Source organism: Mytilus trossulus, chromosome 12 (genome assembly GCF_036588685.1).
Source record: "Mytilus trossulus isolate FHL-02 chromosome 12, PNRI_Mtr1.1.1.hap1, whole genome shotgun sequence".
Taxonomy (NCBI): domain Eukaryota; kingdom Metazoa; phylum Mollusca; class Bivalvia; order Mytilida; family Mytilidae; genus Mytilus; species Mytilus trossulus.
In genome coordinates this window covers 9830122-9902210 of record NC_086384.1, presented here as the reverse complement: position 1 = coordinate 9902210, position 72089 = coordinate 9830122, and the positions used below count along the sequence as shown (strand labels likewise).

The following is a 72089-nucleotide window of genomic DNA, read 5'->3' as shown; positions in this document are numbered from 1 at the left end:
AAATAGTTATCAAAAGTACCAAGATTATAATTTTAAACGCCAGACGTGCGTTTCGTCTACATAAGACTTATCAGTGACGCTCAGATCAAAACAAATACAAAGTTGAAGAACATTGAGGACCCAAAATTAAAAAAAGTTGTGCCAAATACGGCTAAGGTAATCTACTCTTGGGGTAAGAAAATCCATAGTTTTTCGAAAAATTCAAAGTTTTGTACACAGAAAATTTATAAAAATGACCGTATAATTGATATTCATATCAACACCGAAGTGCTGACTACTGGGCTGGTGATACCCTCTGGGACGAAACGTCCACCAGCAGCTACCATCATTTCAATCAGCCCGATCATTCCATCGTTTCTATGACAGTTGGCATTATCGAAAAGATAGACCATAGCTCTAACAATCCTAATCTTTCACCGACTCTCCGTAGACAAAAAGCAGAATACTGGATTAGACAATGTGGAACTGCGACACCTTATTGTTGCAATGACAAAATTGATGGTATAGGTATTCTATCTAGTCCTTAGTGTAACTCGGTGAATGTCATGAATATTTTCAACTCGACTCCACGACGTAGACGCAGTCATGGTCATCGCTATTATACATCAGCTTCTCTGCATGATGTCTCTATTGATGCCCTGCTGCCATTTATACAAAAACCGCACGAAAAGGTATTCATTACCCCTTACAAAACTTTATTCTCTGTTCAATTAATGTTTGGAATCAAACAATTACAAACCCTCATTCAAACCAATACAAACTTGAAGCTATAATTTCGGATATTGAAGGTCACAGACTTTTCAAGCCCGTCCGCATTAGAAAAGATGAAAAAAAGAAAATATCTTTTCTTAATCTTTCCTTTGCCAACAAAGGTCTCGATGGCGTCAACATAAGCAATATCCTTCATCATAAATTAGTTCAATCGAAAATACCTCCTTATTTCAAAGACCAGTATGTACCAATCATTTCTTATACCTATACCAAACCTATTGCAACTAAAATTTTCAATTACAAACACGTTTTGCAGGATCTCGATATTGACGACTTCAAGTCTAAACCTCCTGACTGCACTTGCGCTAGTTCCCAATTCACATAAAGTCCTGCTGGCCACGTTATTACCGGTTACATCAACATTGTTAATAACACTTCTCTACGAAATGTGTTATCAAAAGGTCCGAAATATCGTGAGCCTAAATCCATCAATTGGAAATACAACTTTAAAATTTTTATCGATTCAGTTGAAGATAATGCCAGGCAATGGGCTATGCGCAAGAAGGAAGACGTAGACACTCTTTCTGAATGGATTAAGGCAGTGAGGTCGTTGATACAAATCAGAATAAATTAAATTAATGGGTCCATCAATGTCCATGCTACGTCAACCTTTAAAGATCCAAATTTTGATAAACACCTAGTCGACCTCCATGATAAATATGATGTTGTCCCCGCAGACAAAGCCCCAATTAACATCGTTTTTGTGTGTAAAAGTCATTACATTAACTGCTTGATGAACGAATTAGGTATTGACAATTCACTTACACACTCAACATATTCCCTCACGACACTTACCAAAGAGGAAATCCTGGATAACCATAAGTCTGTTTTTTGTTCCTTTGGAATTTCAACCAAAGATAAAGAACTGGATCTTCCATCACTGTATTGGATACCTAAACTACATAAGTGTCCTTACAAACAACGGTATATTGCTGGCCTTACAAGTGCTTCACGAAACCTCTTTCTAAATTATTAGCATCTATTTTATCAGCAATCAAAGACGGGCTTGAAAGTTATTGTGAAACTGCCTATTCTAGAGGTAGCGTGAATCAGATGTGGCTACTTAAAAATTCCAAAGATCTTTTAGAGTACATACTATCTAACTCTCCTTCATCTTGTAACAGTATTAAAACATTTGACTTTTCTACTCCTTACACAAGTATTCCACATTCCAAACTAAAAGACAAATTAAAAGAGTTGGTATTGCTTTGCTTTATAAAAAAGAATGGCCAACGTAGATACAAGTATCTTGTCTTGGGAAGGAATAAATCCTACTTTGTAAAAGATCACTCTGATTCAAACAAAAAATTCTCTAAAACTGATCTTATCAAGATGATTGATTTCTTGATGGACAACATATTTCTTACGTTCGGAGGACGTATTTTTCAACAGACTGTCGGCATTCCAATGGGAACAAACTGTGCCCCTCTACTTGCCGACTTATTTCTTTTATTATTATGAGGATGACTTCATGCAGGAACTTCTAAGGAAGAAAGAGAAAAAGTTAGCAATGTCCTTTAACTCTACTTTCCGCTATATATATAGATGATGTTCTTTCACTAAATAATTCAAAATTTGGTGACTATGTGGAACGCATCTATCCCATTGAACTAGGAATAAAGGATACTACAGATACAGTTAAGTCGGCTTCATATCTTCACTTACATCTAGAAATTGACAATGAGGATCGGTTGGAAACAAAACTTTCCGACAAAAGAGATGATTTCAGATTTCCAATTGTGAACTATCATTTCTAAGTAGCAACATTCCATCAGCACCTTCATACGGGGTAGATATGTTCCTTACGCCGTAACTACAACCCCCTTCCCTTGCATGAATGTGACATACCGAATAAGACTATTTTCCGGATCTGATATCACATAAGCAACACGACGGGTGAAATATGTGGAGCAAGATCTGCGCACCCTTCTGTTCTGGAGCACCTAAGATCCCCCGTAGTTTTGTGTGGGGTTCGTGTTATTTATTCTTTGGTTTTCTATGATGTGTCATGTGTACTATTGTTTGTCTGTTTGTCTTTTTATTTTTAGCCATGGCGTTGTGAGTTTGTTTTAGATTTATTAGTTAAACCGTCCCTTTGATATCTTTCGTCCCTCTTTTAAGGGCAATCTTATAAAGAGTGACAGTCTACTACCGATATCGGCAAAATTAGACCTGTTAGTAGAGGTTGAGTTGGTGATCATTTCTGTGATTTAGACCTGTTAGTAGATATTGACTTGGTGATCATTTCTGTGATTTAGACCTGTTAGTAGATCTTGACTTGCATTAATTGGTGATCATATTTCTGTAATTTAGACCTGTTAGTAGATCTTGACTTGGTGATCATTTCTGTGATTTAGACCTGTTAGGTGATCTTGACTTGGTGATCATTTCTGTGATTTAGACCTGTTAGGTGATCTTGACTTGGTGATCATTTCTGTGATTTAGACCTGTTAGTAGATCTTGACTTGGTGATCATTTCTGTGATTTAGACCTGTTAGTAGATCTTGAGTTGGTGATCATTTCTGTGATTTAGACCTGTTAGTAGATCTTGACTTGGTGATCATATTTCTGTGATTTAGACCTGTTGGTAGAGCTTGACTTGGTGATCATATTTCTGTGATTTAGACCTGTTAGTAGATCTTGACTTGGTGATTATTTCTGTGATTTAGACCTGTTAGTAGATCTTGACTTGGTGATCATTTGTGTGATTTAGACCTGTTAGGTGATCGTGACTTGGTGATCATTTCTGTGATTTAGACCTGTTAGTAGAGCTTGACTTGGTGAACATTTCTGTGATTTGGAGTTTATCTTTTTCTATTATAATGTTCTACCATATAAGGCATAATGCATAAAAAGTTAATATTGTCTTTTAAGAACAAAAACTCCGATAAGAAGTTGTCTGGCCATTTCATTCCTATTGTCGCCATTATATATTTTGTTTTCCTATTCTTTTTGGCCTAGCTGACTTTATATTCAATTTTTCGGATTTAAGGCAAACATGCAAAAGAAATGGTAAAAATTTTCATCAAATAACTCTAATGAGGAGTTAATTAACGATTAAGACCAAATTTGTCATTTAACTCTTATAAGAAGTCATCTTACAGTTTAAAATGTATAGACAATTGGTAGAGCTCAACAATGTGAACATTCTTGCAGTGATCAGATTTTCTCTCTTTATTATGGGTTTTCAAATAAAAGACAAAACTTGCAAGTAATGTTCTATCTTCAGCCAATTTGTCCATCTTGGTGAACAGGCTGAGTAATTGGAAACATTTTTTAAAACTAGACACCTAAATGATGATTGTGGTTAAATGTGAATAAATTTGGAAAACTAGTTTCAGAGGAAATTATTTATGTAAAAGATAATAACAAAAAATACGAAAAATTGTAATAAATGTACTATTAAAGGAAATAACTCCTTAAGGGGTTAATTTACCAATTTTTTCAAAGTGAATTATTTGTAGATCATACTTTTTGAAACATTATTGATGTTTACAGTTTATCAATGATAATATTTAAGATAATGACCACAAACTGCAAAATAAGACGAACAATGATTGATTGTCAATATCTATTTTATCTGACATTTTTTTTTATACGGTTATAAGTCAAGTGAACAGACTGTTTTAGATATTTAAAGAAAGGGAATAAATATCGATCCTGTGTTGCAAAATGTATATAAGTATTGGATGCAAAACATTGCATAAAGATGTATGCATATGATATTTACAAAATGGACACAATGATTGAAAGTCTAGTAATATCAGATTTATGAATGATAAAAAAATTAGCAAATAGATGGTTGAGCTTCCGTTTGATATAAAAGTGTAACAATGAATGGAATCCTGAATATTTGTATTGGGTAAAAGCAGCAATCTGCTTTAAGGCCTGATATAAATACCACAAAAATATTCAAGCTTTTCAAATCAATGAAAAACATTATATTTTGGACACTTTTTTATAAAACAATCCCAGAATTCACAACAGGTGTTATTTTTACAAAGATTATCAAATAGTTCTTCGAGTAACATAGTAAAAAATAGAACGACGTCATGTTATATAACCATTTCCAACTCGTATCCAAAGGTTGTTTCCCTTTTATTAAAGAACAGAAAGTTTGAGTAACCATGTGAAACACTTGGTTCACGATGCATACGAGAGGAAATTGAAATAAAAGGATTCCCCCATCAGCTAACTCTATTGTAAAGATATGCATTACTTCCTTTCTTTTACATATATGTATCAGATATTTATTCTTGTATGTCAATTTAATAAATTGACACAGAGAAATCAAAGTCAGTAGTGTTTTATTTTTTTTAATTGAAAACCTTTATTCATTGCAATACATATACACAGTTAGTGCACGCAACATGTGTTTCTGTTTAAGTTTCGGGTTATAACTGATACAGAGATTACTTTAGAATGCCACGAGAATGAGAGGATCAAAACTGTGTGATCCCAATCCATCCAGTACCATGTGTTCTACCATAGATCTGACATTTCATCCAATAATATTATGCTGTCCATAGATCCATAGACTTATACCAAATATCCTGATTTTTATATAAACCCTGTTTAAATCAATATATATCTTTCATTTATCTTTTGATTTGTACTGATACGATAGTTTGGCATTATGAAAAATAACCAATGGTTTAACCATGGTTTACATTTTATAAATACCTGCACTAATTTTAACAGATGAAAACTGACAAAAACATTTGCAAAAGACTCTATCATTGTTTGTGTGAGACAATAAGATCAGCGGAAGTTGTGAAAGCAAGACGGCAATTTTATGCGACAGTAGATTATTTCACAGAAAATGTTTTTTTTTGCACTAGTTACTAGTGGAAGCAGGTCAGAAGGCTTAGAAATGAAGAGTGATATAGACGTAATGTGTCTATTTAGATTGGTGAATGTGAGTGAAAAAAGAACAGACGATTCGTTTCTTATTCCGAATAATTTTGTTATGGACACTGAAGACTGTGAACCTTGTTTTATCCAATTAAAAGGGTACAGCTGATTTTATGATGCACTAGTGAATTGGCTTTCTTCTCCATATGAACAGGAATTGCGATTTGAAAGTGGACGTATACGACATTGGACTCTTTCGATGGTCGGCCTCGTAAGGGCTGTGCACTTACATGGTCTATGTGCATCAGACATGAACGAAGTAAAAGGATTTCTTGATATCACTATTTGTCTGCGATGTCCAGTTTTTATACAACAAGCACAGCCATGGATTAAAAGAGAACGTTTTTGGCCTTCTCTGAAATTGGTGTCAAATATATGCAGTTATGGTACTTGATAAGTACCAATAGGTTCTAAGGATTCGCCAAATGAACATTTAGAATGGAGAATGTCTTTTTCTGTCTCTGAAAAACATCTGATATTTTCGTTTACACATACTCAACTTTTATGTTATGCTCTTTTGAAACTTATGTTAAAGCAAATCATTGAAAAGAAAGAGAAATTTAATGGATTACTATGCTCCTATTTCTTGAAAACCGTACTGTTTTGGGTTTCTGAGAAATCTGAGCCATCCATATGGCGACCAGAAAATATATGGCCATGTTTTATGAAATGTTTTAAGCGACTCATATACTACGTTTACTACAAATATCTTCCTCATTATTTTATAATCGAGAACAATTTGTTAGATTGTAGATTTAACAGACAACAACATCGCGATTATTTAATATTTCTGAATGAATTGTATTCGAACGGAATAATGTGCTTTAGAAATTGTAATTGGCTTTTAAACTTCTTCAGCAACATCCCTCTTGCACCAAAGATGTATGATACAGAAGTTGTTTGTTGTACATTAAATGCATTTATTCTTATGTATTCACGGTCATATCTCAAGTTAACAGGAATGTTTTGTAACTTAGGAACCCCGTCCGAACCATTAAAAATGGGAAAAGTATTTATCAAGAGAATTTTGAATATAAGACTCAATGGATTCTTGCCATTTATTGTCTTTTGTTGGTTTTCTCAGCTTATAGGTAAAAGTATGGATAGTCACAAAAAAGTTTCTAACAGATATGCATATAAACTATTGAAGCAATTTTTGCCATACCTTTTTATGGGACTTCATACAGATTCAGTTGCCAGTTGGATGTATTTAGCAACATATTACTATTGTTTTGGCCAGTACAGAACGTCTCTTAAACTTATATTCCATGCTTTGAAGGAATGCACCAATGGTAAACTATTCAACGAAATATGTACGTTAAATTCCACTAATATTTCTACGATCGAGAAAGAAGGAATACGACAGAAGATATGGAAAAGGAGACATGTTAACAAGCACCATGTCGTAAATGAGATAACTTTTTATTATAATTCTTGAGTTATTTCTACAGAACTAGTTGTGCAGGCTACCACACGAGCTTACATACCTTCGAGAGTATACATTCATTTTCTAAGGTTTCTCTGTTTATATCGATTACAGGAAGATTTTCAGTGTATGCAAGCAATTGATGACCTTCGGTTATCCGTATCTAGAACACATCTTGAAGAACAGTGATGTGCTCTCGGAGAAGCCTACCATTGTTTAGCAATAGCTTTGTTGATCTTTGGACAACTGAAAGAGGCTCGATTTTATTTTGCTAATTCAAACACATATAAAGAAAAATATAAGGGTTTTATTTCTAATTATCATTCTCATGTCATTTTATTTATTTCCTTTTGTTACATCTTTTGACATCGGACTCGGACTTCTATTGAACTGAGTTTTGATGTGCGTATTGTTATGCGTTAATTTGGGGGAGGTTTGCGATCTCATAAACAAGTTTAACCCCGCCGCAATTTTGCCCCTATCCCAAGTCAGCAGCCTCTGGCCTTTGTTAGTCTTGTATGATTTTTAAGTTTAGTTTCTTGTGTATAATTCAGAGATTAGTATGACGTCCATTATGACTATACTTGTATACATATTTTTTAAAGGGCTAACTGAAGGACGCCTCCGATTGCGTGAGTTTCTCACTACATTGAAGACCCATTGGTGGCCTTTGGCTGTTGTCTGCTCTATGGTCGGTTTGTTGTCGCTTTGACACAATCCTCATTTCCTGTGTAAATTTCCAAATATGTATGACTGCCATGAATTATTTCGAATCTAATAGGACAAAATACGGTATTTTAAAAACTGAAGCGAGGGTTGGTATGCCGTGTGTGTGGCTGTTTCTGTTTACTCCATTTGATAGATAAAGCTCAAATAATTTAATAAATCTGTAGCTTGCATGAATGATTTCGTGATTAACCGCTAGAAAAAAATCTGTTTAATTCGTTCAATTCTCAAACCCAACATTTTCCATTTTTGATTAGCATGTTGTTTCACGTAAGTTTCCGTCAAATTCAAATTCGACATTTTTTAATTAAGAAGCCGCCATGCATGTTGACTTTTTGAAATCAGGAAATTTGCGCATAATGCAATAGAATAGAAGTAAAACAAACACTACCTCAAAAATCAATTATAATACAATATTATACCAATTTCGAAGGATCACGCAGCAGAAAACTTTCAACTCTATCGTTTCTTTTTTATTTGTATGAAGGCATGTTTTGAAATGAGACAAAAACATTAATTGACTTTCGCGGATTTTTATTTTTTTTTTCATTTTGTTGATTTCTTCGAGCTCTTGTGCATCAAACAGGAACTAGATTCTTTCCAGTTACTTTGGAATTTTTGTGGAAAGACCTTCAAGTGTTCTCTGAACAATATCTTTTTTTGATTTTAACAATGAGTTTCTTAAAAGAGCATTTTTAGAATTCTAGTCAAAGCAAGTGATTAAGTGTTTGCCGTTTCTTGCTGTGTTACATATTTGGTTTTCGTTCATATTATGACACTAACTTTCTCGTTTGATGTTTAAACATTTGTAATTTCGGGGCCTTTTATATTTTACTATGCGGTTCGGGCTTTGCTCATTGTGTAAGGCCGTACGGTGACCCACAGCTGTTAATTTATGTGTTAATTTGTCTCTTGTGGCGAGTTGTCTCATTGACAATCATATTTCAATCATCGTCGTATATTTGAATGTGACGTTTGGTCCACCAATTTCCTCGGAAAATGCTTTTACCAAGTCAGAAAATTTATAATTAATTTCTATTCGTTCTGTTTGTCGATAACGATTGATTTATCACTATTTTAATTTACCTTAGAGTTTTTAAATCTATTAAAATCTTTTTTATTATATAGATTTATATTAGAAGTTACACTAACGCTGATCTTTTCTACACTTTATGTATTATAAGTCAGAGTATTGAAATGTATTTTAAGAATTCAAATTATGAAAGAGACTTAGAAAGTGTAAGTTTTAATAAATGTGAATAAATTAAACACCATTTGTGACATCATGACAAAAGCCTTTTGGTGAAGTATTTTGAGGGAGGTTTTTCCAAAAACATCCGCAAACGTGATTATTCTACAAGGGAAATATTTTTTGTCGTGAAATTAGAAATATGGTAAGGAGATCTTACGAAAGGAAACAACTTCTTGACAATAGTTAAATTAAACATTGAACCTGACAACCTTTTATGCATGAAAAGTGGATCTGAAATAAAGTTATTATTCTTAAAGGAAGACAACGCCCATGTGAACCTAAAGTTATTAAACTTGAACCGTACTAGTTTTCTTTTCCTCAATTGATATTACAAAACGAATTAAAGACGTACTTCATACCGATATTTTCTTTACAGTACTATTTGCATCCCATTTGTATCAATAGTTTTATGTAAAAAATATTATAAATTGAAAATTCGGCGAAAAGTTGATTTTAATTTTAGAAGAAAAATATCTATTGTAGATACCCTTCCAGTTTTTGAATTATGGCCTTATGTCTAATGAATTTATTTAATGTAAATTCATAATTTGTTTTGTGCAAACAAATGTTATGCAACTATTTACAGTTTAGTTTTGCATGTGTATCAGAACATTTACGGTATTTCCGTGCTTGCATTTCCTATCATGATTTTCTTGATAGAGGGTTGCTTCTCACAAGGAAGCTATTAAACCAAGAGTTCCAAATGGTGAAGTTGAAATCATTCCCTCGTAAATGTTACGGACGCCATCACAAGTTGGTTGACTGTTATGGAATAATCGTTTCACAAATGAAATCAGATATGTTCCCTACGTCGTAACTACAATCCCCTTCTCTTTCATGAATGTGGCCTACCGAGTTAGACTAAAAAGTCTAATTCGGTAGGTAAATACCGGATTTGTTATCACATAAGCAACACGACGGTGGCATATGTGGAGCAGGATCTTCTTACCATTCCGGAGCACCTGAGATCACGCCTATTTTTTGGTGGGATTCGTGTTGTTAATCTTTAGTTTTCTGTGTCGTGTCATGTACACTTTTGGTTGTCTGTTTGTCTTTTTCATTTTTAGCCATGGCGTTGTCAGTTTATTTTCGATATATAAGTTTGACTGTCTTTGGCATCTTTCGTCCCTCTTTTATTTAACATTTTGACTGAACATAAAAGTGAAAAGAAAAACATTCAGTATTCATAGGTTATGTAAAACGTCACCAGTGTCTGAACAGAAAGCTGATGAACCATGGGAATGTCAAAGAAGTCAAGTTTAAAAAAAAAAGTTAATCGGAAGATTCCAAGACCTTGTTGGTAAATTTTCCGTTTCTGTGCTTCTTTGTTTTATATGTGTTTGTTTTTATAGGGATTGAAACTTCAACACAATGTTGACTGCAATTTTTGACATTTTACTTTTTATGTCTATATATTTTGTTCACACATCATTGTGAATATCATTCTACATAAAAAATGCATGTACGAAGTCAGACATTTGTTATCCATTCGTATAATGTGTTTGAGCTTTTGATTTTGCCATTTGATAAAGGACTGTCAATTAAGACTTTTTTCAAATTTGTGTGATGTTACTTTTTGAAAACTTGTTGAATGTTTAATGTTGATGATGATGATGATGATGATGATGATTTTTATAAAAACATGAACTATCTTTTAATATCAAATTCCAAGATGCATAACTGGAAAACATTGGTTATTATTCCACCAATTAAGACGAATAACTATCATGATGATTTCCTTTACCCAATTATACGAACTAATATTCTTCAAGCCAGCTGGTATATAAGACAGATGTCAGGTCTCATCACTGTTCTTCTCAGGTTTTTCCCATGTTTAGAATTCACTCTCAATTGTCCTTCTCCATCTTCTTGTGGTCTAAAGACTTCCTCTGTTTCTTATACATTCCAATGGTGTCCATTTCAGAGCTCTTTTGGTGATGTTATCATGGTCTTTTCTAAAGGTGTTTCCGAGCCATATTATTATACGTCGTTTTCAGGTGGTCATCAGATCTTTGGTTCCTGTTATTTCGTACGCACACATATTCTCTCATCAAGTATGCATTATGATATATATATATTACACGTGAATGTTTTTAGAAAATATTTATTCCGTCTGATTTTAACTGCAAATACTGTTCCTATCTTTTATTGAGGATGGCTACAGAGTCCTATCTGTTGGTTTATTAACAAAACAAGATGAACAATTATCGGCTGTCAATATTTATTTTATTCACATTTTAAAAATTGAACTTTGTTTTAAGTCAAACTGCTTTTACAGATGGTTTTAGATATCTTAAGAAATTTAACATATCGTCATGCGTTGTTGGAAATATATTAAAATTGTTAGGTGCGAAACATATGTTATTCAAGAAATGAACACAAAATTTGAAACCCTAGTAATGCCAGCAAAATGAATAAGAAACAAAATATCAAATAAGAGATGAGGTACCGTTTGATAAAAACAAATGTTACATTAAATGGAATCCTGCATGTTTGTTTTGGGTTAAAGTAACTATTTTCTATGTGACCAGATATAAATACCACAAAAAACCTTTCAAGTTGTACAAATCAATGAGAAATATTATATGTTTTGGAAACTTTTAAATTAAACAATAACGATAACTCGTGGTACAAATTAAACAATAACGATAATTCATGCTACAAATTTAGCAATACCAATAATTCATGCTACAAATTAAACAATACCGATAATTCGTGCTACAAATTAAACAATAACGATAATTCGTGCTACAAATTAAACAATAACGATAATTCGTGCTACAAATTAAACAATAACGATAATTCGTGCTACAAATTAAACAATAACGATAATTCGTGCTACAAATTAAACAATAACGATAATTCGTGCTACAAATTAAACAATAACGATAATTCGTGCTACAAATTAAACAATAACAATAATTCGTGCTACAAATTAAACAATAACAATAATTCGTGCTACAAATTAAACAATAACAATAATTCGTGCTACAAATTAAACTATAACGATAATTCGTGCTACAAATTAAACAATAACAATAATTCGTGCTACAAATTAAACAATAACAATAATTCGTGCTACAAATTAAACAATAACAATAATTCGTGCTACAAATTAAACAATAACTATAATTCGTGCTACAAATTAAACAATAACAATAATTCGTGCTACAAATTAAACTATAACGATAATTCGTGCTACAAATTAAACAATAACAATAATTCGTGCTACAAATTAAACAATAACGATAATTCGTGCTACAAATTAAACAATAACAATAATTCGTGCTACAAATTAAACAATAACAATAATTCGTGCTACAAATTAAACTATAACGATAATTCGTGCTACAAATTAAACAATAACAATAATTCGTGCTACAAATTAAACAATAACAATAATTCGTGCTACAAATTAAACAATAACAATAATTCGTGCTACAAATTAAACAATAACGATAATTCGTGCTACAAATTAAACAATAACAATAATTCGTGCTACAAATTAAACAATAACGATAATTCGTGCTACAAATTAAACAATAACAATAATTCGTGCTACAAATTAAACAATAACAATAATTCGTGCTACAAATTAAACAATAACGATAATTCGTGCTACAAATTAAACAATAACAATAATTCGTGCTACAAATTAAACAATAACGATAATTCGTGCTACAAATTAAACAATAACAATAATTCGTGCTACAAATTAAACAATAACGATAATTCGTGCTACAAATTAAACAATAACGATAATTCGTGCTACAAATTAAACAATAACGATAATTCATGCTACAAATTAAACAATAACAATAATTCGTGCTACAAATTAAACAATAACAATAATTCGTGCTACAAATTAAACAATAACGATAATTCGTGCTACAAATTAAACAATAACAATAATTCGTGCTACAAATTAAACAATAACAATAATTCGTGCTACAAATTAAACAATAACAATAATTCGTGCTACAAATTAAACTATAACGATAATTCGTGCTACAAATTAAACAATAACGATAATTCGTGCTACAAATTAAACAATAACAATAATTCGTGCTACAAATTAAACAATAACGATAATTCGTGCTACAAATTAAACAATAACGATAATTCGTGCTACAAATTAAACAATAACGATAATTCATGCTACAAATTAAACAATAACAATAATTCGTGCTACAAATTAAACAATAACAATAATTCATGCTACAAATTAAACAATAACAATAATTCGTGCTACAAATTAAACTATAACGATAATTCGTTCTAATATTAAACAATAACGATAATTCGTGCTACAAATTAAACAATAACAATCATTCGTGCTACAAATTAAACAATAACAATCATTCGTGCTACAGGAGGAATGTATTTTCCTGAACATTTACACGAACACAATCCCTATTATTTTGTTTAATACATCATAATTTCACTCATATCACAATATAAAACATTTTCATCATCTTAAGGAAGATGGGGTGTCTAAATTGAAATCCATAGAATTTTTTAATAATTTGCAAAAATGAAAATTATATTATGCTTTTTTTTTATAAAAAGCAATAAAAAGAATGGGTCACCAGGCTTATTTTTATGCTACACAGTGTTCAAAATGGACAAATTTTGTATAGATTATGCATGGAAACTACATTTTTTTTGCAATAAAGCGTAAACTACACCATAGAATTTTAAGATAACATATGAGAAGATTAGATAGCTTTAATATTATGCTTTCAGTTAAGGAAAGGAAAAATGGGGTAACCGGACCCGGTTTTTTTGTTACATAATAAATTAGAGAAATTCTATTGTAAAAATACCTTAATCTGAATTATATGCCCTTGCATTTGAGTTGCCTCCCCTGATGTGGCAAAGTTGGGAAAAAATTGTTCAAACAAAGATTTTCTGTTTTTTGTAAAATACAATCATATATATGATAAAACATGTCATTTTCTATATATAAGTGGAAGTTCTTACACATGAATAACTTCTACTCTGAAAATTTTCACCTTCTATTAAAGATCTAGACCGTGTTTTCTGGTATTTCCAAATCCAAGATGGAGAAAGACACCCTGAAGTATTTTAAAGTGTAGATTAAAAAATCCCATTTCACAATACTTGTATTTCTATAAAGATTATTAAATTGTTGTTGAGTACCATCGAAAAGTAAAGAGAAAAAAGTCATGTTATAAAATACTTTTACTCGTATCCAAAAGATGTTTTCCTTTAATAAACGAATAGAAAGTGTCTGACTAATGGTGTGAAACACTTGGTTCACAATGCATACGACAGGAAATGAAAATAAACAAAAGGATTCGCCCATCAGCTAACTCTATTGTAAAGATATGATGAACTTCCTCTCTTTACGTATATGTATCAGACGTTTTATTCTTTTATGTCAATTAAATAACTGGACACAGAGTGATCAAAGTGAGTAGTGTTTTATTTTCTTAATAACAAACCTTTATTCATTGCAATGCATGTACACAGTTAGTGCACAATACAGTTATTTCTGTTTAAGTTTCGGGTAAGGAATGTGAAAAAATGATGAGACTACTAAAGAATTCCGGATAAGAGGATCAAAACTGTTTAATCCCATCTCATCCAATTCAATGTGTTGTTCCATAAATCCGACTCTTTATCCGATACAATTTGTTGTTCCATAGATCCGACTCTTCACCCGATACAATGGGTTGTTCCATAGATCCGACCCTCTATCCTCAAATACAATGTGTTGTTCCATAGATCCGACTCTTCATCGTCCAGTACAATGTGTTGTTCCATAGATCTGACTCTTCATCCAATACAATGTGTTGTTCAATAGTTCCGACTCTTCATCCAATACAATGTGTTGTTCCATAGTTCCGACTCTTCGTCTAATACAATGTGTTGTTCCATAGATCCGACTCTTCATCCAATACAATGTGTTGTTCCATAGATCCGACTCTTCATCCAATACAATTTGTTGTTCCATAGTTCCGACTCTTCGTCCAATACAATGTGTTGTTCCATAGATCCGACTCTTCATCCTCGAATACAATGTGCTGTTCGATAGCTCCATCTCTTCATCCAATACAATGTGTAGTTCCTAAGTTCCGACTCTTCATCTATAAAATGTGTTGTTTCATAGTTCCGACTCTTCGTCCAATACAATGTGTTGTTCCAAAGTTCCGACTCATCATCCGATACAATGTTTTGTTCCATAGTACCGACTCTTCATCCAATACATTGTGTTGTTCCATAGTTCCGACTCTTCTTCCAATACAATGTGTTGTTCCATAGTTCCGACTCTTCGTCTAATACAATGTGTTGTTCCATAGATCCGACTCTTCATCCAATACAATTTGTTGTTCCATAGTTCTGACTCTTCGTCCAATACAATGTGTTGTTCCATAGATCCGACTCTTCATCCTCGAATACAATGTGCTGTTCGATAGCTCTATCTCTTCATCCAATACAATGTGTTGTTCCATAGTTCCGACTCTTCGTCTAATACAATGTGTTGTTCCATAGATCCGACTCTTCATCCAATACAATTTGTTGTTCCATAGTTCTGACTCTTCGTCCAATACAATGTGTTGTTCCTAAGTTCTGACTCTTCATCTATAAAATGTGTTGTTTCATAGTTCCGACTCTTCGTCCAATACAATTTGTTGTTCCAAAGTTCCGACTCATCATCCGATACAATGTTTTGTTCCATAGTACCGACTCTTCATCCAATACATTGTGTTGTTCCATAGTTCCGACTCTTCGTTCAATACAATGTGTTGTGCTATAGATTCGACTCTTCATCCTCGAATACATTGTGTTGTTCCATAGATCCGACTTTTCATCTGATGCAAGGTGTTGTTCTATAGCTCCAACTCTTCATCCGATACAATTTGTTGTTCTATAGATCCGACTCATCATCATCCGATACAATGTATTGTTCCATAGGTCCGACTCTTCGGCCAATTCAATCTGTTGTTCCATAGGTCCGACTCTTCATCCAATGCAATGTGTTGTTCCATAGATCCGACTCTTCATCATATACAATGTGGTGTTCCATAGTTCCGACTCTTCATCATATACAATGTGTTGTTCCATAGTTCCGACTCTTCATCATATACAATGTGTTGTTCCATAGTTCATACTCTTCATCCAATACAGTGCGTTGTTCCATAGATCAGACTTTTCATCCTCCAATACAACGTGTTATTTCATAGATCCAACTCTTTATCCGATACAATGTGTTGTTCCATAAATCCGACCCTTTATCCAATACAATGCGTTGTTCGATAGATCCGTCTCACACCAAACACCCTGTATAAATCACTATATAAATTTCATTATCCTTTGATTCATATTGCAATGATAATTTGGCATTACGAACAATAATCAATGATTAAAATAATTTAATTGCAGTGGTTCCCATATTATTAGTAACTTTACTTACTTTAACAGATGGAAACTGACCAAAACATTTGCAGACGACTTTACCATTGTTTGTGTGAGACAATAGGATCAGCGGAAGTTGTAAAAGCAAGACGGCAATTCTATGCGACAGTAGATTATTTCACAGAAAAGAAACACTTTTTAATAGTAACTAGTGGAAGCAAGGCAGAAGGCTTACACATGAAGAGTGATATAGACGTAATGTGTCTATTAAGATCGGTGAATGTGAGTGAAGAAAGAACAGACAATTCGTTTCTTATTCCGAATAATTTTGTTATGGATACTGATGACTGTAAACCTTGCTTTACTCAATTAAAAGGTAACAGCTGTCATTATGATGCACTAGTAAATTGGCTTTCTACTCCATATGGACAGGAATTGCGGTTTGAAAGTGGACGTATACGACATTGGATTGTATCGATCGTCGACCTTTTTAGGTCTGTGACCTTACATGGCCCATGTGCATCAGATATGAATAACGATTTTGATATCACTGTTTGTCTGCGATGTCCAGTTTTTATTCAACAAGCACAACCATGGATTAAAAGAGACCGTATTTGGCCTTCTCCGAAATTGGTGTCAAATATATGCAGTTATGGTACTTTGTTAGTACCAATAGGTACTAAGGATTCGCCAAATGAACATTTAGAATGGAGAATGTCTTTTTCCGTCGCTGAAAAACATCTGATATTTTCGTTTACACATACTCAACTTTTATGTTATGCTCTTTTTAAACTTATGTTAAAGGAGGTCATTGACCAAAAAGAGAAATTTAATGGATTACTATGTTCGTATTTCTTGAAAACCGTACTATTTTGGGTTTCTGAGGAATCTGAGCCATCCATGTGGCGACCAGAAAATATATTGCCATGTTTTATGAAATGTTTTAAGCGACTCATATACTACGTTTACTACAAATATCTTCCTCATTATTTTATAATCGAGAACAATTTGTTTGATTGTAGATTTAACAGACAACAACATCGCGATTTTTTAATATTTCTGAATGAATTGTATTCGAACGGAATAATGTGCTTTAGAAATTGTAATTGTCTTTCAAACTTCTTCAGCAACACCCCTCTTGCACCAAAGATAATTGATACAGAAGTAGTTTGTTGTACATTAAATGCGATTATTCTTATGCATTCACGGCCATACCTCCGGTTAACAGGCATGTTGTGTATCTTAGGAACCCCGTCCGAACCAATAAAAATGGGAAAAGTATTTATCAAAAGAATTATGAATATCAGACCTAAAGGATTCTTGCCATTTATTGCCTTTTGTTGGTTTTGTCAGATGATAGGTAAAAGTATGGATAGTCACACAAAATGTCCAAACAGATATAGATATAAACTATCGAAGAAATTTTTGCCATATCTTTTCATGGGACTTCATACAGATTCAGTTGCCAGTTGGATGTATTTAGCAACATATTTCTATTGTTTTGGCCAGTACAGAACGTCTCTTAAACTTATATTCCATGCTTTGAAGGAATGCACCAATGGAAAACTATTCAACACAAAATGTACATTAACTTCCAGTAATATTTCTACGATTGAGAAAGAAGGAATACGACATAAGATATGGAAAAGGAGACATGTTAATAAGCATCATGTCGTAAATGAGATAACTTTTTATTATAATTCTCGAGTTATTCCCCCAGAATTAGATGTGCAGGCTACAACAATAGCTTACATACCTTCGAGAGTATACATTCATTTTCTAAGGTTTCTCTGTTTATATCGATTACAGGAAGATTTTCAGTGTACGCAAGCAATTGATGACCTTCGGTTATCCGTATCTAGAACACATCTTGAAGAACATGGATGTGCTCTCGGAGAAGCCTACCATTGTTTAGCAACAGCTTTGTTGATCTGTGGACAACTGAAAGAGGCTCGATCTTATTTTTCTAAATCGAACGCACATAAAGAAAAAAATAAGCGTTTTTATTTCTAATTATCATTATCATATATGCCATCGATAAGATATAAGGCTATATTGATGAAAAACATTCTCAAACATTGTAGACCATATTAAAAAATTCATGACAAAAATTCTCTGTTTTGTTAATCTTGTATTACTGATCATTTGGTCTGTTTAGTTTTGTCTATCTTCTTTTGATTTTGCTCAAAACAAAAAAGAAAGCAAAAAATCTTCAAAACAAAAAAGAAAGCAAAAAAAACTCAAAGCAAAATACATGAAATACAAAACAAATCAAAAAGATCTTGTCTTGCTGATTGTTTTGTCCATCTCAAAAGAGTATAAATGATAAATTATTTACTCCGTTCAAAATAATCTTTTCACACTGCTACACATGCGCAGATAAATCCAATTTGAAAAGGAGAACGGGTCAGATCCAACACCCAGGCCATGAGTAAATTTCAAACAATCCTTCATGGCTTCCATGAATTATTTCGAATCTAATAGGACAAATACAGTAATTTAAAAACTGAAGCGAGGGTTTGTATGCTGTGTGTGTGTATGACTGTACCTTTTTACTCAATGTTATAGATAATAATCTGTACCTTGCATGAATCATTTCGTGATTAACCGCTAGAAAAAAATCAGTTTAATTCGTTCAATTCTTAAACCCAACATTTGCCATTTTTGATTAGCAAAATTTTTCACGTAAGTTTCCGTCAAATTCAAAGTCGACGTTTTGTAATTAAGAATCCGCCTTGCATGTTGACTTTCTGAAATCAGTAAATATGCGAATAATGCAATAGAAAAGATAATTAAACAAAAACTACTTCAAAAATCAATTACAATACAATATCATACCACTCTCAATGGATCACGCAACAGAAAACTTTCAACTCTATTTTTTTTATTTGTAGTCATGTTTTTAAATGACTTTTAATGTCATTTAAAAATGAGCCAAAAACAGTAATAGACTTTCCCGGATTTTTATTTTATTTTCATTCTGTTGATTTCTTCGAGTTCTTGTGAATTACTTTTTTTATTTATTAGGCACAACTTTTTGGAACTTTTGGTCCTCAATGCTCGTCGACTTTGTACTTGTTTTGGCTTTCGAACTGTTTTCATCTGATCGTCACTGGCTAGTCTTGTGTGGACGAAACGCGCGTCTGGTGTATTAAATTTTAAACCTGGCACCTTTTGCTAGCTATTATTCGTGTGTTTCTCTGTCCTATATGTTATCCCATTTACTTGTACTGCAGTCCTGTAATGTTATGTTGTCATTTCAATGTTAATATATTTATCATTGCCATAAAAGCGGGAGGTTTGGCATGCCACAAAACCAGGATCAATTCACCATTGTTCTTTCTTAAAATGTCCTGTACCAAGTCAGGAAAATAGCCATTGTTATATTATACAAAAGTCATGTAGTTCGTTTCTGTGTGTGTTTCATTTTAATGTTGTATTTCTGTTGTGTCGTAGTTCTCTTATATTTGATGTGTTTCCCTCAGTTTTAGTTTGTAACCCGGATTAGTTTTGCTCAATCGATTTATGAATTTCTAACAGCGGTATACTACAGTATCCTTGCTTTTATTGAGAAGAATGCTTATCTGTCTTTTTTCCTTAGTTTCTAAAGTAATCTGTCTTTTTTTGCCTTTAAGCAGTAGAGTTATCTGTCATTTTCCTTTGGGTAATAGTGATATTTGGTCTTTTTTTTAGAAGTAGAGGTCAAAGCTATCTATTTTCTTTTAATTAAAAGTCGAATTTGCCCTTTTCCTTATGGGCAGTGGTGTTGGCTGTCATTTTTCCTTTGGAAAGTTGAGCTATGTGTCCCTTTTCCTTAATACAGCAGCGCTACCTGTCCTTTAAACTTTTGGGCAGTAGTGTTTGATGTCATTTTACTTTGAGCAGTAGAGTAATCTTTTTTTTTAGGCTATAGTGTTTTTCCATTGGGCAGTAGACTTATGTGTCATTTGCACTCAGTGTAGTAGTTTTATCTGTTCTTTTTACTTTTAGACAGAAGAATTATTTGTCCTTTTTCCTTTCGGAAGTAGAGTGATATGTTTTTTCTTTCTTTTTAGCAGTAGAATTGTCTGTCCTGTTACCTTTCTGCTTTTCTTTAGGTAATATTGTCATCTGATTCATTAGTTTTAGAGTAATATGTCTAGTTACCCTTATACCGTATATAAACCTGTCATTTCCATTTGAGCAGTAGAGTTACATGTATCTCTCTCTTTTCTTTCTGGCAGGAGAATATTTTGTCCTTTTTCTTTGAGAAGAAGGGTTATCTGTTCTTTTTCCTTTAGTTACTAGAATAATCTGTCTTTTTTGCCGTTATGCAGTAGATATCTGTCGTTTTCCTTTGGGCAAGTGTTATCTGTCCTTTTTCCTGTAGGCAGTAACGTAATCTCCTTTTCTCGTTAGGCGGTAGGATGTATCTTTTTTTTTTCCTTTTGGAGTGATCTGTCCTTTTCTTTTGGGTAATAGAGTTATTTGTCCTTTTCCTTTGAACAGTAGCGTAATCTGCCCTTTTTACTCTAAGTAGAATTAGCCCTGTTCCCCTTTGGGAAGTTGTAATGGCTGTCATTTTTAGGAAACTAGAGTCATCTATTCTTTTTTACCTTTTGTAGAGAAGTATTATCTGTTCCTTTATCTTTTGTTAGTTGAGTTATTTGTCCTTTTCTTCCTTTGGAGAGAAGCACTATCTGTCCCTTTTTCTTTTGTTAGAAGAGGTATTTGTCCTTTTCTTCCTTTGGAGAGAAGCATTATCTGTCACTTTTTCTTTTGTTAGTTGAGTTATCTGTCCTTTTTCCTTCGGGAAGTAGAGGTTTCTGTTCTTTTCTTCCTTTTGGGAGAAGTTTTATCTGTCCCTTTTTTTGGAAGAATGTCATTTTTCCTTTTAAAAGAAGAATTTGCCTTTTCCTTTTGAACAGTGGTGTTATCTGACATTTTTCTTTTTTGCAGTTAAGTTATCTGTCCTTTTTAATTTTTGAAATAGAGCAATCTGTCTGTTTTCCTTAAAAAGGAGATTTTACTTTGGACAGTAAGGTTGTCTGTCCTTTCTTCTTTTCTTTTTTTAAAGTAGTAGTTATCTGTCTTTTTTTCTTTTTGAAGGAGAGTTATTGGTTAACTTTCCTTTAAACAGTATTGTTTCATTTCCTTTAGGGTAGTGGTAATATCTGTACTTTTTCCTTCGGACACTTGAAGTAACTGCCACTTTGGTTTAGGTCAGTAGTGTAATCTTTCATTTTACTTGTGGGCAGAGGTGTTATTTATCCTTTTTACTTTGGGACGTACAGGTATCCATCTTTTTTCTTTTGGGCATCAATATTATTTTTTCTTTTTCTTTTGAACAAACGTCTTATTTAATCTTTTCCTTGAGGTATTAGGTTGTCTGGGCCTTTCCTGTGGACTGTGTAGTTGTCTGTCCCTTATCCTTTAGGCTGTAGACGTATCTACCCCTTTCTATTTGTCAGAAGTGGTATCTTCACTTTTTTCTGGCAGAAGTGTTATCGTAAGTAAACTGTCCTTTCCCTTTTATACAGAGGTGTTATCGTTCTTCGCCAGTGGATAGTAGACTTTCTATCCTTTTTCTTGTCGCATACGTGTTATCCGTCCTTTTTCATTTGGGTAGAAGTGTTTTCAGTCTATTTTCTTTTGGAAAAGTGTTATCCGTCCTTTTTCATTTGGGTAGACGTGTTGTTTGTCTATTTTCTTTCGGGTGAAGTGTTATCCGTCCTTTTTCATCTGGGTAGAAGTATTGTCTGTCTATTTTCTTTCGGGAGAAGTGTTATCCGTCCTTTTTGATTTGGTAGAAGTGTTGTCTGTCTATTTTCTTTCGGGAGAAGTGTTCTCCGTCCTTTTTCTTTTGGGTAGAAGTGGTGTCTGTCTATTTTCTTTCGGGAAAGTGTAAGCCGTCCTTTTTCATTTGGGTAGAAGTGTTGTTTGTCTATTTGCTTTCTGGAGAAGTGTTATCCGTCCTTTTTCATTTGGGTAGAAGTGTTGTTTGTCTATTTTCTTTAGGGAGAAGTGTTATCCGTCCTTTTTCATCTGGGTAGAAGTGTTGTTTGTCTATTTTCTTTCGGGAGAAGTGTTATCCGTTCTTTTTCATTTGGGTAGAAGTGTTGTCTGTCTATTTTCTTTCGGGAGAAGTGTTATCCGTCCTTTTTCATTTGGGTAGAAGTGTTTTCAGTCTATTTTCTTTTGGAAAAGTGTTATCCGTCCTTTTTCATTTGGGTAGAAGTGTTGTTTATCTATTTGCATTCTGGATAAGTGTTATCCGTCCTTTTTCATTCGGGTAGAAGTGTTGTTTGTCTATTTTCGGTCGGGAGAAGTGTTATCCGTCCTTTTTCATCTGGGTAGAAGTGTTGTTTGTCTATTTTCTTTCGGGAGAAGTGTTATCCGTCCTTTTTCATTTGGGTAGAAGTGTTGTCTGTCTATTTTCTTTCGGGAGAAGTGTTATCCGTCCTTTTTCATTTGGGTAGAAGTGTTTTCGGTCTATTTTCATTCGGGAGAAGTGTTATCCGTCTTTTTTCATCTGGGTAGAAGTGTTGTTTGTCTATTTTCTTTCGGGAGAAGTGTTATCCGTCCTTTGTCATTTGGGTAGAAGTGTTGTCTGTCTATTTTCTTTCGGGAGAAGTGTTATCCGTCCTTTTTCATTTGGGTAGAAGTATTGTCTGTCTATTTTCTTTCGGGAGAAGTGTTATCCGTTCTTTTTCTTTTTTCCTTTCGAAGACGCGTTATCTGTCCTTTTTCCTTTGGGTAGTAAGTAGCGTTGTGTGTCTGTTTTTATTTAGGAGAAGTGATATCTTCATATTTCCTTTGGGTACTAGTTTTTTCTGTCTTTTTTTCTTTTGTGAGAAGAGTTGTCTGTCTTTTTTCTTTCGAGAGAAGTGTTATCAGTCATTTTCGTTAGGAAGAAGTATTGTCTTTCGTTTACTTCGGAAGAAGTGTTGTCTTTCTTTATTTCTTTCTGAAAGTGATATTTATCCTTTTTCCTTATTGACAGTAGTGTTGTCTGTCCTTTTTCCTTTGGCAGAACTATTATCCCTTTTCCTTTGAATTTAGTTGTCTGTCCTATTTTCTTTCGGGAAAGAGACTTATCTGTTTTTTTTTGTTTTTTTTTTTTATCAATTTTGGCAAAAGTGTTATCTGACCTCTTCCGTTTGGAAGTTAGTTGTCTGTCCTATTTCCTTTCGGGAAATAGACTTATCTGTTGTTGTTTTTTTTTAATCAATTTTGGCAAAAGTGTTATCTGACCTCTTCCGTTTGGAAGTTAGTTGTCTGTCCTATTTCCTTTCGGGAAATAGACTTATCTGTTGTTGTTGTTGTTTTTTTATCAATTTTGGCAAAAGTGTTATCTGACCTCTTCCTTTTGGAAGTTAGTTGTCTGTCCTATTTCCTTTCGGGAGATAGACTTATCTGTTGTTTTTTTTCAATTTTGGCAGAAGTGTTATCTAACCTTTTTCCTTTGGACAGTTTAGTAATATGTCCTGTTTCCTTTTCCCTACTGCAGTGATGATATGCTGCATTTTTCCTTTTTTATGGTTGATTTATCTGTTTTTTTCTCCTTTTTGGCAGGAAACAATTTCACGCTATGTCAACGGGTCGTACTCTCCAAAAACAAAAAATTAAAAGCAATAGAATTAAAACAGGATGTGTGCTTAGAGAACTCTAACGTTTTTTCTATATCTAAAATGATTTCATAATTTTAAACACTCAAGTTGGTATTTGGAAATTAGTTAACATATGTACAAACGAGAGTAAATAAAACTAACTTACAAAATGTGAACTATCTTAAGCACATGTATAGTTATTTATTGCTTTATTCACAAAACACGAGTTAAAACTATTTCTCCGTATTAAATTACATTATAATATTCTCCCTCCATTTGTATAATAGACTAAAACCTTTTTTTTTCTTTTTTTTCACTTTGAATATAGATTTATTGCACTAAAGCTGTTAATAATGACCTTACCGCTACAGCTTTAACTGTATTATAGACTAAAACCTAGTAACTTAAGAATTTTATCAAATGAAAAAATGATGATATCGAAACTATGTCATCTTACAGCGAAATAGTTTAATAATAGGATGAGGAGATTTTAAAACAGACAATGTCTTCTCGGAAGTAGTTAAATAAAATATTTCACTTAATAGCCTTTATGCACTAGAAGTGGATCTTACATCAAGTTGTGATACTTTGAGGAGGAAGAAAAAAAGGCCCATGTGTCACGTACTTGTATTACTTTCCTTAATTGAATTAACAAAGCCAGACAGGAATAGACACAGTATGGCGTTCATAATCACTAAACTTGCATACATTTTAGATTTGTTTAGGGGCTATCTGAAGCACGCCTCCGGAGTTTTTCGTCGTATTGAAGACCCATTGGTGGCCTTCGGCTGTTGTCTGCTATTTGGTTGAATTGTTGTCTCTTTGAAATATTGCCCATTTTCATTCTAAATTTTACACTTCATATTGACAATACCATTACAGTACCCTATGCTATGATTTAATGCGAATCGAATTCGAATTACGTGTGTTCGCAGCATAAACTTCTAAAAATTGCTGAAACCGTACAGAATTATGGTTACTTGGCAGTTGTGATTTAATTCAGTACACTGAATGGTTTAATAGAAACCTCACTTCCGATTTTAGCAATTACGATACAACCTTTTGTTGTGTGTGTTTAACTCCCTGCTTGTGTGTGTGTTTAACTCCCATTTTGTTGTGTGTGTTTAACTCCCTGCTTGAACACATCTCACCAATACATCGGTGATGTATTACCTCTAAATGGCGCCACGGTGGCCGAGTGGTCTGAGTAGTTACTGCTGTAATCACTTGTAGGTCAACACTGAGGTTGTGAGTTCGAACCCTGCTCGTGCAGGTGCTCTCGACCCCAATCTTTATTAACTAGGATTGTCAGTTTTTCTATCGAAGGTCGGTGGTTTTCTCCGGGCCATGCGGCTTCCCCCACCAATAAAAAAATGGTCGCTACGAAATAGCTTTCATGCGGTGCTTAAAAGTGGCGTTAAAACACAAAAAAACCCAAAAGTCTAAAATCAATTACCTCTATACCATTGTGGTTTAAATCCTGTGTGTTTTAGAAGACAAGTATCTGAATATTAAAAGATTTAAGAGTAATTAAGTATTATATACTTACGAATGTATTTATCGCAGAAGGGGGAAATATTTTCATGTAGAGATTTTTATATGTTTAGTACACACAGTTATATTAACAGTACATATTAATATTACGGGGCTAGCTGAAGCCCACCTCCATATACTGGATGTTCTCGCTGCGTTGAAGACCCATTGATGACCTTTGGTTGATATCTGCTCTTTGGTCGGGCTGTCGTCTCTTTAGTACATATTCCCCATTTCTATTCTCAATTTAATTTAATTAATAAGCATGAGAGTCCTTCCTTTTCGTGTTACTATATTATTTATATAATTTTAAAAGATGATACTAGTGAAGAACAGTTTTCGTGATGTATACAGTGTTGTGAGCATGAGAATAAGTTGAGGTGATTAAATATGGGTTTGGCTAAAGTGATCAGAAATCTAGTGTCACCAAACAATGATTTATTTTTATGTAAAAAAAAAATAAAACATAGAAATATAAAATTATAGAAATTTGCATTTGTTATTTGTCTGTTTTGTTTTACTAACGTCATTCTGTCGGGCTGTACAATATAGTTTTTTTTTTATAAGAATTGTATCAAACCATATCTTCTTATTCGTGTCCTTATATTTTATTTTGTTTTATGTTTTTGTAGATTTAAATTTCAGCAAATTTTCGCAAACGGAGAACTATAAATTGATTTAAATAAAATGAAACGTTTACTATATTTCGCTGCCATTTTTGTTCACTTCAAAACTTCCTCATCATCCCATTCTTGAACAAACGTTTTAGGTTTGTCTCTTCCCATCGTATAGCTCTTACTCCGACCCTTATCTCACTTGTCCTCCCTCACGTCTTCTTCATTTGTTTGTCTGACTGGTTATAAATATGCAGTTGAAACATACAAGTCTACATAAATGAATGCCTGTACCAAGTCAGCAATATGACAGTTAGTGTCCATTCGTTTAATGTGTTTCATCTTTTGATTTTGCAATATGATTAGATACTTTTTGTTTTGAATTTTCATCGGAGTTCAATATTGTTTTGATTTCATTCATTTTTATTTAAACAAATACATGTTTTACTTAATATACACTTTTGCTTAGGCAGCAACCATTTGATTTTCTGAAGGAGGGGGGGGGGCTATGAATTTTTTTTCTGGGCAAACTTTTTTATCGCATTCAGCGAAAAACAATCTTTTTTTTGGCGACAAGTCGAAAACAATTTTTTTCTTTCAAAATTAGCATTACATATAGTGGCAGCTATGGGTGAATCAAACATTTTTTTTCTCAGGGTCAAAAACAAATTATTTTTTTAATCCATAGCCCCCCCCCCCCCCCCGAAAATCAAATGGTTGCTGCCTTATACTGTTGCTTCTGCTGATGTTGTGGTAACTAACTATTAAATTAGTCACGTGTTAAATCTGATTAAACTTCACTAACAAAATGTTAATCAGGGGAGAAAAGTTTCCGAAATAATAAATGCATCCCAGACTATTTAATAATGCGCGAAAAAGTCTGCGAGACCAATATAAAGGTTATAGATTCCAAAATTTACAATAAATTCATGTTCATAGGTGTAAGATTGAGGTATCTGTTCTTAATCATTTTATTACTTATTGGTAATGACGGACCCAATACATCAACATTACCTCTCTACGTTAACGTGTGTTCTAGTGACATCAAAGGATGTGAAGTGTGGGAATATTACCCAGGTGATTACCCAGGTGAATATATGTCGGAAATTAATACAGTGATTAATGTATACCATAAAACAATGCACTACCTATATTAACAATCAATTAGTGACCAATTTACGCATTCTGGTAGTGGACATTCGGCACGTCAGTCCTGGAATTTATAGTATATAACTTATAGCCAGCACTGAGGGTTGATTGACTTACTATGGAATTGGTTGTGCACGTTATTCTCTCCATTCTTGTGATTTTTAATTCAGTGCAAGGTAATTGGTATATTTATTAGGAAGTGCCCGTGTTAGATATCTATTAAAAAATCTATTAAATTTTCACAATAAAATATTAAGATAATTCTATATATTTATAATAATAATAATAATAAAAAGATAAAAACACATTATTTATAATATATTTCACTAACCTGTTCAATATATCAAAATATGCTACAATCGTTTACATGATATTTATTTTCATATTATGTCTAAAATAAAGTTTTATTTGTAATCGATATATCATAAATTATTATATGTATACGAAGATGATAAAGATTTGCAACATAGTTTAATTCACAAACTTTATAGAATCAAAATTATTCAGAGTTGCGGAAATAAAGTTTTTGATATATTTTTCTGTCGAGTACAAATTGTTTATTTTCTATGTTGAACATTTGTTTGTTATCAGGATATAACGCACGGCTTAATGGAAATCTAGCTGTTAACAGGTCTTTTTGAACTCTGATGTCTCTTAGGGAACGACAAAATAACTTCAAAAAAAGGGGGGGGATTCCAAAAAATTTTCTGATGCAGAATTTGGCCAAGCAGATGACAAAAAAATATTCTATATGTAAATTCACCTATACATATGAGTATTAAATTAAAAAAAATTACTCCGATTGATCGCGTAGAAAAACTTAATGAATATTTTTTTTTCGCGCGAAAAAGAAATTCTGACTGAGAAAAGACCCCCTTTTAAATGGTTGCTCCCTAAATGAAAAACTCATGATATATATATTAGCGAACAGTCGACATCCTTGCCACTTACCTGGATTGTAACTTGTTTTGCTTTTATCATTATGAAATTGAGGCCATGTGCCATGATGTGGTTTGTTTGTCAACAGGAATAATTATCTACCAAAGTGAAAGCAAGTTTATATCAGACACTGGGCGGCCTTCATCAATGAGAAAAACGCATTAAGTATAGTCGGCTATAAATGACCCGACATGAAAAATGTGAAGCAATTCAAACAAGAAAACAAAGACCCAATTTAAAACAAGCTGTATGTACTCGAAACAACTCGGTTTTGTACAAGAAATTAATGAATCAATAAATGAATGAAGATTTTCACATTGTACATTGCCCACTAGATGTATTTTTGTTATCATTGTTTCCTTCCGGAATCAAAACAAACAAGTAAAACACACCAATATGACATATTAATGATTAGACGATATGACACCATTCATGTCCGATTTATGACGTGTATGTCGTTACATAAAAATATATTATCGGATGCAATGATTCACAAATTACTGACCGTAAAATAATATATTTTTTGTAAAATTGTGAACATTTCCCCATGTAAACTCAGTTTTGTTATGGATTTATTTTTCGAGAAGTATAGATATCAGTCTACGGGCATAAATAGTAACGAAATACAAACGTCAGTAGCCAGTAGTACTTCGGTACTGGCATGGACATATGCATAAACTGCTCTTTATAAAATTTCGGAGATTAGTTCAAATTAAAGAATTTATCTTCGTCATTCAAAGCTCTGATTCCCCCCTCCTTTTTGCGTCAAAACACCTTTTCAATTTCTGAAATAAGTTTAAGATTTTATAATATTTTCATCAAGCATCACTGAAGAGACACTAATTGTCGAAATCCACATTTCGCGCAGTTACATTGGTACCGTTATACTATTCATGTTTATACGCTTACACACACATATAAAAATATACCTGAACCCCCCTCTAGTTTTATTTCAAACGGGTTTCTGCTGCTTTAAATTTACTTTTGTTTTCAGTGCTTCTTACTATTTTGTGCTATACATTTTCGATGTCTGTATTGTTTCTACCGACTAAGTTCTGGTCAATCATTTGTTTATAAAATCATGTTTTCATTTCAAACTTTCACATTCGGCCGATATAAATATATAAGGTTAGATTATTTACCTATACGGATTTGTAATTACTTTTGTTATTTCAACTGATGGTTGAAAAATTTGATATAATGAGATGCCTTATAAACATATATATTTTATAAGCGCGTTTGAACTAATATGTGTCACCATAGGAACAGAAATTACGTATAATTGTTCGGTCAGAATTGGGACGTGAAATCCTATGCCTCGTTAAATGTATGCCACGCTTTTTGCACGTTTAGAACCCTTGTCATAACTCTTTGATGGGTCCGAAGGTGACCAGTTGCAAAACAAAGTTTCTGTCTCTAACCAATATACCGGTATCCTCATTTTCCAGTGGCAGTCCAAATTTCCCCACTATCATCCCTGGACGGCACCTAGTACAAGACTTACCTAATGTATTTATTGTCAACTAGTTCTTGTCCTGAATATGCATGAAATATTTGCCACTGGATGTTAAGTAGCCAACAACCAACAATCAAGAAGTTCAGTTCAAACCTAGGTTTGGTGAGGTTTGTGTTACTCAATCTGAAGTCTTCTGTGTATTTTGTTTTGTTGTTGTTGTTTATCACTCTGGAGTTGTCTGTCTTATTCGACTGATGGTGTTTCATTACCCCTTGCTAACTTCTCTGTCTTATTCATATGCATGTATGAAAGTTATAATGAAATTCTTTCATGTAGATTATTCCTGTTTAAATTGTTTAACATTTGTCGGCATGTCGGAGCTTTTTTTATGCTTAATGGTACGAGTTGTCCTCTTTATTGAAGGCCGTATAGTGACCTGCAGTTACATGTTCCAACTTTAACGTCATTTGGTATATATATGGTAGACGACAGTTATCTCATTGGCTTTCAAACGATAGCTTCATATTTTTACAAAACAAAAATATTGGCTATGCTTTCTGGTACATTAAAAGCTAGATTTTTTTTGATTTTTTTTGTACATACTCAAATGCGTTGGTGGGTTACAATTATATAAAAGAAAAATTGAAATAAATATAAACTATTGGATCTTGAAGCTTCGGAGAAAATTTAGGAAAGTTAGTTATAAATATTAAAGCAACGTTTCAACAAATGGAATATTCTTATCTAGCAATTTTCGTCACGAAAAAAATGCTCGAAAAACTGTATAAGATTTTTATTGTCGTACATAAGAATTGAACTTATCACAAACATATTCAGTTATAATTAACAAAACAAATTATACAATCTGATTGGAAAATAATTAAGGAGCATTTAATTCTACAATATTTTTTTTACAATGAACTGCATTTTTCTTATGTATTTTTTTTTGCTACAGTAACTGCTTATTGAGTTTTGATATTAAAACTGCATTGCTTTTTCATCTGATAATTAACTGTATTTTTTTTTATATAATCTACAATTACTAAGCGAGTTTTGATATAAGAATTATATGGTGTCGAAAGTTATTTCTTCCGCATTAATAGTTCATTAGTCTTAATATTGAAAGTAACCTGTCAATTATTCTCTTTGTCAAATAATGATTACATTGTCATCTAACAGTAATACACAACATGTAAACAATAATATGTTTGTTATTAATTGCTAAGTAGCCATTATACATGTCATATTTATATGTTTTACATGTTCTTTGTAGTACTATGATAATAGATGTATTAATGGAATGGCAAATAAAATAAAGAACAAGAATAATGAATTAAAACCGGAAGTTAAAAGTGACGAGACTATAAACTGATGGAAACATTTCCGAGGGGCCGAATTACATTTGTTTAAAAATTTCCAATTAGTGCAATGAAATATATGAATATAAAAAAGAAGATGTGGTATGATTGCCAATGAGACAACTATCCACAAAAGACTAAAATGACACAAACATTAACAATTATAGGTCACCGTACGGCCTTTAACAATGAGCAAACCCAATACCGCATATAGTCAGCTATAAAAGGCCCTTTTTGTTAAAAAAAACCCAAAGAAGAAACAAAAAGATATGATAAATCAAATGTTTGATCGAAATAGCAGCGTAGAGGAGATTACTTTTTGTAATTTATTTGAAGTAAGAACTAAAATTCTCCATTCCCACTTATTGATAAAAAAAATTATTTTTTTAGCATCCTCATTTTTATTGCCAAACATTATGTATTTTTCATTTTATACCACAATCTTTAAAGCTGAATTTTCTATGAAAAGTGTCTATTATTATTCTCCAGTGGAAAATGCATACAAACTCATGAAAATATTGATCTGTAACATATAGTCATGTGATACCTATCCACCAATGGTATCTGTTGTATAATTTGTTGTTCGATTGTCGTCATTACAGTTGACAATTGATCCACCGTTACATTGACTATCTTATTTACTAACCCATAAAACAGATAGCAATCAAAATCATACTTTTAATTTTGTATTTGGAACATGCTAACACCTTGACACAAATAAAACCTTATTAATTTCGTATCTTTGACAGGTTTACACCGTCACATTGACTATCGTATTAACTAACCTATAAAACAGACCAAATTCATACTTTAATATTGTATCTAGGACAAGGTCAATTTCACACAAATAATACCTTTAGTTTCGTATCTTTGACAGGTTTACACCGTCACACAAATGGACACCAATCAATACTTCAGTACAACGATGAACAGGGACCAATGACTTCTTCCCGTACAAGAAAGCATATTTTTTCTTATCGAAATCCAAATGCACTTATACAATCCAAATCATTTAATTCCGGACTTAAAACGGGTATCCAACATAAATTCTCATATGCAAAAGCTAATAGGGAGTTTCCGCTACCAGCAGCACGATCATTTATTCAACAGAAAATGAAAATCATTGAAGCTCCTCCAATTTCTAACGTTTTAAAACCAAACATGAAAATTGCTGAGTCATTACCATTCTCCGACCTTGTGAAACTGAACACGAATATTGCCAAGTCTGTGCCAGCATCCGGGTTATCTACTGATCCTTTTGATTCTCTAATGAGAAAAAATAAAAACCTTGTCGGATCAATTGAACAGTTAATTGTAGATGCTTTATTTGATGGTCCACCTGCTGGCAACATGAATAATGGTCAATTTGTTGGCATTGCAAGTAATGGTCAATCTGTTGACATTACAAATAAAGGACCATCTCTCGACATTACTAATAATGGTCCTTCTATCGTCAAAGCAAATAATGGCCCAATCGTTGGTAAAATAAATGATACACCATATGTTGTACAGCAAGAAAATAAAGCAGTGAAGAATTGGAAAACTACTAATATTGTCAAAGTTAAAACTGTAAACAAAGAAGCTGTTATCAACAAATTAGGAAAGACCACGATAAACAGAGATACAATGGCGAAGAACGAGAAAATTACCGGAAAGTCAGTTAAAGATGTGGTTAAATCTGATCTAGGAACAACCAAGAAAATAAACAAGCAGATTGAAAAAAACATTTCCAAGTCAAAAATTGCATCGCAGAGTGTTGGTCAAACATCTGAAAAGGGCAAAGAAAGCTCAAAAACTGGTCTAAAAACGGGAAAAGTAGAAGGAAGATCGAAAGCTGGTCCAAAAACGGAAAAAGCAGAAGTAAGCCCGAAAGCTGAACCAGTTGAACCAACAGAAGCAGTACGAACAGAAGCACCGACAACACCAGAACCAGTCGAACCATCTGGTAATGAACTATACTCTGCGGATGAATATTGCGCATGCATGACCTGGTGTCCTCCCGGAACTGAATATAGGGGGCGTTGTGGACTCCAATGGTCATATGGATTGTCAACATGCTGCATTCCATCATATTATGGTGACGATGATGATGGAGATTATGATTAATTTCAACAGATAACTACGCTAAAAGTATCTGGTATGTACAAGCGTGAAGTATGATCACTGCAAGGATTGTTTGAATCGTTCCTCCACTGTGGTGTTCAATGGTCGATCTTTGCATTGGTTCAAAATCGTTTGATAGAACTACTAGAAGGATTAGAAATTTGACATTTCATTCATGTTTAAATCTTTTTTACCCACATTAGTGTTTCATTTTTTTTTTATTTGTATACGTAATCATTGAAAGGTTTTGACTTTTTCAAATTGAATATCAACATCGGAGTCAATTTTAATGTGAATATCTATTTTTTTTTTCAATTTCTCGGATTGACAATAAACATGATAAATCTGAAATGAATGTGAAAATGAAGATAATTACAATATTTTAAATCAATATGTAGACTTAAGACTATATTTTTTTTTTATATTATTCATTCTTTTAAAAACAGAAGGAAACAATTTTTTTTTTATATTATTCATTCTTTTAAAAACAGAAGGAAACAATGATCATAAAAATGTGTACAAAATGAATAGAAATAAAGTAGAAAAAGTGAAAATAGAAGTAGAAAAGTGAAAGTAGGAGTAGTAATCATTTGAATAATATCGATTGTAGCAAGCTTGTAATTAGTATTTTTGCAAAAGTCGAATGGTATTAGAATAGCACATTGAGTGCACGACTTTTCTGTTGTAAATATACGTGTGTGCATCTTTTTATATATCAAATACATCTATTGTGTTGTTGCATTTAAAAATGAACAAAGATTGAATTATATTTGTTCGTTCATGAATGTGTTTTGTTTGTGATAAGAATCAGGAAATTATAAATAAAAGCACTTGTCATATTCATAATTTTCACTCAATTATTGATAACTTCTTAATAACACGAATCAGAATGTTTTTTTTTAGAATAAGAATAAGGCATAATAAGATTTTTATTAATCTAAAATCCAAACAAAAGAACTATTACTAAAATACAAAACAAAAACAAAAACAAACAGACAGACAGACAGACAGGCATATTATTTACAAAACAATAGACATTACTCACAAACATGTAGCATTGATGGAAAAAAATATAGATACTCAAAATGACTCGATTATTCACCTAGGTATATCAATGAATATCGCTAGAGTTACCGTTCTTCGTGTTGAAAGTTGCTATAGGGCCTGAAATAGATCGTAACAAATCTAACATTATGCATGTCCCTTATATCGCCGAGCAGTGACTTTGATTATTAAGCTACAGCCATAATATTTGAGACAAATTTAATGAAGGGATATCAATCACAATTCAAAGAAAACGGACAACACTTTGACAAAATAGACACAAAAATAACCGACAGAAAATATTTGTTAACGAATTATTACAACTAAGAATGACCAAGACGAACTCCCAGCAAAAAACAAATCATGAACTCCGGGAGGGTAAAGCACGAACTGTAGAAGGATAAATTATGAACTCCGGAAGGATAAATCAGTTCCTGTTCCAAAGACAGCTATACTGACTTTACTATCAGCGAAACGAACACGGGATAAAGAATTTACCAAATCTTAAATATATATCCACGGTTGTATTTATGTTTTTTTCATATGTTATCTATATTTGGACAATTGTTGCTAATTGCAAAGACATCTGTTTAATTTCGATGACCGTTTATTGAACTCTATAAGTGAATGAACTTTATTTGTAATTATATACATTTCCATTACATATCAATGATCAGGTGAACAATATGCAGAAGAAGTATTAAGTTACTGACTAACTGGGAGGAGTGACCCTCATATTTATGTCAATTTCAATCTATACAGTTTACAAATGTCTCATCAGATACTGTCTTATTGGCTTATACACCATATAAAATTTAGAATGGAAGCAGAGAATATTTCAAAGGGACAACTGACCAACCAAATAGCAGACAACAGCCGAATGCCACCAATGGGTCTTCAGCTGGACCCTTAATAACATTGCGTACAAGTTCAGTGAAATGAACGTCACATTGAACACCAAAACAAATAAATAGTATATACTAGGGTAAATATATAAAAAGAAGATGTGGTATGATTGCCAATGAGACAACTATCCACAAAAGACCCAAATGACACAGACATTAACAACTATAGGTCATCGTACGGACTTCAACAATAAACAAAGCCCATACCGCATAGTCAGCTATAAAAGGCCCCGATAAGACAATGTTAAACAATTCAAACGAGAAAACTAAACGACAACCACTGAATTACAGGCTCCTGACTTGGGACAGGCACATACATGAAGTTTTTAATGGTATATCTTTAATGCAAATGGACATATATATACATATAGGGTTAATTAAATTGCCTGGAAAATACAAGTAAATTCAATTTACAGTATGATGTATAAATCCATACGGGTATAAATTACGCCAATATTTGTTGTATTAATTGTTAATAAAAATGCATGTAAACCTAAGTGCAGTCGAATATGTAAAATTTTCACTACAATGACATACAACATGTAAAAACAGTTGTTTACATGATGTAAATGTCTTTTATATCCAGAAAGTTATATAAAAGTACGGGAATGTTACACATAAAGCAATTATACGGTATGTAAATCATGACTATTACGGACGTGCCTATGCCTCTTTATCTTTAAATTAGTCTATTGACACGGGCACTCTAAAGGTATATAGGAAATTTTTTTCCGAGACGAGTGTCTGTGTCTATTGAAATGCATCTGAATCAGATAAAGAAAATAAAGAGATATGGTCTAATTGTCTATACCTAATACGGAAGGAATCAAATCGTGTAATGCTTTAAATGAAGATAACTCAAATTCATAATATTGACTTATGAACACGTTCTGGAATCCGTTGCCGATAACACAATGTATTTCCCAATGCAATGTGGAACCGTCCTCAATGCTCACAAGCGATTTATTTAATAGTTTTCAAACTGATTTCCATGCATTGACAGAAAAAAAGGTGAGAAAATCACATGTTGAATATTGAATGAAAACGGAACCGAACACATGAACCGAACACATATATGCTCAACTTCTGGGCACTATAGATTAAAATGCATCGGTATCACAAACTAGCCAAAACATTTACTAAATTTTATCATCGGTGTAAGGAAATACATTTGTAAATACAACTCAACATGCAGACATCTTATACGTTCAGGTATTTCACATCAAATCGTTTATGGTAATATTCTTTACAAAGCACAAAAATGTCAGTATTCACTGCAAAAGCTTACAAAACCTTTAAACAGACATACATGTATTAAGAAGGGATATAATTACAATACTGTGGTCAGATCATTAAAGATTGCATATTTTGGTTTTAATATTGATTCACTTATAGGATTTTTGCATCGGAACTAAACACATTTATTTAAAAAAAAACCCCAGTTGTTAGCATTACACGGGTTATGTTTTTCTCATATATTTTATAATAGTATGATACTAAACCCCCAACCAGAGGGATTATCATCATTGTTCCTGATATTTATATGACGAAGACATACAAATTGAATGTAATCTTTCAATCAGTTTAATTTGAGTAAACTGCTAGTAGTCTGTTGTTATTTATGTATTATTGTCATTTTATTTATTTTCTTTTGTTACATCTTCTGACATCGGACTCCGACTTCTCTTGAACTGAATTTAATTGTGCATATTGTTATGCTTTTACTTTTCTACATTGGCTAGAGGTATAGGGGGAGGGTTGAGATCTCATTAACATGTTTTACCCGGCCGCAATTTTGCGCCTGTCTAAAGTCAGGAGCCTCTGGCCTTTGTTAGTCTTGTATGATTTTTAATTTGAGTATTTTGTGTATAATTCGAAGTTTAGTATGACGTCCATTATCACTGAACTAGTATACATATTTTTAAGGGGCTAGCTGAAGGACGCCTACGGGTGCGGGAGTTTCTCACTACATTGAAGACCCATTGATTGCCTTCTGCTGTTGTGTGCTCTATGGTCGGGTTGTTGGCGCTTTTCACATTCCCCGTTTCCTTTCTCAATTCTACTATCAGACATTAAAAATGACTAGCCTTATTTAAGCAAAGTGATGTTGGATGATTGCTAATGAATCAATTTAAACAAGAAAAAAAAACCCAATATGTGACAAAATAGTTAACGTAAAACCAATATGACAGAGAGAAACCAACGATAACAACCGAACATATGGCTCCTGGCCTAACCATGTGGTTTGATTGATCTTGTTTGTAAGTGTTCAACCTTAATATCCTTACTAGGGACGGTGGCGTAATTGCCGAAATAAGAACAAACAGTCGGAAAATGATGGAAAGAATAATTAACACAACAAGCATAAAAACCAAAGACTTATCTAACTGTCTAAGAGTAATTGCATATTCTGAAAACTAGTTTTAAGACAATCACATTAGTGTACAACAATCAAATAAATCATGTTCCTGTACACCAGGTTACAAACCGATTGATGATAAGGGCAGATAACTAGATAATCTTTAAAGTTTTTTTTATAATTCTGTTATTAACAATGTTGTGTTATAATGTCGAATCAAATATTTTACTTTATATTTTTCTGCTGAAGTTCGAATTCATCATTCTAGTCGTAATTTAGAAATCAAGAGTAATCGTGTAGCAAGTTATTATAGATGTATAGAATTATTAAGATTGATAAAAATAGTATTATGATTAAATATGTAAGATATCCATAAACAAGTATACCGAACAAAGCAATAGAGGAATATCATATAATGGAAAGAAACAAATACAATAATAATGAAAAAAACAAATACAACAAAATACCAACAAAAAACCCCTGGAAAAAACAAATCCCAACACGTATTGAAAATAGAATAAGGCATAATTACGTAAATATGCTTTCATTAAGATATATCTTTCATCATTAGTTTATGTTGTATCAAGGGAAGTCACTCCTTTTCGTGACGCAAGTTTCGTGGTTTAAAAAAAAAAGAAAATGAATTAACGCCGTACCAAATTCAGCGTATGAAACAATCTCAATTGTTATATACAAGCAATATTCGATTTCATCTGCACTCCCTGGAGGAAATACCGCGAATAGATGTTTCGGTATAGGTTAATGCGTGACAATTGAAAGCATGACGCAGACAAAGGTTTTTATTTATTTGAAGTAATAATTGAGTTATCAAAGCTGTCGTAGGCTTCATATACATGTACTTGTAATACTGTCTGCTGAACTGAATAACTAGCGATTAATTAATCAGACAACAGACTGAGAGGAAATATCTTCTCCTATAAGTACATTATATGTAAAATGCGCTCGTTTCCCATTAAGCAATACAAGTATTAGGAATTTTATCTGTTATCAATAATTGTCATTCTGAATTTGAATTCTGTTCAGTTATGGCCATCTAAGGTTTTTCTTAAACAAAAACTATAAGACGTTACAAGAGCTCATCTCGTACTCCTGTTACGCAGTTTGCATAAGATCTAGACTTTAAATAAATCAAGTTAATCATATTTCATTTCTGTTTTACTTAATATTGACAATAACATTTTAACTTCTTTGGTAATGCTGACCGAAACATAAAGGTTGCTAACCGAAACATAAAAGTTAGTTTCTTCTCGTTCATTTTCGTTAAAATTGACATTTTTGCATTTGGCTGTAATATTTTTCACCTTTTTATTTGACTTTGACACTTGTTTATATGAGCTGTTCGTATTGTGTGTCATTGTGCTCATGTTGTCTTGCATCTGTGGGACATTACCTAACATGCATCCGCCGGGATTATTTCGAATGTACGTATTTTTGTCTTAGATGCATTTGCGTATAATGATCTCATTTCAGTCTGTGACCCATTTTTCAGTTATTGTCTAATGTCCATGTGCGTGTTAATATTATGGTACGTAAATCGACAGGAAAAGTTTTAAATCCATCTGTCGACATTGTTTCATATAAACATATGCATGACCTGCAGGATCATTGACAAGTGGTCACCTCGCCTGCTGGGTATTTTCTCATATTTCTCTTCGCAATATCTTTTCATTTATTCATTTTTGTTTATTTCATTGAACTCTATGTAGAAATATACCAAAGAAAAGTTCTGCAGGAATATAACAATGTAAATGACGTAATTTTATTCCAATACTGACTTCGTCACCTTTTTGGATGTCTAATGCCCCATTTATATCAATGTATTTTGACTTTTGACATTTTCCATTTTGCAAGATCCATTGACTTATTTTTAATTAGACACACGAGTGCTGAATTATACTTGGCGATCTAATTAAAATACAAACGGTTAAACAATATTTACTTTACGTTCTCAACTTTATCACAGATACATTATACGTTTGATATGAAAACTTGAGAACAAAATAATTGTGTCATGAAGTGAAACTCATAGTTGTTTGTTGAAGTATCATTCTTGTCAAAGTTATGTTCTATTTTAAAAATACTATGCATTTATACGGCATAGCATTGCATTGCATTGCAATGTCATTTCATTATGTTATCAATGAATCTACAGTGCACACGAACTTTGCATGCCGACTAGTTTACAGATCGCTGTCAATGCTTGTAGACCTTGTTACATGCAGTAACCGTACCCGTTTTAGAACTTTGGGAATGTATAAGAACCCGGCCACGTCCACTTTTATTTTTTGTCTATCTGATGAGTTAAGCCTTTTTCAACTGATTTTTATAGTTCGTTCTTATGTTGTACTGCTATACCACTGTCCCAGGTTAGGGGAGGGTTTGGATCCCGCTAACATGTTTAACCCCGCCACATTATTTATGTATGTGTCTGTCCCAAGTAAGGAGCCTGTAATTCAGTGGTTGTCGTTTGTTAATGTGTTACATATTTGTTTTTCGTTCATTTTTTTACATAAATAAGGCCGTTAGTTTTCTCGCTTGAATTGTTTTACATTGTCTTATCGGGTCCCTTTTATAGCTGACTATATGCGGTATGGGCTTTGCTCATAGTTGAAGGCCGTACGGTGACCTATTATTGTTATTGTTTGTGTCATTTTGGTCTTTTGTGGATAGTTGTCTCATTGGCAATCATACCACATCTTCTTTTTTTTTTATTAATGAAGCAAGAAGAATGGACAACAAAGGAATGAGTCAAACATGGATGAAATCAAGATGAAGCTTAAGACCACCACCAAATAGAGAACTGCTGTTATGATAGGTACTAACCAGTCTAGAGCAGGATATAATTTCTATTAACAAATATTCTTTTATAAACTTATTGCTGCATAGGTATATGAATATTGATATTACAACTCCCTCCTACAAAGATTACCAATAACAATTTTTAAATCTAGGACATTTTATTGTTTTTCTGGTCAGTAAAATTGAGAATGGCAATTAGGAATATGTCAAAGAGACAACAATCTGACAAAAGAGCAGACAACAGCCGAAATTCATGTTTAAGTTTAAGACTTTCATTTTGATTTGGTGTGGAATTAAGTCTTTCAAGGCTGTTGTGTTAAGGATTTTCTTTGATCATATAAGGAAATTCTTAACTGTTTTTGTGTGGACTTTCATAGCTGTTGTGTTAAGGACTTTCATAGCTGTTGTGTTAAGGACTTTCATAGCTGTTATGTTAATGACTTTCATAGCTGTTATGTTAAGGACTTTCATAGCTGTTGTGTTGAGGACTTTCATAGCTGTTATGTTAAGGACTTTCATAGCTGTTATGTAAAGGACTTTCATAGCTGTTGTGTTGAGGACTTTCATACTGTAGCTGTTATGTTAAGGACTTTCATAGCTGTTGTGTTAATGACTTTCATAGCTGTTGTGTTAAGGACTTTCATAGCTGTTATGTTAAGGACTTTCATAGCTGTTATGTTAAGGACTTTCATAGCTGATGTGTTGAGGACTTTCATAGCTATTGTGTTAAGGACTTTCATAGCTGTTATGTTAAGGACTTTCATAGCTGTTACCGGTATGTTAAGGACTTTTTTTGGATATATAAGGAAATTCTAAACTGTTTTTGTGTGGACTTTCATCGCTGTTGTGTTGTCTTGAGGACTTTCATAGCTATTGTGTTAAGGACTTTCATAGCTGTTATGTTAAGGACATTTTTTGATTATGTAAGGAAATTCTCAACTGTTTTTGTATGAACTTTCATAGATGTTGTGATGAAGACTTTCATAGCTGTTATGTTAAATACTGTAAACCAACTAATTTTCGCGAGCGATTTAATTTCGCGACTTTCGCGAGGAGAAAAATAACGCGAAATCAAATAGTCGCGAATATGTATAATTTGAATCTTTTCTTATCTAACTACATAAACTTAATTAGATAATCGCGAAATTAAATCGCCGCGAAGTGGATAAGAAAGGACTAAACTCGAACAAATGTATAGGCGAAAATAAGTTGGTTTACAGTATTTTTTTTGATTATATAAGGAAATTCTTAACTGTTTTTGTGTGGACTTTCATAGCTGTTGTGTTGAGGACTTTCATAGCTGTTGTGTTAAGGACTTTCATAGCTGTTGTGTTAAGGACTTTCATAGCTGTTGTGTTAAGGACTTTCATAGCTGTTATGTTAAGGACTTTCTTTGATTATATAAGGAAATTCTTAAACTGTTTTTGTGTGGACTTTCATAGCTGTTGTGTTAAGAACTTTCATAGCTGTTGTGTTAATGACTTTCATAGCTGTTATGTTAAGGACTTTTTTGGATTATATAAGGAAATTCTTAACTGTTTTTGTGTTGACTTTCATAGCTGTTGTGATAAGGACTTTCATAGCTGCTGTGTTGTAAGGGCTTTCATGGATGTTGTATCAATGACTTTCATGGTTCTTCTGTTTGTGAAAATTGGCAATCAGTTATACAGGTTCATGTGTAGATCATAGCTTACCTATTATGATGTGACGGAGAACGTAATTGAAATCGAAAGATAACAGAGGAACCAACCGAGATAAAAGCAAGCTAAAAAGCTGCACGATCCTTTTTCTTTTCTTTTTCCGACGTAGTCGGTATAGTTTCGGTTTGTGCACGTTGAACTTAAGGACGCTTAACTATGGCAACAGAATACGCATGCTCGAAAATCCTTTCTGTGATTGGACAAAATGCTGTCATTGTGGGTAATTTGGTTGTGTTTGAAAAAATGTCTCGAACATTATCTCGTGATGGAAAGCAAGTGAAAAACTATTAATATTTGAACTAGATCTAACAAAGATTAATATTTACAATTTTATTAAAATAATTGTTTCTCCAATAGCTCTTTGCATCCATGACAGCTGTTTATTCGGGACAATTATATAATTTTTTATGAAACTTTGTACGAAGGTACATGACTTTTAGAACGCACCTACGCATGTGAGATTTCCGTGTGGTTTTGGTGAATGTAAATAGAAAGATACTGCTTATACTACCAATAGTTTCTAGCTTTGTTAACCATGAATCAAGTTAAATGTAAACAGTAGTAAATGTATATTTGTTTCTTGTTATTTGCACTGGATTATTGACAAATAAATTGTTTAGGTGTCATCACAATATTCTTATATATTATATTGCCTTAATATAACCAGACTTAGTAAAGAATTTCTTGTAGTTACATTCAGATGGAGATTTTATTAAAGAGGTCCTGAATCATTAAGTCATTGTGCTTCTGAAGGTTACCGACATGATAGTTTTAAACATATACTCAAATTTAAATACGTCGGATATCTTTTTTAAAGATAGTTCTTGTTTTATAGTAAAAACGAAACAGAAAAGCACACAATGTGTACAAGTATTTACTGTAATAATTAAAGTAAGATCAGGATTACGACACACCCTATCCCTGTATGCGACACTATGGTAAACGGAGATGGTAAATTGTCTACTTTATATTTAACCTAATGCCTGCAAACATCATTAAATTTACAGTGGAAACAAAACAATAAATCAATGATAACAAGGCTGCTCTTTCAGTCCAAGGTTTTAATCACGGTTATTGGCTTGAAATTAAGTTAAAAGATCAGACGCAAGAAATTGGATTTTGACCTCCTTACTGAAGACTACAATCAAATTATGAGAACTTATTCCAATGTTTTATGTATAGAATTAGAATACCAAAATTGTGTTGAACTATGAATTATTTTAGAATTGTCAATGAAATAAGCGATACAAACTCGTGATATCCCTCGTTTATCTGTATAAAACTGGATTGGTAAATGTAAATATAACGTATATTTTTTTCGAATATGCGAATCCCAAACATATATGACTGTGCACTATTCAAAGTTGCATTGAAGATATCATGCGAAAATACGGAAGATTTTACGTAGGGACTTACTAAAAAGTTTAAAAACCACCCTCGGTTGACTTTTGTATAGATGCACTGACATTTAAATTTTTTGGAATATGCATGAGACATTTGCCTCCAAGAAGACAAGATACTGACCAAATAAGAGCTATTTATTTTGGATACAATTGTCTACATCCTTGACAAATAGCATTTTTTAAACAGGTGCGGCTCTTGCTTTATATTCTATTACATAGATATTTGTTCAACACAAGCAATTCCATAGCAGAGTACTATATACATTTTAAAAATGATAAACATGAAAACACATTCTCGTGGGAACGAGAAGTGACCAACCGAAGCAATATATATTTATTCATATGTCTCAAACAGATATCGAACTTAATATTATTGAATATTTATGTGTGAAGATTGACAATTTCTTTTGCAGTAGAAAACGTTTGATATTTATTTTAGTGAATGAAATTGATGTTTAGATTTTTCACATCAGAATATTTCATAAATGGTAATGCAATTCTGTTAGAAGGGTCAACAATCATATACATTTTCAACACCTATCGTGTTGAAGTGTAAAATTTTATAAACATTCCCAATTAATATTAATGATTTTTGTTTTAAAGCCAATAAAAATATAAAAGACAATATGAAACAAATTAACTCTCGTTTGATTTTCTAGTTCTAATTATAACTTTATATCAAATTTCCTTTTTTATATTTCTATTCGATTCAATATGTCAAAAAATCAAAGACGTTATTAATGGAAGTCAATTCATAATTAAAATTAATTATACTGCCATTTAGATTTTAATCGGAATTTAATTCTAAAAAGGTAAAAACGCATCTTGTTTATCATGCTTTAACTAAGGTAAACAAAAATAAACATATTTCTGTATGATTTTTTTTCTCTTTTTCAATTGATTGATGTATATAATTTATATATACTATCTTATAGATGGAATAAGTACTGAACGGTCAATTGGTGATTCTTTAACAGCAGGTGAAAAAGCTGCTACAAAATTTCAGGTGGAGTAACTCAATGATATTTATCAAAGGGACCAGGATTATAATTTAAGACGCCAGACGCGCGTTTCGTCTACATAAGACGCATCAGTGACGCTCAGATTAAAATAGTGAAAAAGCCAAACAAATACAAAGTTGAAGAGCATTGAGGACCTGAAACTGACTCAGCAGCGGTTTAACATAATAATTACGAAAAACGAAATTTAGTTTAATTAGAACTTGATAGAAAAATGTATTTTTGTAACTTTAAATTTAAAATGATTGTTGTTTGCATAAAGTCCAGTGGCAAATATTTTATGCATAATCAGGATGAAAACACATCACCTGATAGATTAATGGTTGGTGCCCTAGATTATTGAATGCATGTTTAATTACGTAATGAGATATTCATGTAAGTACTAACAATCTGGTTAACTCTGTGAGATATATTTAGTAACATGTCATCCGCGAAAACAAAGGTTGAGCATAACACTTACACTCAAGGAAAACCAAGAATCAGCACCATACCGTAAACGTTGTATTGAATTAGAAAAAAAATAATCTAATAACCGCTATGTTGAGACAATAGAAGTCCTTGAAAAAGTACGCAATTTGGTTCTTGAACATGTACAAATTAAGAAAATTGCAAGAGGGAGCAGCCTTTAATGGAATTGTAAAGTCCCTAAGTTCTAATCGATGTTTTAATTTATTACTTTAAAGAAAAAAAATACATTTATTGTTGTATAATGCGTCAAGCTTTCTAAATACAGATCATCCCGTCAATTCTTTATTCTTTTTAGTAAAACTGAATTATGTGAGAAGAAAGTTAAAAAACAGTGTATTAGCAATTTTGTTATGTCATTCAGTTTATTTGCCCATTGAAACGCGTAGGTAAACGGCATTCGATTGTTTGTTTTCATGTGTTGTTTTATTAATACTAGTCGAAAAACTATGATGATATCCAAAATTCAAAAAGGCGGATCACTCCTTAGTTGCAACATGTCATTTGAAGATTTGACTGTCAATATTAGCTAATGAAAAACAAATTGTTAGATGCAATTGCTTTCAAATCCGCGATTACAGTTCTTTATTTTTTCTGTTTTCTTATTTTGGTAACACGTAAGTCTAAGGAATTACTGCAATATGAATATTTTGAAAAAATAACATCAAAATTTGGTGCACTCTGAATAACTCGCGTAGTGTTTTTTTTTCAAAAGAGAGCACTTCATTTTTTTAATGTTATTTCGAACAGACAGAAACCATGGAAACAATATTACAGTCTTTCCTTATGATTTAATTCGAAATTCAATTTTTACGGAGAAAATCATAAAAAAAGTAGATGACGTGACGGTTACATGTATACATTTGAGCTGATAGACAAAACAACCTTTAGCCTATTAGAAGACATGTTATATTATTATAAGTATTATAATTTGAAAACCATTGGTAGAATGGTTAACAAGTTATTGAACGAAAACGACAAAACGAGCTATTTTCCAATATATCAGGAAAAATAACTCCTGAATGGTAAAAATGAAAATCGTCAATATCGAACTTGACCTCAATTTTGTCATTAATATTAACACCAAAATTTAAAAAAAGGTTATACGGTTCTTAAACTATTGCACAGAAACAATCAGCAGCAGCCCGTCCGCCATTCTTCGCCAATTTAATAACTGTTGGAAAACCCAGTTAATAATCTTTAATTTGTTTAATCGCTGGAAAATATCTAAAAATAATTTGGTTAATAAAATTCTAAGAAGTAATTTATTGTATTCTTCAACATTGTTAAGAGTGTGGTACAATGAGTTATGTATATATTTTTTTAATTATGATTATAAAAGTACTGCAACTTATTTTAATATTGTACCCTGTTAACGAAAGCATATTTTGTTTCGTGTATTATAATATATATAAGACTCGGGAATGCGATGAGTACGCATAATGCTATAGTCAAAGTAAAGAGCGATGGCCTTCGCCGAAATGCGATGCGAAATGCGATGCACCTGACTAGTTTAAAATTTGCAGGTGTCCTATATTATGAGATTTTTTTATAAAGTTTATATAAATACCAGACATTCAATGTTTTCTGCAGTTGAAGTAAAAAAACATAAGTGATCTATCTTATTTTGATTCATCAACATTATTTAATATGTAATTATGAAAAAAATACAATTAACTTTAATTTAGAATAAAAGAAAACAAATGATATGGCCCACACCTAACTTAATAAAAAGTAAAATCGAGAATGCAATTGGGAATGCGTCAGAGACAACTACCATACCAAAGGGCAGACAATTGGTGATGATTTTATCTAAGTAAATAGAAGAGTTACTAAATCACATGTAGCATGTAAACAATTGAAAAAGAGCAGTGTTAAAAGAGAAGATATGGCGCTAAGATGAAAAAACTATTGGAACCGTATTGACCAATTTGTTCAATGAAATAAATGTTCTACTTCAAAGTTTTCATCCCTATGTATAGTACTTTGTCACCCTCAAATCATTACCTTTGTTCACTGTCTCGTTGTATTTTTTTTTATCTTCTCAAAATTTGCATGTGTTTTCTTTTAACCCTTTTGATATGTTTTTTGTTTATTTCCCCAGTAATATTATTCAATCTGATTACAAACGGAAGCAACTTTAATGTCTACAATATACAAAACTTCGGATAAACAAAGCACTTGATGTTGTTTGCAGTTAAATTGAGTTAAATAAAAGAAGAAGGAAAAACAGAAACACGACAAAAGTTTCAACAAAATCATGGTTTTACTTATTTCTCTTGCGAAACAAAGGAGATGTGATATGATTGCCAGTTCAAGAAGTAACAATTGTAGGCTTCAAATACGTTGCCAAATTTGTACTGTGCAACGGTTTTGGTATGATTCATTTCACTAATTACTATCCAATGGCATTCATGTTAGAAATTGCTTTTGATACATTGAATGTTAGAGACAAAAAAATAAACAATTCATCACATACTCCTACATTCTGGTCATGTGACAAATTTCAAAAGAAAAGCTAAGTATATACATAGTATTTACATTTGATCAATGTGACGCTTTATTTTACCACAACAACGAAGGCGGGGGAAAGATCTCGCGCCAATAAAACATAAAACGTGATCCAACGATATCCAATAACAAAGTGAAGTGGAACAGAAGCTAATAGTCGCACAGGGAACCAGCAGCAAGCTAATTAAGCTTAATTAAGGAGACAAAAGACGCTTTGGCTATAAAATTTATTGTTAAAGGAAAGGTGCTTATGGATAAGACTTTAACACTAAATATGGATATGAAGTTATATTTTATAACTTGTGTATACCTGATTCTTTTTATTGACAGTTTTGCTGCAAATACCTTTAGTAATCAGCAGGTAAATACATTTATTTCTAATTTCTACAAATATTTGTTTTGTTAAAATTTGCTGCTAATTACATTTTTCGTTTCTATAAACTTTAAGAAATGTTTCTAGAGAATGGATATCTTTGTATACGATATAAAATGATCTGTTCAAAAAAACATTTTGTTTTATAATAAATCGAAAAAAATCTTGATATATCTGCCACCAATTGGAAATGCAGTAATCATAAAGCTAATAAAGATGCTATTCAATTTCAAAGCCACAGCCATATGCTCTTAATTTGTTGTGTAGCTTTTTTTATGAACTTAGGTCGTAAAGAAAGTGTATTCAGTATAGAAAACCTTAAAATGTAAGAAAAAGAACATAACCCATAATTTTTAAAAGTGTTATTTTTCAGTTTGTTATTCTGTTCAACGCTTAAATTATTTTGAATTGCAACTGATTGAAATGAAGCGTACATTTGAAATCCATCTTTTTTACAAGTACATGTATGTCACCATTCGAAATATATTAAATACTCTTTACGATTTACAGCTTGATTTATGGCTGACCTTGTTCTATATTTCCCCAAAAATGAAGATTTTGATCTCTAGTGTCGCCACATGTTGCATTTGAATGCCTAATTTTCACCCTTACATTTAAAAATAATGCATGCTCATTTATATCTTGCTACTAATAGTATTAGTGTTTCTTTATTAATGAAAATGTTATTAATATACTTAATCCATAGATTTCATAGTGTTAGAATGCTTTTTATGGTAACTTAATTCACTTGCTTGATTATTGGGTCAGAAGATAAATATAATTATGTTGATACCTGTAAATTCAGGAAGTAAAGAAGAATTAAAAAAAGACGTTTATAAAACAAAAAGTTGAACCTCACACGTTTTTTTTTTTTTTTATCATGATCAACACATAGGCATCGTTCAGTCTATTGTTATGATACTCTACTGAACTTCCGAGCGTCACTGATGAGACTTTTGCAGACGAAACGCGCGTCTGGGGGTAAATATAAAATTTCAATCCTGGTATCTATGATGAGTTTATTTACAACCACTGGGTCGATGTCACTGCTGGTGGAGATTTATTTCCCGGAGGGTATCACCAGCCCAGTAGTTAGCGCTTCTGTGTTGACTTGAGTTATCATCGATATGTTAATAATTATAAATTAACTGTTAACAAAATTTTGATTTTTTGAAAGACTAAGGCTTTTCTACCCCAGGAACAGATTACCTTAGCTGTATTTGGCAAAACTATTAGGAATGTTTTGTCCTCATTGCGCTTCAACTTCGTACTTTATTTGGCCTTTTAACATTTTTTGATTCGAGCGTCACTGCTGAGTCTTTTGAAGACGAAACGCGCGTCTGGCGTAAATATAAAATGTCAATCCTGGTATCTATGATGAGTTTATTTACTAGTATAGAAAAAGATTTCAGTCTTTTTCTCTATCGCAGTGTCAAATGTTTCACTTTTTCGTTTCAAATTGTTTTTGTTGTTGCAAAATTGTATCTGTCTTCACGTTTTCTTAAGTTACTGTATGAGACCTTCTCTACAGTAAAGGCTCCAATATAAAAAAAATAGGACGATATTGATTTATAAAATCAGGTTTAGTCTTAGTGTTTGCGTTAAGTAGCTGCAATCCGGGTTATTAATCTATGCCTAACGTGTCTAAGTATTTATACCTAGTTTTAAGATTTTTGGGTTTGAGGGTTGCGATGATTGCTGATCAAGAAACCCGATTTGAAAACACAAAACTTATTAAATGTTGTTTTCCTTTCGAAATATTAAAGCAGTTCAAATAGTAATTTATTCATGATTACTTTTCTAGACTCGCCGCAGTTCTCAACTTGAAATACTGAAAAGACACATGTTTATTCGCCAAACAAATGTATGTTGTCCTCTAGACGTTTTTCTGATTTTTTTGTGATTTGGATAGCTGTTTTATTGACGAAAACCCCATGTCTTGTTTTATTTATAAATATAAATGAAAAAAGATAAAACGACAAAATAACAATAAACAGCCACTTATTGGAAGTTAATAAAGTCTTTCAAAAAACCGGACAGTTAAGAAGATGACAACATTTCATTAGATTGAAACTATCACTTGCTTTTTCAAATTCTTCTTCGAAAAACTCCTACAAAAATCAATACATGCCGTTATAACCGTTTTGCAGATCATGAAATTTCAAAACATAGTTTTGCAAAAAAGATCGGAGAAATTTTGTATATAACAGATTTTCCATAATCTCCCAAATATGCCCTAAAATATGTCTGCGATTAGTTTTATTCCTTCTCCACAGTTTGATAGTTTCTAAGTTAGGAATAAGGCATTTGTTATCTAATAGTTAGTTTCTATGTATGTTACATTGTCGTTTGCTCTTTGTTGCACGTTAGTGTTTTGTTGTTTCGTTGTTTTTCTCTTATATTTGATGTGTTCGCCTCGGTTTTAGCTTGAAACCTTGATTTGTTTTTTCTCAATCGATTTAGGATTTTTTAATAGCGGTATACTCATGTTGCCTTTATTTACGTAGTTTTGACAAAGATTTCACCCACTCAATTGTAATTATAAATTTAACTTCTCAACCTTATAGTCTATAAGCTTTAATGTATAATTCCAAGGTTTTTATGCGCTGAAATCTTACCCAAGCTCATTGAAAGTTATTTGTGTATTAAGAACCCACCTGCTCGGCATTAAGGACACTGTAATGACCTCTATATCGATATATTTGTTTAGTATGTGTTGTATGATTGCAGTGTCATTAAAGGTTTCCTACATTTTTATTCATTTCTCAATATTGTTATACAATAACAGATCTATGCTAGTGTTTTCATCTTTGAAACGTGAACATAAAGTGAACATCAATTATACTCTTTATTGATAGATCAGAAAACATGATAATAAGGTAATTGATTCTTGGAACATGGTTCAATCAAATATATTTGGTGTTACTATGTTCTTAAATTAGTTAATGTTAGATTTGTTCGCTAATTTGTGATTGTAAAAAGGAAAACACATTTAAGTAAACCTGCATACCTCGAATTTTACACAATTCTCTAAAGTAATGGTTCGAGGAACACTGTCTTTGAAATATCAGTCGTACATTTTCACTGAAGCCAGTGACATAAACTTGTAGTCAGCAGAAATAAAAATGTTAGCGTTATTAGAACACGTAATTTGAGTTAAAGGTAATTCATTGGGGCTTGCATTTATACTGATGTTACCACGGGTTGGCCCTTCGTGTTTAACATTTTACCTCGAGTAATAGCGTAAAATGCTTATATTCTTACGTCATCGTTCAATGACGTCGCGTAGCTCATTCATAGACGAATGAGTATGATTGAAACAGCGAAAAATAATATATTCATATTTTACAACGGGTATGTACTCAAAGCATCTAAAGAACGTTATATTATAATTGAGTTTTTTTATTCCTTCAGCTCAGGAGTGAGTATCTATCATCCAGTTGATACGGTATTCAAGAGCTTGTGGTTTTTATATGATGTCCTTGCATTGAAAAAAGGACTTTACCAGTTTGAGGTTGTAAAATGCATTCACCAAATCAGGAATATGACAATTGTTACCAATTTCATTGAAAGTTTTAATTATAAATGTTTGATTTTGTGAGTTTTTATGGATTTTTCCCTTTATTGAATTGAATACTAGTTCAGTTATTTTGTTAATACCCTTTTGCTAATAAGAAAGCTATTCCACAAAGTGTTCCAAGTGGTAAAGCTGAAATAATTCATTTGAAAGATTTAAAGACGCAATCCCGAGTTGGTTGGCCGTTATTAAAAATCTGTGTCGCACGTAACTGCAGATATGTTATATGTTCCAATTGTCGTAACAACAATTCCGTCATATTTCCTCAATTTTAAAATCACAAATTTTTAATAACCATCACGTTTGAATGGTTTTACTACACTAGTAATCTTTTCTGGAATTACCTTCATCAAGAACGCTCAAAGCCGAGTATTTCATGATACTTTTTACCTAGTTAGTCTGTTTGTCGTACATCAACGGTAACGTGTAAACACTTAAGCTTATTCAATCCGACTTTTATGGTCAGGTCAAGTTTTTAATTTTAAAGCCAAGTCACACGAGAAACGCTTTTGGAAAAAAATGTCTCATAGGAAATATATTTTAGTTGTCAGTGTTTCCATAAACAATGACCGCAACAACTTCACGCAAGGGAATTTAAGAATTGTGACTAGTCTTGCGTTCGCGTCAAAACCTATCAAAACAAATGTTGGTTTATGACTTTGTTTACCGTAGAATGGACAGATAACGTGTTTATTTTTCCTTTCTCTCTTTAGAATAACTGTCTATGTTCTGACCGAGTGATGTGTTACTTGTGCTATTTGTTATTGTGGTAGACATCACACTTGAAGATCGTCCAAGAAAATGTGTATAGCCATAAAGACGTCTCTAAAATATTTCTCACTGCTGCTTATACAAACCTCGAATCTATAATGGGATTTTGACCGGCAGTCAAATGTGATTGATGTACAGTGTAACATGCCTAATCCGACACCTGATTATTCCAACACCCTGCTTTAACCGACATACCTTCTAATCCCAAAATATACCTACCATTGCAGAAAAAACCCTCAATATTCCAATTCTCTGCTTAATCCGACATTTTATTCGGGTCCCCTATTGTGTCATATGAGGCAAGTTACACTGCACTAGTATGTATATTCAGTTTTGTCTTACGATACCAAAAATGCAAACAATCAAAACGTATTTTTATTGATAATCATTCTTAATGTAAAAGCCATGCCATTCTAGTATTCTTTTGCATTCAAGTCTTAAAAGGTTGTATTGGAAAGGGTCATTACCTGTCAAATTCATTATAAACGATTTGATTCAAATTCTCATTTTTTACTTATAAAGTGATGTAAATATCCATATTAAAAGATAAAGCAATGTATGTGCTCAATATGTTATGTATCCGGGTGCGGGAATTTCTCGCTTTATTGAAGACCTGTTGGTGACCTTTTGCTGTTGTTTCTTTATTTGGTCGGGTTGTTGTCTCTTTGACACATTCCCCGTTTCCATTCTCAATTTTATCAGCATTTTGTGTGTACATGTATTCAGACACGGCGACATCTAATTTACTCTTGATATGCCATTCAAAGACTACATAAGGTCATATAACTCGTTATTAACAGCTACATTTATGTACCAGCACGTGAGATATCGAAATGACGAATTTCTAAGTCTATTTTTTACTAAGTCTAGTACACTTGTTCATCATAGATGGACAAGAAAACGTAAATCATCGTTTAATCTGTATATTTTTTTTAACGTGTTTCAATTCTGTTAACAAAACTGACTGTTTATATCGAGTATTTCTTAATTTCACTTAAAGTTTTCAAACATTAAAATCTAATTTGGAGATCATTGTACAACATTGTGTTTAAGTCGGAAGTGTGAAGTACTATTTTTGATTGATTTGAAGTATTCGATACGATTAACTGTTTAACGTATAAAAAATAACGTCATAACTCAACAATACGAGTAGTCAACGGGATGGGTAATGATTGAAAATGATGACACATTAAATGTATGACGAGATTAAGTTATTAACAAGATTGCAAAAATTGGGCCACAGGCATTTTGATTGCTTATCGAGCAAGTTGTTTTAAATTAAAACTAATAAAGGATTAAAGGTACCAATGACCGCAGAGAAAATCATGATGCGAACAAACAGCCTTTACGTTCTAACGTTCAATCATTTTTGCCATGAAAAGAACTCTCAGTAATTTAACTAATCAAGTTAAAATGGATAACACAGACTTCTAAAGAACAACAATCAAAGCATTGATGTTACAACACATCATTTCCCGACAATCCAATTATTCCATATTTTATAGAATGTTTTATGTGTTTATAATGCTACAAATTACCCAGATTGAGACTGGCATCTTAAGTTGCTGGCCTCTACTTTATAACTAATTTATTTATATTCATAGCACATTGATTATAACAGAATGATCAATCTGTAATCAAAGAATTACTATACGATCATAAATACTATAAAACAACCTTAGTTATTACGGAATCATATTTATTGGGCTGCAACTGTTATGATATTAATCTTATTGATAATGTAAAATTATATATTTCAAGTCTGCAATTTTAAAAAGTAACATCAGTAGTTGAAGAAAATGTACATTACATTGTAAAATATTAATGCAAATTGATTTCTATCAACATCCATGAGAAATTATAAATTTACTACACAAAAAAAAGTAGTAAACGTCATTTAGACAATATCCAAAAGTCAATATAACCAATGACATTTACGGGTCATTAAAGTCTTTTACAACAGACTATATAATATATCACACTTTTAGTCGTTTTGAGTTTTAATGAAAGTAGTAAATTAATTAGAAAAAAACTATCTAAATATCTGTCGTCAACATTGAATACCATAAACAACAGAAACATTTGAGTCATAGCATAGATTCATAATTGTTCCAGGGCGTATATCCTGACCTTTATGAGGAGTTACGTTACTATTTTGTAGCCTTATTTCACAATTTGTTTAAGCGGTTTTTTTTCCTTTTTAAATAAACTTGAGCAAGTCGAGGACCACCTTCAGGTTCGGCAGTTTCTCGCTTCGTTGAGGACCTATAGGTGACCTTCGGTGGTTGTCTCGTCGTTGGTCGGGTTGTTGTCTTTTGACACGCTCCCCATTTCCATTCTCATTTTCAACTTGCGAAAAGCTATCACAATTATCGTCTTGCCTTAATATAGATGCATGTCATACAGTCAATTTGATTTTTCTTGTAACCTATACAAAAGACTTTAAGCTAGATTCTCTTCTTCAGATTTTGAGACATTGTGTTATTAGCAAAAAGAAAAACAAATGGTCAGTTATAGTTGGTTATATGTTGGGAATATTTCTCTTTAACAGAATACATAAAGATTGTCTAGGTTGACTCGCATGGACTTGATATACAAAAGACCACAATTGAAACCGTTCAGTGACACATGCATCGTTGATTGAGCTACATGAAATTCAAAGAAACGTTATTGAGTGTGGTAATGACAATTAAGTGTGTTTTAAACTTGACAATTATCCATAATATGGTCATTTTCATGAATGTCTTGTTACAACACTTTGAATTTTTTGAAAAACTACGGAATAGATTACCTTAGCCGTATTACGCACAACTTTTTGGCATTTTGGGTCCTCATTGCTCTTCAACTTTGTACTTGTTTGGCTTTATATTTATTTTGATGTGAGCGCCACTGATGATTCTTAAGTATACGAAACGTGTGTATGGCGAAAGTAATTATAATTCTGGTACCTTTGACTATTAGGCTTGTACGGTAAAGTTCGAACTCAGTCGATTCTTTTATGGTTCTGTTCAGTATTCTTTAAAGACAGATTTGTATCAATTAACTGAAATAGATATAGTTTTCCCATTATTTCCACAAAATGTACTTAGTCCATTCTATGTTCGTAGTGTCGACGCATCGTCGTTTTCAACAAAACTGTTCGGCGTGTACAATCTGTTTGTAGCCTTTATTTGACTATTCAAATCATAGATGGTGGAAAATACACAGTTGTTTAATTACCAATTCATTTATAAAAGCATGCATTGACTAAATATATAATTACAGTTGATAAATTGCTATGAAATAAACGGAGTAATCAACTAGTATTATACGTGTTTCATCACCATGCTTACTATGAATGTTTTAGTTCTGATCAGTATGCAGTTAATGCACAAATAATCGCAAGATTTTCTGGCGGGCAAATGCCTCATTATATTTCCCTAAGTTGTCAATTAAAGATGAATAGTGCAATTTGATTTACGATGTATGAACAGCAACACGAACGCTGCGTCAACCCTCTAACAATATTCCAATATTCTTACAATTGTTCCAGTTAGTTGTTTATAAAGAAATAGGTCTGTTGCCTTATCAGACTGTATTTTCATAAATGTAAAAAAAGTAGTTGTAAACACGAGATATTTGCGCTATCTACTCACGTCTATTGAAAATTGATTTGCTTTGCATATTTTTTCTGACAGTGTTCGCCTAACAATATACCTTTGACGCAACTTTACTTAACATTTAGAAAAATCTAACATTTACTTAAAGGTAAAGACAGTAGTCTTTTAAGCTAATACGAACCCAAAGATAGTTTTATTATAGGTATAATTATATTTAACTTATGTCCACATAAATTCTGAAATTTCTCCTTAATTTGAAAACGTCTATTAGTTGTCCGGGGTTGAGTAAGGAACTAATTTGATTCACAACAGGATGAACACCAACAAACAGACAGGTATGATGCAAGAAAGAATTATGTGTTTACATGGAAATATAAAAGTGCAAAATCTAAAAAAAGACTCTAACAGACAACTTCCTTATGTTTTGTTTAAATATAAGCACATTTAATCCCGACCTTGCACTTGGCGATACCATATCAAACTCGACGAATGGTAGAACTGTTCAAACATGTATATCAAACATTTCACATATAGACAATAATTTAAAACATCAATAAAACAGATTGCTAATGGTATTTGCATGTACGTAATGTATCACAGAACCTTGTTAGGAATTATGCTTTTGAAACTTGATTTTAAGATGACCCTATAGAAATGCCACCTATTGAGCATTTACCCTTCGTGTTGCCTCTATTCTGCGCTATTTTATAGCTGAATGTGTTTGACTCTTTGCGACTTTTTACTCAACTATATCGCATACAACTTTTTATTTGCTTTTTGAGTGCCACTGATTAGCTTACTAATCTTAATGTATAATTGATTTCGTTTGTTAGTATTTCTATAATACTTCACTGATTGCTGGTCACATTTGACTGTCTATTAACAGATGCTCGTCACATGCACGTGATCTGTGGAGTTTAGACATCGAGTGTGATAGTGTTACCTGATGTTTGCAGCATGCCCTTTTTAGTCTGCTTTGCATGAATGTATGTGATTTAATCTGAAAGCCGGCTACAGAGCTTATCAGAGCTCATGCTATGATTTGTTCTAATGTACTATACATAGCAGCCGCCTATTAAAGTAAAGTTTACTTACTTCTTCATTTTTAATAACAAAAGAATCGAGATGATAAACACATTTAATAATCATACAGTAACTAGAATTTAATAAAAACATTGAAAACTTTTTTAACATCTGCTATAACCTTGTAAGAACGTGATGCTCAGTTGTTTTTCGTTTTTCACATTTAATTGTCGGTCTTTCTTTAACCATTGAGTTTTGATCTGTCATCTTCTGTCTTTTACCTTTTATTATTTTCATGCTTTTATAAATGTTTGTGATATTACCTTTAACATGTTGATGTATTATAGACTTATTCTTTATTTCATATACTTTACTATTCTTGTTGATTTTACACTGAAATTTGTTTAAAATCTTTTCTTTGGTGGTGATTTTACACTTGATGAAACGTTAATTTATTTTCTTTCTATCAGTATAAAATACATTGGAAATCTTCTTTATCTTACAAGCATCAACTAAACCCCGTGGACATCTTTATAGCCACATGGCTATTCTATTAACCTCCTTTGACCTCGCATTATATCGATGGCATTCTCCTAATGTGGTGAGTATCCCCACCTCATCTTGATGGCATTCTCCTAATGTGGTGAGTATCCCCACCTCATCTCGATGGCATTCTCCTAATGTGGTGAGTATCCCCACCTCATCTTGATGGCATTCTCCTAATGTGGTGAGTATCCCCACCTCATCTTGATGGCATTCTCCTAATGTGGTGAGTATCCCCACCTCATCTTGATGGCATTCTCCTAATGTGGTGAGTATCCCCACCTCATCTTGATGGCATTCTCCTAATGTGGTGAGTATCCCCACCTCATCTCGATAGCATTCTCCTAATGTGGTGAGTATCCCCACCTCATCTTGATGGCATTCTCCTTATGTGGTGAGTATCCCCACCTCATCTTGATGGCATTCTTCTAATGTGGTGAGTATTCCCACCTCATCTTGATGGCATTCTCCTAATGTGGTGAGTATCCCCATCTCATCATGATGGCATTCTCCTAATGTGGTGAGTATCCCCACCTCATCTCGATGGCATTCTCCTAATGTGGTGAGTATCCCCCTAATACAGCAATATGCAGCATCATCTAACCACAGAGGTATCTTCTTTTTAAAATCGTCCTAACCTCTGGAGTATATTCTTCGTATCTTGATCATCTTCCTAAACGTTAAAACGCCCCCTCACTTCTTAAATATTTCCCCAATACTTTAAACATCCTCACTTCAGAAGCATCCGTCTGTTTTTCTAGTGTATATGTACAATTATTTGTACTCCTATAATTTCCCACAATAAGCTAGACTTTAAATGTTACACACATCGGTCATTTGTCAATGTAATGGAAAGTCAATCTGAGGACAGTAAAATGAATTATATCGCCTCACCAGTTAAATCTAACTGAATTGTATTAAGAAAATCATCGAGTAGATAATAAGACAATATACGTTAATAAGTTACTATTCATTGAATTGTAAACTGTACAATGTAATTATATTTGTTAAATTATCAGTTTTTTTTGTATAACTCCTTTGTTGATACGAAAAGAATAATATATTTCTTGTAGGTTTCTTAACGTCCATTGTAATAACATATCTAGGTTGATAAAATTCCTGCTAACTATCTTTAAACGTCATATAAATCCTTGATCCACAATTGTTATGAACGAGCATTTAGTTTGGTCTCATGAATTCTAGAATATCAGTTGTAACTACATAGTAAACGAGGAGTGACACACCCTAGAGTGATGTTCAAACGCATATGTCGGACATAGACAGACAACGTAAGTACACAAAACACAACATAGAAAACCAAAGAAACAGCAACACGAATCCCTCCAAAATCTGGAGGTGATCCAGGAGCTCCGCAGTATAGTTGATTAAAAGAAGTGTTTTTAAATACTACAAAAAGGGAATTGTATCCGACTGTCATACAGATGAGAGGTGAAGCTAGCTATAAAAAGGTTTAATCAATAAAATGCTTATACATGCATCAAGTCAGGAATATGACAATTGTTGTCCATTCGTTTGATATTGCAATTTGATTAGGGACTTTATGGTTTGTATTTTCATCTGAGTTTGGTACTTTTATAATTTACTTTCTACTACATATAATTAATGACGAAAATGTGTTTGTGACCATAATTTGTTTCAGTTAAATCGTCTAATGATTATGGAACAGCGATATACTACTGTTGCATTTTTTAAATACTTATATAAACAGCTTTAATAGTACGAAACTATCTTTATGGCTGCATACGACCGTAATCAATGTACATGCCTACTCTACAACTTACTGGCTGGCATCATTGATATGGAAAACTATACGTTGTCTATCAATGATGAAGTTTATTCGTCAACAGACAACGGCTGTCGATATTCCTAACATGAAATAGACACAGGCAGTTGGGTTGAACTAGTCTTTTGAGCATTTCAAAAACTTTTAAAATGTGATGAATATGGAACAAATACATGAAAGACAGAGGTTTATGTCGATATGTATTTTACGTCTATTGAATATTCTATTTTTATCATAATTATGACCGTTGTTATATATATGTGTTAAAGCTTTTGATCTTACCATTTGATTATGGACTTTCCGTTTTGAATTTACCATAGAGTTCATTATTTTTTATATTTTTTTAGGATAAGAGTTTCTTAACAAATGTGCGACGTGTTCAATAATTTATGTATATGTGATTGTGTTTCTTACAAATACCATTACCTTATGAATAATATTTAAACTTACAAATATCATTACCTTATACATACTATTTTAACCGAGAAGTGTATTGTCTTTATAAAAAAAGTTACATAAATGTTTTCATAATACAAATACGCAACAATACTATAAATAGATAAATAACCTAACACTCGAGTACTGATTTATTTCTTTTACTATCATATTTTGTCATATGTCAATAAATAATTGTAATTTTGACATTTAGTTTAACACGTTGTTAATTGATTACCATGTTATGTTATTATTATATAATAATGAACCCGTGAGAATACCTTTATCTGTTAACTAAAAGATAATTCTCTTCATACAGAGTTATAATAGTAGTTACTACAGTGTGAGCAAGACAAAATGACGATAAAAATTAATAATAAATAGACATTTGAATCTCATGGTAAACATAATCATTACTTTTTACTCAATAACTTTGTACTTCAATAATAGTCTTTTAAAGATGATAATGTCATGACTGTATCGTATATGTTTCAAATATTGAAATAAGATTCTATTATTCTATGCGGCGCTTTAGTTAATTGAACTCCCTTTAATGCCTTGACGAACTGATAAAAAGGCGGAAAATATGGACTCGGAAATCCTGGCGATCAATACATATACGTTAAACATAAACAAATTTAGGCAAACAAATGTAAATTAAACCAATACATGATTAAGCAAAATTTACAGTATAAAGTTTCGAAGGTTTTCCTTTAGTGTGTGTTGACATTTGTTTTCGGTCTGTTATAACAAAAAGGAAGATTATAAATCCATAAACAACATAGAAATAGTGAATTTGTGATATTTAAGGATCAACTTATTGCTTGTACTTTCAAGGAGGTCTCCTTGTATGTGATCAACACGATAACTGTTTGTTAAACTCTCACAAAAAAGACAAAAAATATAATCAACGACTCATGTAATAAATGTTTTACCCGTTTTTGTTTTTGTTTATTTTACTCAGTTTTTGGTTTTCTATTGTTGTGGTTTTTTATACTCATGTTTTCTTTTGAACGTTTTTTTGTTTTTATGCACTTATGTTTGTCTTTTGAACGTTTTTCTGTTTTTATATACTTATGTTTGTCTGTTGACAGATTTTTGTTTTTATATACTTATGTTTGTCTTTTGAATGTTTTTTTTTTATATATATTATATACATACATTTAAGAGCTGATGGTGACCTTCTAGGGTTGTCTGCTCTATGGTCGCGTTGTTGTCTCTTTGGCACATTCCCCATTTCCATTTTCAATTTTACATGTTTGTCTTTTGAACGGTTTTTGTTTTTATGTACTTATGTTTGTCTTTTGAATGATTTTTGTTTTTCTATGTACTTATGTTTGTCTTTTGAACGGTTTTTGTTTTTATGTACTTATGTTTGTCTTTTGAACGGTTTTTGTTTAGGTTAGTTTACTCAGATGTTGGTTTTATATATTGTGTTTTTATGTAATTATATTTTTCTATTATACAGTTTTTGTTAAGGTTATTACACTCATGTACTTATGTTTGTCTATTGAACGGTTTTTGTTCGTGTTTATTTTACTCAGTTTTTTATTTCTATATTGTGTTTTTATTTACTCATGTTAGTCTTTTGAACATTTTTTGATTTTCTCTTAACATTGACAGTTTGGTTTAGACTAATGAGTTCGAACGTTTCTTTGGTATCTTTTGCGTTTGCCGCTATTTTTACTTTGAAAAACATGAATTGCAATCTATTCACAGTTTATGTAGTTGTAGTTTTAACTATTGATGATAATCGATTTCAACATGCAAGGTTTGATTTTTCCAAATTTGGTATTTATTGCTTCATTTTGTCTGGCGTATAAAATTATAATCCTGGTACTTTTGATAACTATTTACACCACTGGGTCGATGCCACTGCTGGTGGACGTTTTGTCCCCGAGGGTATCACCAGCCCAGTAGTCAGCACTTCGGTGTTGATATGCATATCAACTATATGGTCATTTTTATAAATTTTCTGTGTACAAAACTTTGAATTTTTCGAAAAACTAAGGATTTTCTTACCCCAGGAGTAGATAACCTTAGCCGTATTTGGCACAACTTTTTGGAATTTTGGGTCCTCAATGCTCTTCAACTTTGTATTTGTTTGGCTTTCAAACTATTTTGATCTGAGCGTCACTGATGAGTCTTATGTAGACGAAACGCGCGTCTGGCGTATAAAATTATAATCCTGGTACTTTTGATAACTATTTACACCACTGGGTCGATGCCACTGCTGGTGGACGTTTCGTCCCCGAGGGTATCACCAGCCCAGTAGTCAGCACTTCGGTGTTGACATGCATATCAACTATATGGTCATTTTTATAAATTTTCTGTGTACAAAACTTTGAATTTTTCGAAAAACTAAGGATGTTCTTACCCCAGGAGTAGATAACCTTAGCCGTATTTGGCACAACTTTTTGGAATTTTGGGTCCTCAATGCTCTTCAACTTTGTATTTGTTTGGCTTTCAAACTATTTTGATCTGAGCGTCACTGATGAGTCTTATGTAGACGAAACGCGCGTCTGGCGTTTAAAATTATAATCCTGGTACTTTTGATAACTATTGTAAGGTGGAGTACATATTGAACTTAATTTTATAAACATAAATGTATCATATTATGCACTTGTCCCATTCTTTACGTCGTGTAAAAGACCAAATTATATCATCATAATAAGGAGATATAGTATTGCACCGCTGTTGAAAATGACTGCTGCTAATACTATTCTAAACATTCCAACTGAACCATGTTTAAACAAAATTACATAAGGAATTGGCAATCCTATTTGATATTATAAAAACCATAGTTTTTTAAGTAATTATTGCTCACTTTAGGAAATCACATTAATATCACCATCTATTTTAATTACGACCACTTATGTGTCAATGGCTTATTTCTTTACTTAATTGATTTTACTTGAAAAGAAACATGTTTGTTCAATATTTCAGTCATTCTTGCAGATTTCAACTACATGTGCAACATCCATAAATATATAATGTAAGATCGAGCGCGTTGACTTTGAAATAATGACAAAATTATTCCTTCGAAATGCATAACGTAATTTTCTTTGTTCTCAAAAGTAGAAAAAAAAGATTCAGTTCCTTTGTAATTAGCAGTTACCCTACATTCCTTCTTACATGTACATAGTCTTCAGTATTTAAATAGACTCTGTCTCAGCGTTTGGATAATTTAAATTTAACCATTCAAAATTATGCAAATACATGCATATCACGTTTTATTTCATACAATTTCTTCAGAAACGAGCACTTGTTCACCCTGCCGTGCACATTATAAGGCATTATTTATTTCCTTGTTCGGGTTAATGGCCATCATGTTTGAAGCTGTAATGTAAATTATTCGTTTTATTGTGTGATTTATTCGTTACAACTCTTTAGACTAAAGCAAAAGGAGGGGTTGTACGCATGCACAACAGGTTTCATTCTTATTTTGACTGTGTCAAAGTAAACCGTTAAGACCATGTGTTTTAATTTCTTGTTATACATGTACATTTATTTCGGAAGTGTCCGGTAATTTGGATGATATAGTCTGTTGTGTGATTCCCTTTTGAAATTCCTGTCTCCCTGGTTTAACTTGAACCAACCAATTTTTACTCTTGAAAGGAGTCGTAATCATTACTTCATACCACGCTTATTGCTAAAACAATAGTATATTTTCCCTTACTTTTCAATATATGAGACGGATTGAAAAATAAGATATCAAAACACTCTTATTTTGTCTATGATCGATAGTTACCCCAATGGCACTTAGAACTATTACGGACTTTTTATAAATAGCTCGGTATAGATAGAGAACACGTTACACTAGGTGTTATGTCTGGAAGCTTCAATTGCGAAATTCAATTAAATACTTTGATAAAACTAGTGGTATTACTTGTACATAACACTTACGATAACGTATGGGTCTTTTGAGGTTATATGTCTGAAGCCTGTAAAACATCGTTATACACCTCAATCTATGACAATATGAGTTTTTGTCTGTTAGTGTTTATGACAAATTGCATTTTTTGATTGGTAAGCCAATCCTTTATTTGCAGCAAGCTGTACATCAACTATTCGATTATTTAACATCAGTACGTTTTTGAAAATAGATATAAGAAAATGTTATATGAGTACCAATGAGATAAGAATGAGATAAAGTGTTCATGTTATTCAAGGTCATTAATTCAGTAAATTGGCTTTATCACAGGTTTGGGTTAATTTTTTCATACGACTTTACGGGCGGGGTTCGTGTAGTTAGTCTAATTTTCTATGATGTGTCATGTGTACTTTTTGTTGTCTGTTTACATTTCTCATTTATAGCCTTGGCGTTGTCAGTTTAATTTTGAATATGAGTTTGACTGTTTCTCTAGTATCTTTTGTCCCTCTTTTAGCTCATTGACCTTAATTGAAATCTTAAAACTACGGCCCTACTTCTTTTATGCACTTACATGATACTGAATTAATCATTTAGAAATAGATGAACATTTGAATAGAAAACTCAGACAGTTTAAATTGATCTTGGTTCCTGTAGATGAAGTATCTTGTAGTTGAGAATACCTTTTAGAATTTTGTGGCATTACTCCTGCTGAACTTCGTACTTTATTCAATCTTTTAAATTTAGTCTATTCGAGTATTGTTATCTTTTGGAGAAATGTACGTCTGGCGTAAACTCCAGTAAATTTGTAGTGTTTTTGTTAATACATACACACTGGCTGGTGGACCTTCAGCCCCCGGGGTATCTTTGGCGCAGTAGTCAGTGATTTGGTACTTACATAATTATAATAATCCTTACGAAAATTGTCCGTGTTTGAAATTATAAAGAAACTAATGTTTCAACTCCCTATACTAAGGCAAAGTTGGCCTTAAATGGATTTTACTATTTTATTAGTATGTGTTTTGGTGATATTGTACAGATGACAAAATTAAAGACACTTTAATCTATAGAAAAAAAACGTGTTGCTTTTTTTGTAAACAGTATTTTATGTTAAATAATACAAGTATATTTAATAAACACATTCACAATTAAGATTCAGAAACAAGCATGAAATGTTTATATTAGTCTTGGTTATGTTTGACCTTCTCCCTTTCTAAGAAGACACGGACAAATGCATATCTTGTTTTGTTTATTGAAAGAAATAACAACTACAACATGTACAAAGTGAATAGTTCATTGCATCTCTAATTTCATAATAGCCATCTCTTTTGTTTATCAAATGAATTACAACTTCCACTACCAATTAAAAACGGCAACGCATCTCTTCTTTCATGATATCCTTCTGTCCTGTGTTATAACGGCTATACTTACATCTACAATTGAAACATAACAGTTTCAATCTAATAATAAATTTCTTTCCTGTGTATCAAATGACTAAACATACATCTACAAATGCTCTATCTTTAATTTCAGGATGGACTTCTTTCCTGTGTATCGGATGATGACATTTACGTATGTTACAATACAGAAACAGAGAAATATTACAATATACCCAAAATGAAAATGGACGAACTATTAGAATCATCCGTAGACCAACAGTATAATATACAAGAGGACTTAGATGACAATTATAGCATAGGGGAAAGTCTAAGCAATAACGTGCCAACAACGAAGAGAGCGTATAAACGGCCATCATTTCTAGGATTGAATCGACCATCCATGACACTGTATGATTTATTTGCTAACTATAGACGACAACCACATAGCCGCAGATCATTCACATCATTTCGGAAAAGGCCTTTCGATTCCATATCATACCGAGGACGATTCGGAGGTTTCGGACGAAAACGATGATGAAGAGGCATTCGAAATGACGCAAATAAAATATTTTTTCACTTGCAATGTGTAACACTTTATAATGCCTTTTTCATATTTTGATTTTTTTTTTGAAAGGCGTTTTATATTTTAAGATATATGAACCAACAAGTACTTCAGATTTTAAAACTTCAAATCCTATGCAATAGCAATATTTCTAAAATAACAAATTTAAATACATTGATGTTAATCCATAACTCAAGTATGTCTTAGATCGCGAGTTGTCTCATTATCACTAATACCACATCCGATATACCTTTATATCAATTCCTAAGTAATTTTGAAATTATGTGCATATTGCATAACCACATTAATTGCGAGACATATCATTCATGAACCCCACCCTTGTGAATGTTCTATGTATGAGACCTTTTGGACCTTCAAGGCCAGCCATACATACAGATTAAAGACTTTTGATTTATCAGTATAATCAACACAAATTGTAGTATTAGCACTGAAATAAACCCATATGTTTCCTGAAAGCGAGACTTCAATTTAATGATTTCATTAATATTAAAAAATAAAACTTTTTTCCACATTGAATATTTTTGATTTATACTGATCAAGAAGTAGAATCGAAAACATTTTAAGAACGGTTAACTTGAATTGATTAAAGACTTCACTAGGATGGCAAAAAGGAGTGACTTGTTTTTATTGAAAACTATTACAATAGAACCAGAACGAGAACATTATAGACGTGAATAGTTAACTTTAGTCCACACGAAAACTGAATTCCAATATCCTTCTACAATTTTGGGAATAGTTTGGCTTTTCATATGTTTGCATAGAAAACAAAAACGAATCAGAGAAAGGACTAAGAAGTCAGAAGTGTTAGTAATAAATCATCCTTATGTCATTGCACATATATATGTACATTGGAAAGTCCCTTATCAAATAACAAAAAAATGACAACTCAAACACAGCAAACAAGTGGATAACAACTGATATTCCAGACTTGTCAATGTCAATTGGACATGATTTGATACTATATATGCCCTTGATTTTTTACTAGATAACATTTTTGTTCGCTTTGGTGATGCCGTATATCGTCAGGTTATCGAAATTCCAATGGGGACTAACTGTGCACCACTTATTGTGGACCTGTTTTTGTATTGCTTTGAGTTACAATTTATGACAAAAATAAGCAAAGACCCATCAAAGCAACATCTGATAAACAAATTTAATAATACTTTTAGATATTTGGATGATATTTTGGCTCTCAATAATGACGACTTCAGTATGTATATTAAAGAAATTTATCCTGTTGAACTTACTTTAAATAAAGATAATACTAACAATGACCACTGCCCTTTCCTCACTATTGATATCTATATCACTAACGGAAAGCTGAATACTACAATTTATGATAAAATAGATGATTTTTCATTTCCTATCGTTAATTATCCATTTTTAGATGGTGACGTTCCCTTGTCACCATCTTACGGTGTTTATATATCTCAACTTGTACGATTCGCTCGTGTATGTAACAATGTTTTAGATTTTAACGAGAGAAATTTATGTTTTACTGAAAAATTATTACACAAGGGTTTTCGATATCACAAACTAGTCAAAACATTAACTAAATTTTATCATCGGTATAAGGACATCATTGGTAAATATAGCTCAACATGCAGACTTCTTATACGTTCGGGTATTTCACATCCAATTTTTTATGGAAATATTCTTTATAAAGCACAAAGGTGTCAGTATTCACCTCAAAAACTAACCAAACCTTTGAATAGACTTACTAAGAAGGGATATAGTTACGATACTGTTGTCAGGTCATTAAAGATTGCATATTTTGGCGTTAATATTGATTCACTTAGAGGGTCTTTGCATCGGAACTAAACACATTTATTCAAAAACCAGTTGTTGGCATGACACGGATTATGTTCTTCTCATATATGTTATGATGGTATGATACTAAATCCCTAACGGGAAGGATTGTGCCTGATGTTCATATGATGAAATCATAATCTTTCAGTCAGTTTAATTGAAGTCTGGAGCTGGCATGTCAGTTAACTGCTAGTCTGTTGTTATTTATGTATAATTGACATTTTGTTTATTTTCTTTGGTTACATCTTCTGATATCAGACTCGGACTTCTCTTGAATGTACTTATTGTTATGCGTTTACTTTTCTACATTGGCTAGAGGTATAGGGGGAGGGTTGAAATCTCACAAACATGTTTAACCCCGCTACATATTTGCGCCTGTCCCAAGTCAGGGGCCTCTAGCTTTGTTAGTTTCTTGTGTACAATTTGGAAATTAATATGGCGTTCATTATCACTGAACTAGTATATATTTGTTTAGGGGCAAGCTGAAGGTTGCCTCCGGGTGCAGGAATTTCTCGCTACATTGAAGACCATATGGGGACCTTCTGCTGTTTTTTTTTTAGGTCGGGTTGTTGTCTCTTTGACACATTCCCTATTTCCGTTTTCAATGTATTGGTACACAACATAATATGAATGAAGACATTTTAGCTTGCAGTACTGCCCTCATTTATCACCAAACCCATACCGTGTTGATTTAACCTATATTTTTTCTATTGTTGGCATGTTTTAATCTATTTGAAAGCAAAAACAGCATCCAGCATTTGAAAGTACAACTGGCTGTCAGTAGTAGCGATCGCGAGCACATTTTTGGCCTTGTTTAACAAACTCTTCTTTATTTCATTTCTGTTTATCAGTTAATAATATGGATTGTGATGTTTTTTTTAAAAATAATATGTAAAAAGTACAATTACTGAAATACTGTACAGAAAAATTCAAAACGGAAAGTCCCTAATCAAATGGCAAAATCAAAAGGTTAAACACATCAAACGAATGGATAACAACTGTCATATTCCTGACTTTGCACTTTATATGTTTTTATTTTACGACATTTGTTGCCACTGTTTTACTTGAACTTAAAAGTTGTTGTCTTTTTGACATATTCCTCGTTTTAATTATCTTTTGTATGACATAATGAATCTATAGGTGTAATACCATCAAATCATGGTACGTCACATCCGGTTGCATACGAAAGTAGGTCTTAAAAAATATTCCCTTGAATTTGACCGTTATAGGTAATTAATCCTACATTTTATTGCAGTAAAACTATTTCTGAGTCATAAACATATGTCTTGGGTATTTCAAAACACCATTATTTTTTATTTGTGATTTTTATAGGAAATTTTGTAATCTTGAGGTTACAGGGTGACTAAACCTTGTACACAGATAGAATAAGGGGAGAAATTTGATTGGCTAAATTCCAATGATGGTTATTTTCTTATATGCAATGACATGTTATGTGAAACCTTTTATATAGAACTGGACAGGATAAAACTTTACTCATGCCAAGTATTTCTTTATTTGAAACAAAGATAAATTCTACACAATTTTTTGAAAATTGCAAATTTAACAAAGACTTATAGGGGAAAATCAATGGTGGTATTACACCATCACAAAAATACTGTACAGAAAAATTCAAAACGGAAAGTCCCTAATCAAATGGCAAAATCAAAAGGTTAAACACATCAAACGAATGGATAACAACTGTCATATTCCTGACTTTGCACTTTATATGCTTTTATTTTACGACATCTAAATAGGAAAACACAGGGATGATAAATCTGGTAAAAATAAAAAAAAAATATGTTGTTAAGTCTGTGGCGTCCTATGTTTAATAGACTGTCGAATGTCACAGTGGTATATTTTGCCACTGTTTTACTTGAACTTGAAAGTTGTTTTCTTTTTGACATATTCCTCGTTTTAATTATCTTTTGTATGACATAATGAATCTATATATAACATACGTGTTCTTTTCAGGTCAATGTATAAATGTGATGAATTGTTTTACAAATCAAAAGAAATGTATTGCCTTGACATACCTTATTCAATGTGTAGGGAGTACAAATACATTATACTGTTTCCAACAATTGTATGCATGTGTTTACAGCTATGATTTTAACAAACCGACAAACTTATACACAGGTTGCGAATTAGACTTGCGATGATCATTTGGTCTCTTGTCTCATTAGTATTCATCCCGAATCCTTTTCTTTATTCTAGTAATACAATACCTTCACAGAAATATAGTTAAAAATCGAAGACTAAAACCGCTATGGACACATGTCAGCAAACGAATTAAGACGAACCAGTATGATATCAATGTACAAAAAATAAATAATTGGAAAATAATTATCTAGGTCATCTTACATTACTTCCGATAGATACAATTTGTATAAACATAAATAACAAAATCATTGTAATGAAAGAGAAAGAGGTGACTAACCTACCCACAACAACACAAAAAAGACACCCCCCCAAAAAAAAAATAAAAATAAATATGCCTGACTTGGTAAATAAGAATCCTAGAATAGCAATTAACCGTTCTTCAAATATCGTAACTTGATTAGAGAGACAACTTTATGTAACATCAGAAACTGAAAGAATCGAAAAATTAGTGAGATCTGGTGCTTTGACAGGGTTACAATAAAACTTATACACAGATGATATCAATATCAACAGTTCTCCGTAATAACTCTATTGAAGCAGTTCATTTTTGTGAGCAACACATTAAAGAGGTTCTATTTTTTTACGTAGAAAGATCATACAGTATTTGCTGAGTTATATACACGCCATCAAATGAAGAAGAAGATATGTAGCTGCTCATAAATGGAAAGTTGACACCATTGAAGTTGTTGTTTAATGACTGAAAGTGAAATTAATGAACTCTGCAAAATATGTTTTGTTTTTTCGTGAAGATTTTAAATAATCTTTGCCATGCCTGAAAACATAAATGGTATTCTGAAGATATAGGGCAATATTTAGAAAAAAAGGTATATGAGACCTCCAATATCTAAGGGTGTCTTTGATATGACCTAGAATTAAATTATTGTTGAACCATTAACAAGACAAAAAAAAAGATAAATCGCTTAAGATTTTATAATGAAGATATTAAGTATTCGTCTTCGAAATAAAATGTACAAAACGGAAATTGTAAGTTTTTGCTCTTGATTTATTGAATATGCTTTTTCAATAGATTTAGTTTAATTCATTTCTCGTGGGATCGGAATAAAAAAATGAGAAACACAGAATATTTTGATTTGACATTTAGTGTTATTTTCCGTCTTCAATATTGTCATTTTGACATGCAACGGAAATAATATTTTACCACTAAATCCAACTATGAACTTTAAAGCAGATTTCCCCCCCCCCCCCCCGCGGTAGCACTAAGTTTATGAAGTTGTCTCATACTTTGCAGAAAAGAGATACAAGCAAATTCTTACATTAAACTTTAACTTTATTATGTTCTAATTCGTAACCTCAACCGAACATAAAACATTTATCAATATAATACAAAACTCTCACATGGGAGTAGCCACTTGCAAAAGTCAAGTGCATTTTATTCAGGTAATAAGTACACGTAATTCATTTTATATCAATGAAAATTATGAAAATTGTCTGTCTCTAACTAGCACTGCAACATCAATATTTGCGACTCTTCTTGGACTATCAACCTGTAAATAAATAATTTTCATAATTATTTATTTGGAAAAAAGCATCTAGAGCACTTGACTGCAATGACTCGAATGACTTTAACTACTATCAAACCACCCGTGCATAAAAATTTTCCCCGCATACTTTATATATCCAATCAAACAGACCTTTCTATAAATAGCATAAACACATGTTCCTTACCAAACAAAACAAACTGTATCGATATATGTACAACTTTGATAAATATAATTATGTTCTAATTCGTAACCTCAACCGAACATAAAACATTTATCAATATAATACAAAACTCTCACATGGGAGTAGCCACTTGCAAAAGTCAAGTGCATTTTATTCAGGTAATAAGTACACGTAATTCATTTTATATCAATGAAAATTATGAAAATTGTCTGTCTCTAACTAGCACTGCAACATCAATATTTGCGACTCTTCTTGGACTATCAACCTGTAAATAAATAATTTTCATAATTATTTATTTGGAAAAAAGCATCTAGAGCACTTGACTGCAATGACTCGAATGACTTTAACTACTATCAAACCACCCGTGCATAAAAATTTTCCCCGCATACTTTATATATCCAATCAAACAGACCTTTCTATAAATAGCATAAACACATGTTCCTTACCAAACAAAACAAACTGTATCGATATATGTACAACTTTGATAAATATAATTATGTTCTAATTCGTAACCTCAACCGAACATAAAACATTTATCAATATAATACAAAACTCTCACATGGGAGTAGCCACTTGCAAAAGTCAAGTGCATTTTCGAAAAAACAAAGATCGGGCATATGTATGATTAGTCTAATATAATTAAATACCTAAATTCTGAGATACAGATAATTGAGCAATAATGTTTTCCTTCACATATCCATCTTTAGCATATTCGGATAAATCTATCTGTCATCATTTCACCATCTATGCGCCAAGCTTAGAAACCATAAATATGAAATAATTCATCCGTATAAAGAAGCTATATCCAAAATAAACTAGCTTAGTACTTAAGTGTAAAGTGTAAATCTTTTGAAGTAAATTAATGGCATATTATAGACATTCGACATGTAGCATTCAGGTACATTACATTGACCTTGAACATTCAGCGACATGTAGCCCAGCGATATTGATTCAGCGTACATGTTGTTTTTCTGTCCAAGTGGTATTTTTGTTTTTCTTAAATATTTTTTAATAATTCGAACAATCAACGTACCTTATAA

The 72089-nt window shown here is 32.3% G+C and overlaps 3 protein-coding genes across 3 annotated transcripts; all 3 read left to right on the top strand.

Annotated features, from left to right (window-relative positions):
- Positions 1-14403: 14403 nt before the first annotated feature.
- On the top strand, positions 14404-18629 carry LOC134693230 (uncharacterized). Its single transcript, XM_063553971.1, has 2 exons — positions 14404-14525; positions 16539-18629. The coding sequence occupies exon 2, from the start codon at positions 16539-16541 to the stop codon at positions 18483-18485; it is 1947 nt and encodes a 648-aa protein (XP_063410041.1). The 5' UTR covers positions 14404-14525; the 3' UTR covers positions 18486-18629.
- An 8707-nt stretch (positions 18630-27336) lies between these two features.
- On the top strand, positions 27337-33409 carry LOC134692874 (uncharacterized). Its single transcript, XM_063553490.1, has 2 exons — positions 27337-27533; positions 31988-33409. The coding sequence occupies exons 1-2, from the start codon at positions 27476-27478 to the stop codon at positions 33214-33216; spliced, it is 1287 nt and encodes a 428-aa protein (XP_063409560.1). The 5' UTR covers positions 27337-27475; the 3' UTR covers positions 33217-33409.
- A 14083-nt stretch (positions 33410-47492) lies between these two features.
- On the top strand, positions 47493-65370 carry LOC134693420 (uncharacterized). The gene is made up of 2 exons (XM_063554234.1): positions 47493-47800; positions 64969-65370. The coding sequence occupies exons 1-2, from the start codon at positions 47690-47692 to the stop codon at positions 65347-65349; spliced, it is 492 nt and encodes a 163-aa protein (XP_063410304.1). The 5' UTR covers positions 47493-47689; the 3' UTR covers positions 65350-65370.
- Positions 65371-72089: the final 6719 nt, after the last annotated feature.

Bases quoted from the DNA above. Each gene is read 5' to 3' on its own strand.
- LOC134693230 (XM_063553971.1), top strand. From the start codon at position 16,539: ATGGAAACTGACCAAAACATTTGCAGACGACTTTACCATTGTTTGTGT.
- LOC134692874 (XM_063553490.1), top strand. From the start codon at position 27,476: ATGGAATTGGTTGTGCACGTTATTCTCTCCATTCTTGTGATTTTTAAT. The intron at 27,534-31,987 runs GTAATTGGTATA...TATCTTTGACAG, and splicing joins GATTTTTAATTCAGTGCAAG to GTTTACACCGTCACACAAAT.
- LOC134693420 (XM_063554234.1), top strand. From the start codon at position 47,690: ATGGATAAGACTTTAACACTAAATATGGATATGAAGTTATATTTTATA. The intron at 47,801-64,968 runs GTAAATACATTT...CTTTAATTTCAG, and splicing joins ATACCTTTAGTAATCAGCAG to GATGGACTTCTTTCCTGTGT.